This window comes from Juglans microcarpa x Juglans regia, chromosome 3S (assembly GCF_004785595.1).
Source record: "Juglans microcarpa x Juglans regia isolate MS1-56 chromosome 3S, Jm3101_v1.0, whole genome shotgun sequence".
NCBI classification, from domain to species: Eukaryota; Viridiplantae; Streptophyta; class Magnoliopsida; order Fagales; family Juglandaceae; genus Juglans; species Juglans microcarpa x Juglans regia.
In genome coordinates this window covers 7,339,871-7,411,959 of record NC_054599.1, presented here as the reverse complement: position 1 = coordinate 7,411,959, position 72,089 = coordinate 7,339,871, and the positions used below count along the sequence as shown (strand labels likewise).

Sequence of the window (72,089 nt, the reverse complement as noted above, 5' to 3'; positions counted from 1 at the left end):
TATTAATGCCATGTTTTCGAGGTTTTGGTGGGGTAGTGCAATGGGGGAGAAGAAAATTCAGTGGCAAAGTTGGGAAAGATTGGGGACTCAAAAGTTTAAAGGAGAGACGGGTTTTAGAGTTCTTGATAGTTTTAACTCAACCTTATTAGCCAAACAGGCTTGGAGGTTTTTACAGAAACCAAACTCTCTAGCTGCAATAATTTTTAGAGAGAAGTATTTTAAGTCTAAGCATTTGTTGGATGCAAACTTGGGCTCCAACCCTTCTTTAATCTGGAGGAATGTATGAGGGTCTTTGAAGTTATTAAAGGAAGGGTTGAGATGAAGAATAGGGAATGGCCAATGTGTTGGTGTTTGTGGTCACAAGTGGTTTAATACCTCTTCATCCTTTAAAGTCCAATCTCCTATCAAAATTTTGGACAAAAATTCAAGGGTATGTGCTCTGCTAGATCAGGGTGGAAAACGATGGAATGAGGACTCGGTGAGGGAGACATTTATGAAGGAAGAGGCTGAAAAAATTTGTAGCATTCCTCTGAGTAAACTGGGTTCAAAGGATAAGTTGATATGGGGGCCTTCTAATAAGGGTCAATTCACTGTAAGAACTGCCTATTCTGTGGATCAAGAGAGAAAAAGAGTTCAGAAGGGGGAAACTTCAAGGGAGCATAAAAAAGATTTGCTATGAAAGAACATTTGGGGCCTGAGGGTACAAGGAGTGGTCAAGTCTTTTCTATGGAAGTTGGAGAATGATATCTTAGCTACTCAGAAGAATCTATGGAGAAGGACAGTGGTGGAAAGTACATTATGTCCAATATGTGGTTGTGAAGAGGAAACTGCAATGCATGTTATGCACTGGAATTGCCCTGCAGCTAGGGATGTTTGGGCAGGTTCTGTTCGAGCTATTCAAAAATGGTCTTTTAATGAAGACATCTTTCTGGTTTTCTGGGAGAAGCTGATGGATAGATTGAAAATAGTGGAGCTAGAACTAGTGGTTGTTCTGATGAGTTCAATGTGGCTTAGAACGAATTCCTTTATTTTTAAAGACAAGTTCAAAGGACCTGACTCTTTGATCAAAGCAGCAAGAGCAGTAATTGAAGATTTTCAAGTGGCTCAACTGAAGGATAAAGTTAAGTTCCAGAGTGAAGGCAATTCGAGTAGCAGCTGTGGATAAAGCCTTTACAAGGATGGATTAAGGCAAATTGAGATGTTTCTCTCAATAAACAAAACATGGGGCTGGGAGTTATTTTAAGAAATGAAAATGGAGAAGTGTTGGCCTGTGCTTGCTACAAAAAACTTCCAGTTATTCATTCTATCATGTCAGAAACTGTAGCCTTGTGGTATGCTATAGATTTATGCAATGAGTTGGGTTTCAATAGAGTCATTTTTTAAGGGGTGCTCAAGTTGTAGTGGAAGCTATTAACAGTGAGGAAGAGGACTTGTCTGCTAGAGGCCACATGATTGAGGATATCAAAACAATTTTGAAAGAAAGCAGTGTTTGGAAGGTGCAGTATATAAGAAGAGAAGGAAATAGGGTAGCCCATTTGTTAGCCAAAAATGCTTTAGTTTTAGAACAAGAACAGATATGGATTTATGAATGTCCAGATTGTATTCTTTTACAAGTTTCAAAGGATTCAAATTGTACTAGTTTCACTATTGAGAAATGAAATATATGAGGTTCTTTTGTTTCGAAAAAAAATAAAAAAAGATGGGACTTGGTTTTTAAGGTTGTGGTCGTTCCGAGGTAAACTCAAGAGAGGAATTTTTGAGGCTGCACATGACCCATGGAAACCTTGAAGAGAGACTTGAGATGTGAGAGCCATATTGTCTTGGAGCAAAGTCGAGGGAGGATCATGAAAGGTTGCAAGTCGCCTAAGGTAAACTCAAGGGAAAACTTTGGCTATTAGATTCGAGGTTGTCTACAGGCAAATTCGAGAAAAAACTGTGTGAGAGACCACAAGTCCAAAGAAACCTTGAGGGTGGAGACTTGGGATGTGAAGGTAAGTCGACACGGGCAAACTCAAGAGGGGGGGTGGACTTGAGCTATGAGAGTTGCGATTGTCTTGAGATAAGCTCAAGTAAGGATTGTGCAAAGCTGCAAGTCACCTTGAGGCAAACTTGATAAGGGAATGGGTTGCAAGGGCCCTAGTCATCCGAAGAAATACTCGAGAGATGGTCGTCTAGGTCCGCAAGTTGCCCCATGGCAAACTCATGTGGGGACTTTGGCTATAGGGTCACAGTTGTCCTAAGGTAGACTAGTTGCCCTAAGGAAGAGTTGAGGGTGGACACAGGTTGTGAAAGACCGTGTGAGGCCACATGTCTGCCTAAGGCAAACTTGACGGGGGAGGGGACTTAGGCTATGAGGGCTTGTTGTCATCTCGAGGCAAACTCGAAAGAGGATCGTGAAAGGCCACAAATCTCCTGAGGGCAAGCACTTGGGTTGTAACTATTGCAATCATCCTAAGGGACACTCGAGGGAGGGCAAGGCAACGCCATTAGTCGTCATGAGACAAACTCAAGTCGAAGTTGGTCATGAGGAATACTAGAGCGAGCATTGTGCAAGGCTACAAGTTGCCCCAAGGCAAACTCAAAGGATCATTTGGGCTTTGAGGGTCTTGGTTGTCTCTGGAAAATAGTCGAGGGAGGCCCATGTGAAGTTGCAAGTTACCCCCATGGAAAACTCAAGCATAGAGTTGGGATGCTAGGATTGCAATTGCCTTATTGCAGACTCAAGGATTGGGCGAGCGGAACTTGGGGCACACTCAAGAAGGGGGACTTGCATTATGGGGACCTCCGGAGGCACACTCGATGACCGTAAGACCCCAAGTAGCCCCGAGGTAAACTAGAAAGGTGTTGTGAGGTTACGGTCTTCTTTAGGTAGACTCTAGCGAGCACTATGTGACGTGAAGGCAGACTCTAGGCAAGCTCAAGAGAGAACTTGGGATTGGGTTGTGAGAGCTGTTAGAATCTGTGAATTAAAATAAAATATTATTTTGCATATTTCAAGTAATTGTATCATATAATTAAATTCTTTATATTTAGTATATTGTGCATTGGAGTAATTATCTCATTGAGATAAAATGGAGATAGTGTAAATCCCACATTTTGGGGTAGAAATGTGGAACCACAAGGTGGGAGGAAGTCATACTCGCTATACTTGTCTCAAATGGATTTTGCTCACCCAAGCATCTTTGCTCACCTAGAGTGAAGATTGCTCGCTTGAGCATCTTTGCTTGCCTAGAGCGGTGATTACTTGCCCCGAGCAATAAATGAAGGAAATAAGAGCATTTTGAGCCTTTAGTGGTAGTCTACTAAAAGTTAGTTGTTTTTAAGTAGTACTGTTGTCAACAACATCGTGATTAATTATGAAATCTATGATTTAAGACTAACTTCATGATGCAAACTATGATCAACAATAAGTAGGCTCAAGTTTGAAAGTTATCAAGACTTTTTAGATCATTACATTATGATTGCAATAATTTAGAATACTTGACTGATCAACGTCTATAAGTCCTGCAATTCTCATAAAATGATTCCTTTGAGTTGTTCTAGTGGGTGTTAATCAATGAACAACAAAAGAAAAAAAAAGCTTCATTTTATCTTAGGAAATTTTTTGTCAAAATATATGGCACTGAAAGGGAAACAATATGCTCTAAGGAAATCGTTGTTACAATCAAGCATTGAGTCTTGCGTTGATAATTAAATTAATATTCGTGTTTTTCCAATTTTTTGGATCATATCTCTAACAATTTTTGGAATATATCTTGTTTATGGAGGGGATGAAGTCCATTCACACTACAACATATCAGGCCCTTTGCAGCCAAATCTTTTGCCGCCACATTGTTATTGGTCACTAAAGGAAACTTTTTTGCCTGTTGGTCCCAATATTTCCAGCGAATACATATTCATCACAAAATGTATTTTTGTAACTATATTTCATCACAAAAAAATTGACCAACTAAACTCTAACGCGGCATTTAGTAAGTTTTTTCCGGCAACTTTACGTTGCCGCAAAAACTACCCCAACACATTAGGTTTTAGCAGCCATATATTTTGCGACCATGTTGTTACTAGTCATAAAAGATAAATAACATCCCAACAACATGGTCACAAAAGTTAAATAGCATCCCATTATTTTTAGCGAAGACACATTTGTCACGAAAATGGTATTTTTTGCATTGACTGAGTTTTGCCGTAAAAACAAGTGAGCAATGTAAGTCAAAAGCGTCGCTTACTAAATTTTTTGCGTCGACTTTACGTTGCCGCTAAAGATCACCCAACACATCAAGTTTTAGCGGCCGTATATTTTGTGACCATGTTGTTATTGGTCACAAAAGATAAATAATGTCCCACTTTTCCAGCGAATATGGTTTCGTCACGTCAATAATATCTTTTGTGTTGACTAAATTTCGCCGTAAAAAACATAATGACCAACGTAACATGAAAGTGTCGCTTAGTGAGTGTTTTGCGTCGACTTTACGTTGCTACTAAAGATCACCAAACATGTATAGTTTTTGCAACAATTTCTTTTGTGGCAACATTGTTAGTGGTCGCAAAAACAAAATTGTTGCATTTTTGTTCAGCTATTTCCAGGAAATAGTCATTTGTGACAAAAAATATTATCTTTTTGCGTTGATTAAAGTTTGCCGCAAAAATAAGTTCATTGACTGAACTCTATAGTGTCGCATAGTGAGTTTTTAGCAGCGACTTTATAATACCGCTAAAGATCTCGGTTTATATATGATTGGACATAAGTGGCTGTAATTTTTTAACCGTGTAATTTAGTTTAAATAAATTACACGTGGTGGAGAAGGCCGGCAAATGTGGCGCAAGTTGTTCAAATTCACAGGGATGTTTATGTAATTTTTCCTTATGGCCTCTTTAGTCTTTATCTTATCTTCTTCTATTTTCTTACTTTGGGCAAATGGACATGCAGATAAACACGCAGTCTCACAAAAAGACCTCAAAGCTGAAAAATTGGATTTTGAAAGGTCGGTGACTGGCGTTGACAACGATTGTTGAAACATAGATTCTGGCAGACAACATTCTCAGTAAGTTGGAAAAAGAGTGGGAAACATCCATTCCTAGTTTCTTATTTTGTTATCTATGAACACAAAGTATGATTTTCTACAAAGCCCGAGTTGTGGTTTACAATTATAGGTTTGAGTAAATTATTTGCATTTCGTATATATGGTAGTTTCAAAACATGCAAGTTTCTAAATGGTTAGTGTATCAACAATAGTGATGGGGGTTTACTAGCTTTGTGCTGAGTTTTGTTCAGTAGCCAATAACTAAAATCTGGGTTTGTTTCCTTACTTAAAACATGTGTATTCTCTCTGTAATGCATGAATGATAAATGAGTACTTTTTCTTTTTATCCGTCCACAGTGATTCCTCATTTTCTAGCCCTGTTTCTTATTTTTGAAAGAGGTTTTTGTGCTTGGCTTCAAATAGAGCACAATTTTTATATGCCACAAATTTAGTCTTACAAGGCTAGGCATCATTGGAGCAGAAACATATAGTATAGAGGGTCCATGGCCCCCCATCTCCCAAAAAAGAATTAAAAATTCTTATTCAAATTCATTAGAAATTTGAATACAAATACTTATAAAAAAAAAATAAAAAATTTGGTAACAAATAACATTGGTTCCAAAAGATTCGAGAAATTCTTGAAATCTTTAAAATATATGAGAATTTTATTTTGTATATTTTCTTTCTAAGTCCATAAATTTTGCCTCCAAAATATAAAAATGCTTAAAGATACTAAAGAAATCCGAAAATATACCTCTAAAAATTTAAAAAGTTGAAGATATTAATTAAAAAAATCCAAAATTCATTTGGTTAGAAGCTGAATTTATAAATTTACATGCGTTCATGAATCATATCTTTTATAAAACCCAAAAGTCATTCTCGGTTTAAAAAAATTTAATGTCTCTTTTTTTAAACCTTTAATGCTAGATATTCATCAGCACTCTCCTTGGACTTTATGCAGTTTAGCCACTTGGTATACCCAATTGGATTGTCACAGAATGGTCATAACTTATAAAGGAAGAACACCTGGACGGGCTAGAAGTACATGGGTTGGTCTATCGTCAACCAGCCAATATTTGCAATCACCACCACCCAATGAACCGACACTCAGAGACGACACTACCACTCAGTCTAATAATTCAACTCAACCACCAGATGTGGTATTTGAAACGGAGTTCTCGGACCCGATAATCAACACAGGTAGAGTGTTAAGTGCTACACTCATGCACAATAGTATAGAGGTGCATTTAGTTATTCTTATTAAACTGAGAAATCTATGTTTATGCTCTTGTGTTGGTTGTGACATGGCACTTTTGGTGATTAGTGAGTAAGAAATATGGTCGTGGACCTGCAAAGTGCGCAATGTTTGACAAGCTTTGAAAGTTTGGACTAATACCTTTGACCATTAAGAATGGGGATACTAAGGTGTAGTGCGAAAATGCGAGCATTTTTACTGGAAGGGTTTCGTGGATCGTCAAACATCATGCTAACATGAGTTATCCTCGATGGAGTGATGTGCTGGCTGCCAAGAAATAGGAGCTATGTAATCGTGCCCGATTAAGCCTCACAAACACATTTTGGTAGTGATACATTTTGCTTCTGTAATTTAGTTTAAATAATATAATATGTCATGTTTATACTATGGTGTTTAGGCTGATTTTATCATAAAATGGGAGAGGAATAATCATCGGCGAGTAGTTACAAACTAGCTTAAAAGGAGATTCAACTCCTTTTACTACGAGCTACACAAAATCTACAATGGGTATGAAAGTCATAAAGCGGCATTGGTAGGAGGGACCTCCTAGGTGGATCAAGCGGTATGGCGGAAGTTATGTTTGCGGTGGGGGAGTGAGGGTTTCAAGGTAATGTTTTTGTATCATATTACCATTTCTTTATTATGCAATTGTAATATGATAGCTAGCCAACATTAATGTTTTAAGTTGGTGTTACCTAAATCTTCTTTCAAGCTTATCTTTTGGTGTTGAATGTTTATTATTCATAGTCATCATTACAAAACAAAGCAAATAGAAAACAACCAATAACAAATCACACCTCTGGTCGAAAGTCTTTTGTTCCGACTCTTGGAGGAAAAGGTAATGGGGCATAGTATAAGGACCACAATTCATATATGGCCCATATACAAATTCTACTCTTGAAAGTTTTCATTTCTATCATTATTATCTGGTTTTAATAATATTCGAGTTGAATGTAATTGCAGTGGAAGGATATAACAAACTTGGTCGAATTCTTCAAAGAGTCGAGATGGTCTAAGAAGAGGAACAAGTTTGTAACAGAGAAAGATGAAGAACTTTATGTGAGTAAAGTGCACATGATGTTGTTGTTGGTGTCCTTAGTCACATAGCTCAACAAATATTTGCCTGTAAACTATTTTCATTATGTAAATTGATGAATATAACTGGTGATTGTTATTGGTGAATAATCAAATGCTGCAAAAGCTAAATGAATTGGAACCTGAGAATCGAACCAAGGAGGTAGCAGACATGATCTTTAATGAGGTTATGGGATGTAGCTCAAGGTATGTTAGGGGAATGGGCCAAATTCAGATGCATGAGTCATCAGGAGCCCAGCAAATCATGAAACGGTTAGGGAATGATAACAAGATACACAATATTACAAGTCCGAACTTGAGGCATTAAAAGCAAATCTGAGGATAGTGTTAAAGAAGCAAGCAGAATTTGATAAGATGTTTATGAGGTATTCAATGTCACAGCAGAACTCTCAGGAAAAGTCTCCAACGGAGACTCAGGGAGCTGACCAATATTTGGGCAGCTTTTTGACTTTTTATTTTTTGAATGGCCCTGTTAGGAGGCTAATGTTGCTTAAGTGTAAGTCATTTTGCTTACCCTCTTTAGAGGGCAAAAAATATGGCTCCGACCTCCTCAATTGGTCCTAGCTTTTTTAGAGACTATTGTTGAAAATGTCCACTCTATGTCTAGACAAAAAGAGTATTTTAAGAGGAATGAATTAGTTTACTTGTAATTTCAACATGATCAGCTGCTTCAGCCATATGGTTCCATACAAGAGGGACAATAATCCAATTATAGTGTCACCAAATATTGAGAGGTACTATTCCTACGCAATTTTTTTTTTTTGTATATAGTTTAACATATATGATGGCCAAGTCATATCATATTTTTTGTGTGAATATTTCAATTTGGTAATGATTAGAACTTGTTTTGGTGGCTAGTAGAGGTGTAAATTCAAACCGGAAAACCGGTCCGAACCAAACCATACCGGACCGGTTTTACCGGTTTTGAACCGGTCCAGTCTAGGACCGGTTCTTAGAATGTGAAAATCGGCCGGTTCCGGTTTTAGGATTTTTCGGACCGGACCGGACCGGTTGATAAAAAAATATATAAAAAATAATATTTGTATTATTGTATATATAAGTTTTATACAAAATATTTTATATATATATATTAATATATATAAGTTTTATATATTATGTATAATTATAAATTTTTATGTGAAATTTTTATATATAATATATATAATTATATATATTCATATATGAAATAATTTCTTATTATAAATTATTACATAACATGTTAATACTAATATATAAGTTTATAACTAATACTAATATATAACTTATAACTATACCAATAGTCTAATATTAATACTATTATATAGTCCAATATATTATTTAGCTATACTAATATATAAGTCTATAACTATTTAACTAATACTAATAGTCTAATATAGACTATAGACTAAAGTTTTTACTCCATAGGCTCATAGGCTTGTTGATGTCCATTCTTGAACCATTAGTCATAAACTCATAGTAGATAAAGCAGTTTATTGCATTTTTTTTTTTCCAAATTTTATAGTAATTATATTTATAAGTTTGTAGCAGAATTCTTTTAGCAAAACAGTTTTTTGGAAATCAGTTTTTACTAGAACAGATTTTAGTTAATCAGATTTTTTGTAGTAAAGCAGATTTTTTATTAAAGTAGTTTTTAGTAAAGCAGATTCTTTTAGTAAAAGTTAAAATAGATTATTTTTAATAAAAGTAGAAAACAGATTTTTTTAAATCAGTTTTTTTTTTTTTTTTATAAACAAATTTTTAATGACAAACTGTGAAACTTACATTTTAAAAAAATCAGAAATCGATAAAACCGGAAGTACCGGTTTAGGAGGGTAACCGGTGCGTAATTGGTTTTGTAAAATATAAAACGGGCACATACCGGTTCGGTCCTAGATTTTGTCTAAAATCGGACCGGACTGGATCGGTTACACCCTAGTGGCTGGGTGTTAGCTCCAGGAGTTGAAATTGGTATGCATGATTGGGTAGCCTTATATATCTGAAACTACTTTTGCTGGTTGCAATTTGTCATTTTATTAATGTAGTACATGATTGATATAGTACTTTACATTCCAGGAGCAAACATTTTTGCTTACCCTTTTACTATATTCAAAAGCTATGTTTATAGGGAATTGTTAAGGAGGAGAAAGTAGGTATTTGGCCTAAATAGTTGTTAAAATTTAAGTTTAAATTTGCAAGAGATTTTAATTAGGTTTGATCTTAGATTGCAGTAGGATTTTTCCCTTCTGCTATAATCATGCATATTATATCATTTTGTGATATGATATCATATTCTAGTGTAATATCATATTGTGATATAATATCATATATATTCTAATGTACGAGGGTTGTTCTCTCTTGCTTGATACCTTTTACTTTATTTTGTCTAACCAAGGCTCCTAAGTACTGACCACATGCACTTAGTTAGAATTAAAAAGAAATGAGAGTAGAACTGGTAGTTAGGTGAATATATCCAGCTTGTCACCTTAATGTATATGGTAGGTCTTTAGTTGAACATCATATGGTAACCCTAATTGTGGCATTTGTGGTGATATGTTAATCCATTAATACTTATCTCACTATTCATCACATTGTTGGATGCAGCTAGGAAAGTGGAGTTTTAGAGCTGATTAATGAAGAGACACAAGGAATGTTAATAGCACCATGTAATTATTCTGCCAAGGCTCTAAATGTTGTGATAGGGTACTATTGAAATGTGATATGAGCTTTCTCTTTTGATATAGAAGTTGTGTGTATATGGATAGAATGTTTGGAATATAAAAGCTGTGTAAATGATAGCACCATTTACACATTGAAGAAACTCTAGTAACATAAACCGAAAAGATGATTCTTCTGAGATGAAAATAAAAGTTATTATCATTGATGTTAACAAAAAGCAAACTGCGAAGAATGAGCAGAAGTTCAAGAAAAATGGCTCAAACCCCAAGTATCAAAACAATAAAAGAAAGATAAATTTTTGTCTGTGGAAAGCGAGGACTTTGCTCTTATCAATGTTGACATAGAAAAGAAGAAGTGAATGTCGTGCTTGAAGATATCTTAGTAACGGTTTGTTAAGCCAACCATGTGAGATTCGAGAATAGATGGTGGCTTGATCGATATTGGACCCACTATTCATATCTTGAAGAAAATGAGTCTTTTTAAAACATATGAAATGGTTAATGATGGAACTGAGATGAAAATGGGTAACAACATTTGACCCAAGGTTGTTGGAAAGGGACCATAGTGCTAAAGTTCACCTTTCGGAAGGAGTTGACTCTTGTGCATCATGTTCCAGACATGGAGAAGAACCTTATCTCTAGTGGTCTTTTAAATAAGAGAGGTTTCAAGCTTGTATATGAATCGGAATCCAAAAATGGGGTTTTGTAAGAAAATATTGCTTTTGTAATGGAATGATCAAATTGAATATAGTAGAAAATCATTCAGTTTATATCATGTCTTCTTTTAATTTATGAAATTTTAGATTAGCACATGTAAATAATGGTTCCATAAAATACAAGTCCAATCTTGGACTGATCTCCAATCTTGATGAAGAAGTAAAAAAAATGTCAAATTTGTGCTCTATCTAAAATAACTAGAAAATCCTTTCAAAAAGTTGAGCGTAAATCTGAAATTCTTGAACTAATTCACAATGATGTTTGTCATCTTAAAAATCTTGAATCTCGTGGTGACAATAAATATCTTCTCACTTTCATTGATGATTGCATGAGATGCTCACATGTTTATTTGATCAAAGAGTAAAGATGAAGCTTTTTCTAAATTTCTGATTTAGAAAGCTGAAGAAGAGAATTAATTGGGTACAAAACTTAAGGCCTGTAATGACAATGAGGACTTCCAAGAAAATGGTAAACATGATGATGATATGCAAGAGGTGGAGATAATTGAAATACTGGGAGCTAGACATGAGGTGGAAGGAGAGGCAGAACTAGACGAAGGTTGGGTGCATGGCAAAATAATTGCGTTCTAAGAGGCCGGTAGTTCTCTATACTGGGAATTTGCGTATAAGCAGTATTAGTATTTGAATGTTTCTAGATTAGGACTCATGACTTGCAAATGGATTGAATGAAATTTGGCAACCATCGCCAGCCTCTACATCGTATCAGGAATTAGACTTATTATTTTTTCATCTTTTTGTTATTCTATTCTTTTATTCCCTTTATTCATTTTTGTATCACATGATAGTCACATGTCATTTTATTTCCTCATGTATTCCAATAAATAGTGCTACTGTACACGGATGTAATTAACACTTTACAAAATATTTTTTTCATTTCACTTCGAGAAGGTTCTTTCCTTTTTCTCTCGACCTTTGGTCTACTAGGTTTTTCACCCTTTTCCCGTGCTCTGCTAGGGTTCACTTTACATGGTATCAGTCGTCCTTTTTTCTTACTTCTATGGCGTCGTCTCACAAATCGGTCTCCAAGAATAATACTTCTCCTTATTTTCTTCAACCTAGTGATAATCCTAGTGTTCTCTTGGTTACACAACCTCTTCTCGATGAGAACTATTATGCCTAGTCTCGCTCAATGACTATGGCTCTCTCGGCGAAGAACAAGCTTGGATTTGTTGATGGATCTATTACTAAACCTTCGGATTCAACAGATTCTATTTTCTCTCCATGGCTCTGATGTGACAATATGGTGATATCTTAGATCTTAAACCTTGTTCTTCCTGAAACTTCTTCTAATATCTTGCATGTTACAACTACTTGTGAGATCTGGTCAAATCTTAAGGAATGATTTTCTCAGAAAAATGGACCTGACATTTTTCAGTTACAGAAATTTATTCCCTCCCTTTCTCAAGGTTCTCTTTCTGTGAGTAACTATTTTACTCGTCTTAAATGAATTTGAGATGAACTTACTAATTACAAGCCTTTTCCTGCTTGTTCTTGTGGAGCTGTACAAACGTTGAACCATTATGTTCAACAAGAACATGTTTTACAATTTTTGATGGGATTGAATGAATCTTTTGCATTTGCTCATGCACAGATTCTACTTATGGAGCCCTTGCATCCTCTTAATAAAGTTTTTTCTCTTGTTTTACAAGAGGAACAACAACGAGAAACATATTCTGTTTCTCTGCACCATGTTGACTCACATGTTTTTGTTTTCTTAAAATGATGCAACCAGATCTTTTAAATCATTTTCTAAAAAGGATAGACCAGTTTATAAGCATTATGGAATTACTGGTCATGTGGTTGAAAATTGTTACAAGTTGCATGGCTTTTCCCTAGGCTACAAACCGAAACAGAGGCAACAGTCTATGGCTAATAATGTTGTCCTCAATGATAGAAATTCCTCGGTTGTTTCGCCTTTTTCATTGACTGAGGATCAATATCAGCAGCTTCTAAATTTGCTCCATCCTTTTAAATCTGCTAATGAAGTTCCTTATGTTGTCAATGCAGTTGTGTCACATAATTTTTTTGGTATTATTTTTCCTCGAAATAAAACATGTTCTATTTTTATGTTGCTCATATGCTCATTTTAATTCCAATTCTTGGATTCTTGATACTGGAGCCACTAATCATATGGTTCCTTCTATTGATTGTTTTACTTCTATTATCAGTTCTACTAATGCCTTTGTGAAACTTCCTGATGGCCAATCTGTGTGTATTACACATTGATTATGTGTCTATTTTTGAACATTTTGTTTTACATGATGTTCTATGTGTTTCAACTTTTAAATTCAAATTAATATCCATTAGCAAGTTAACACAGTCACTAACTTGCTGCTTTTTGTTTTCCTCTGACACTTGTCTAATACAAGATCTGATTCGTTGGAGAATGATTGGAGTGGGTAGATTGCGAGGCCTCTATATACAGCAATAGTCAGGCCTTTCTATTCCTAAACCTAACTCTTTTTCTATTACATATGTTGTTTGCTTACCTGAAACAATATCTTCACATGTTTGCTCCATTTCTTCCAAATGCTCCAATTATGAGCTTTGACATAATAAACTTGGTCATCCTTCTAATTCTAAGATGCTGTTTGTGAATAGTTTTGCTCCTAAATTGACTGTCCCTTGCACTCCTTGCATAATTTGTCCTTTAGCTAAATAAAGTTACATTTCCCTAATAATGTTCATATTTTTACTACCCCATTTAAACTTGTTCATTGTGATGTTTGGGGACCATATGTTGTACCTACTATTGAAGGTACAAATATTTTCTAACTGTTGTTGATGACTGAACTCATGCTACATGGTTTTATCTTCTTAAACATAAATCTGAAGTTTCACATACTTTTAGAGTTTTTTATAAAATGGTTAAGACATAATTTCATTTAAAAATAAAGTCACTTTGCACTAATAATGTCATTGATTTTTTTTATTTTTATTTTTTTGGCTTCTCTTTAGCATTCTAAAGGCATCATACATCAGTATAGTTGTGTTGAGACTCCTCAAAAAAACTCTATTGTAGAGAGAAAACATCAACACATTCTTCATATAGCTAGAACAATGATGATTCAATCTCATCTGTGTATTAATTTTTGGTGATGTTGTTTTAATAGCAACTTACCTCATTAATAGGCTTCCTTCTCCTTTTTTAAATCATAAATCTACTTTCGAGCTTTTGTTCAAATCTTCTCATTCTTATACTCATTTAAGAACTTTTAGTTATCTTTGTTTCGTTTCAACTCTACAAAGATCTCGAACCAAATTTGATCCTAGAGCTCGAACTTGCTTTTTTCTTGGTTATCTTTTTGGCATAAAAGTTTACAAACTTCTTGATTTAAAACCCAATCAATCTTTTATTTCAAGGAATGTTGCTTTTCATGAATGTATTTTTTCTTTTACTTCTCAAAACAATACTGATTTTTCTTTTATTTTCATAAACCAGTTGAATGTTCAACTTTAGATTCTTTAACTGTGCCTTCAACAACATCCTCTGTTTATTCATCTCTTATTTTTTCTTCACCTTTTCACCCAAATGATTCTTCACCATCTGTTGGTTCTTCAACTTCTATTGATAATTCTTCTCCACTGCCTTCTGTCAATGTTCCATTACCTTCTGATCTTCCTAGAAGATTTTCTAGAATCAGAAAGGTACCTGTTACTTGCAAAATTTTCATTGCAATTCCTCTTTTACACACTCTACATCAAATTCTTCAACAATTTCTGATTCATCAAGTTCTTCATTTTTGTCTTCATCTCCCAAATATGATACTTTCAATTTTTTATCTTATGCTATCTTTCTCCTTCATACAAATTCTTTGTCATGTCCATTTCTGTCGATACTGAACCTAAGTTCTGTCATCAAAGTGTCAAGCACTCTTATTGGAGAGATGCCATGTTAACTAAGATTACAGTTTTGGAAATTAATAATACATGAACTATTACTTCTTTACTTCCTGGTAAGAAGCTTATTGGTTGCAAATGGGTGTATAAAATCAAGTATTGTGCTGATGATTCAATTGAAATATATAAGGCAAGGTTGGTTGCCAAGAGTTATACTCAAATTGAAGGGTTGGATTGTTCTGAAACTTTTTCACTTGTTGCTAAAATGGCTACTGTTAGAACTCTTTTGGCCATTGCTGCTGTGAAAGGTTGGTATCTTACACGGCTTGATGTGAATAATGCTTTTTTGCATGGGGATTTATCTGAAAAAATATACATGGTCTTACCTCCTAGTTTCCATAAAGTCTCAAGTTTGCAAATTTAATAAATCACTCTATGGCTTGAAACAAGTCTCACGATAGTGGTTCTCCAAGTTTTCAACTTCTATACAAAGTGTGGGTTTTCAGCTATCCAAATCTGATTATTCCCTTTTTACTAAGACTGAGGGTTCCTCTTTTATTACCTTTCTTGTCTATGTTAATGGTATTCTCATTACTAGTAATGATATGAAATCTGTTGAGCTTTTAAAGTCATTGCTTGATGAGAAGTTTAAGCTTAAGACCTGGGTAAGCTCAAATATTTCTTTAGTTTGGAAGTGGCTCGGTCTCCTACTAGTATATCTGTGTGTCAAAGAAAATATTCTTTAAAAATTCTTCAAGATGCTGGTTTACTTGCTTCTAAACTAGTTTTTTTTCTCATGGAACAAAACATTAAGTTGAGTAAAGATGTAGGAGACTTGCTACCTAACCCTACAATTTATAGAAGACTTATAGGTCGACTTCTTTATCTCACATTAACTCGGCCAGACTTATGTTATTCTGTCAATAGGCTTAGCCAATATATGGCTAAGCCTAAGCAGCCTCATTTACAAGCAGCCTACAGAATCTTACAATACATCAAAGGCACTCCTAGCCATGGCATTTTTTTTCCTGCTGCAAATACATTGTCCCTCAAAGCCTTTGTTGATTCTGATTGAGCTTCTTATCCTGATAGTAGAAGATCTACAAGTGGTTATTTTGTTTCCCTTGAGATTCTTTGGTTTCATGGAAGGCAAATGAATAGACCACGGTTTCTAGATCTTATGCAGAGGCTGAGTATAGATCCATGACTTCTACCACTTATGAAATCATTTGGTTTTTCACTCTCTTATCTGACTTTGGTATTTCCCATCCTCATAGTGCTCAACTTTTTTGTGATAGTCAGGCTACTTTACACATTGCTGCTAATCCAGTCTTCCATGAACGAACAAAGCACATTGAGTTGGATTGTCACTTCATTCGAGAGAAAATTCAAGCTGGCATTGTCAAGACTTTTCACCTAGCTTCCAGTCATCAACTTGCTGATGAGTTAACTTAACCTCTTGGTTTTCAACAATTTCATTATTTAGTTTCCAATATGGGAGTTTATTCTATATACACTCTATCTTGAATGGGGATATCAGGAATTAGACTTATTATTTTTTCATCTTTTTATTTTCTATTCTTTTATTCACTTTATTCATTTTTGTATCACATGATAGTCACATGTCATTTTATTTCCTCATGTATTCCTATAAATAGTGCTACTGTACACGGATGTAATTAACACTTTACAAAGTATTTTTTCATTTCACTTCTAGAAGGTTTTTTCCCTTTTCTCTCGACCTTTGGTCTGCTAGGATTTTCACCCTTTCCCGCGCTCTGCTAGAGTTCACTTTACACATGGGTTTGTAGAGTCCATTACTCAATCTTGGCCATACGTCATCATTGAACACCTTTGTGTTACAATTATAGATCATCATATGCTAAATCCTTTGGAAGTAGATTACATCTCATTTCATAATAGATTATATAGAATTGTAATGTGAGCTGGTTCTAATTTGATTTATGATTGTTTTCCTTGGGAATTGAATCTTTATTCCTTCCTTTTAATAAAATATTATTATCATTGATGTTTGATACCAGTATCGTAAAGTCTAAAATGTTGTAACATGGCCACGAGGGGGATTTGGGGGGGTAATTGAAACGATGGTGTTTTGGGAATATATAGGAGATATTGTAATACATTTTTTATACTTATTTTACTTGTTTGCATTCTATTAGTTTGTTATGTTGTATAAGAAGGAAAAAGGAGGAAGATAGCAGTAGTCTAGAATCTGGTATTGTATTTTTTATTTCACACTTTGGAGGTATGTTTTTTTTTTTTAAAGAAACGTCTTATTTTGTTTCAATCAATTTCATTGAGTGCAAATGGGGAAGCAATTGCACTCCAAGAAAATAGAAAAGCAAATGGACTCCAATATGGTAGGGAACATTAAGTGCAAGGGGTCATCATTTCATGGAGAGCATGGAGTGCAAGTCGTTGGAATTGAATTTCAAGAGAAGTTGAACCAAGAGAAATAGCAGGATGATGATGACAACATGCAAAGGGGTGGATATAATTGAAATACTGGAAGCTAGACCTAAGGTTAAAGGAGAGGAAGCATAAGGGGAAGAAAAGGTAGAACTAGATGAAGGTCAGGTGCATCTAGCAGAAATATTGGGTTCTAGGAGACTCATGGATCTCTATAAGATATTATTAGTTATTCTATTTATGGTGTAATATGAAACAATTTGTACACTTTTTAAATTTATGAAATTACTAGTTTTGATCAAAAAGTTCATTTGTAAAGAACAAACAGTATGCAGTGTTCAATTCGAGGTCTCGGTCGATGTCATCGCCGAGCTCCTAGGGATCCGTCGCGTAGCTGAGATATAAACTACAGGAGATTCTCAGCCTAGGGATAGATCTCAAGTAGATGCAGATGTAAGCACTTCTGCATCATCTACTGGCCCAGTTGATCGGTCAGAGTCTGAGGATACTGATGAGGAGGATGACGACTGACATGAGGATTTCTACATCCTCACTAGGAGAGACCAAAAGTAGCTCGATAGGAAGAACTCCTTCAGCCAGGTACAACTTCTCCATTTTTTCCGCATGTTGCATCTTATTATTGCAACAAATGTGGATCATGTGGCACATAAGGCCACATTTAGCCAAACTCGAGAATAGTTCCTTATACGAGTGGCACATGGAAAGCACATCGAATTGCCACTTCATATTTTTGAGACGATCTGTTACGAGGAGAGCATTGTCTCCATGGACAACCTCCCATATGGAGTCATCATTACCAAGATATTACTAGCTCAAAGAGTGCAACCCCAGGTGAAGGAGTGGATGACAGATCAGATGAACCCCATCGACATGACCACACACCGTCGGAAAGAAACTTGACTCAGTGATGATAATGAGAAACTTGACTTCGTTGTACCACTTAACTCAGTGATGATAATGACAAACTTGACTTCGTAGCCAAAACATCAAACATCAATAACCTTTTTTCTAACCTAATTAACACGGAAACTTGACCATTTCCCTTTCATTCAATTTCCAATTTCCGCTTATTCCTCTAGTAAAATTAGCCACTAGAAGTTATCAAAACTATTCTAATACTCATTAGACCCTAAGGCGATCACCATTCAACCTATTTACAAAGAAAATATTATAAATGATACAAATTTTTTTATCCAAGTACAAGAAAAACCTTTTAGTGCATCGATTTTCATCGATGCTGCAAAAACATTCGCCATAAATAGCATGCAATAGTGACGATTTTTATGTCGCTGATAAATACTACTATTTATTTCGGCGATTTTTTTATCTTTTTCCACGTAAATACTACTATTATGACGATAATAATCATCCGCCGCAATAACCTTTAGCTTATTCTTGTATTCTGCCAAGGACATTTTCTCTTTTAATCTCCAATATTCCCTTCTTGATCTAACCCTACGTCTGTTTCTTGATGTTACTATTTCCCCCACCAAAAGCCCTTACCGACTTGCTTCTCATCATAGCAAGATCTCCAATTCAACGATAAGTCTCTCTTGGAAAACTTTGTATGCGATTTATCTCAAACATCGACAGTCGTTTTGCTCTTTTCGATTAGAATTGGAATGAATTTTCCTTTTCAGTGACTTTGTATGATGGGGAAGGATCCAAAAGCTGGCAATGAGCATCGAAAGGTTGATTTGTAGTGTGCTCTAACAACGGGTTGGAAGATTTCACTTTTTATCAAGGTATTTTTTCTTTTTATAATCCTACCAACAAAATCTCAAGTTCAATTTATATCCTCAATTTCTTGATTTTTCTTAAGCTGATGATGTTGAGAGTTGGCTTGATTCCTGTTAAAAAAGTGCCTCTACAGATTGTTTGCTCGAACGATGGTTTTGCCACTCGAGTGAAGTTTTAGACAAATTGTAGGATTGACGGTTGCTCGACAGTCAACTCAAGCAGGACCTAGGCAGAGAATTTGCTCGACACTCGCTCGACACTCAGCTCGAGTAAGATTCAGATAGAGAGTTCACTCATCACTCGTTCAACACTCAACTTGAGCGAGTGCCAGCCCTAATGTTCACTCGAGCTGTGTCTGTAATTAGGGTTTCCCATGTTGTACAGTATAAATACATGCTATTCTTCATTGTATTTAAATTCTTTTAGCAGCCAAAATACATAGAGAAAAAAATATGGATCCTTTTGTGAGATTCCTGAGAGTTCAATGGATGTATTGGAGCTCTAGGATTGAGGATTTTGTGATTCATCTCTTGTACTCCACCTTTGTTGATAGTGAGTTCATTGTGACCGATCTCGCCAATGGACGTAGGCTGACACTGAGCCAAACCACTTAAATCTTGGTATTCTGTGTATGATTGTTGATTTGCTTCCGCTATTTCACTTAAACTTAGCCAATGATAACTAGTTAATCCCAACAAACTGGTATTAGAGCGCCAAACTCTATATGAGATCTTGAGGGATGGCTATGGTAAAATTTGAAGTGGAGAAGTTCAATAGTCAAAATAGTTACAGTTTATGAGACATCAACATAAAGGCTTTGTTGTGACAACACGGTTTATCGAAGGGATTGGATGGGAAGGTGTGTGATGATTCTCCTGTACTATCAAGAGAAGAAGAAGAGAAAGTACATAGCGCTATTCTGTTGTCATTATCTAATGGAGTTTTGAGAGCGGTTGCTGATGAGGAGGCTACTGGTGTTCTTTGAAATAAACTTGAGAGCCTATATATGAAGAAATCGCTTACAAACTATTTTTATCTAAAGCAACAGTTATATATGCTCAAAATGAAGGAATGTACCCCCTATATCTAAACATCTAGATGAATTTAATAAGATAATTATGGATCAGAGGAATATTGATATTAAGCTTAAAGAAGAGGATCAAGTTTGAATTGTTTTATATTCATTGCCTATGTCATTTGATAATTTTGTGAAGTCAATATTGTATAGTAGAGATACTATTTCCTTGATAGATGTGAAATCTACTTTTAATTCTAAAGAATTGAGAACTAAATTGAATTTGAAGGGCATAGATAATCAAGCCAGTAGCTTTTTTGTTAAGGGCGCCTCTAGCAGGGGTAGATATAGTGAGAGGGGTTTAGAGAATAATAAGGGTAAATCTAGGGGCAATTCACAGTCAAAGTTTAACAATAAAAATGTTAAATATCCTTACTGTCATAAGTTCGATCATTACAAAAATGAGTGTCTTAAATTGAAAAATAAGGAGGAAGGTATTAGGTCCTTTAATGTCATTAACATTGTTGATGATAAGTCTAATGGTTCAGATATTGTCTTAGCAATTAGAAGTTCGAATAGTCGCTTTGGTGACAAGTGGGTTATGAACTTAGCTTGTACTTTTCATATGTCCCAAGAGAGACTGGTTCACTTCCTATGAGCCAGTCAACGGTGGTTCCATTCTGATGGAGAATGATATGGCTTGTAAAATTGTTGGGATTGGTTCAGTTAGGATTAAGATGTTTGTTGGGATTTTCAGGACATTGTCTAACATCTGACATATCCCAGATTTGAAGAAAAATCTTATTTCATTGTGCACTCTTGATTCTCTAGATTTGTGGTACACTACTGAAAGTAGAGCTATTAGAGTCAATAAGGACTCCATGATTGTAATAAAGGAGATAAGATAGATTATTTTTATTTCCTTCAAGACAATACAATGACAGGTGCAGTTGTAGTGTCTATTTCAGATGATCTAGACTCAGACATTACCTATTTGTGGCTCATGCATTTGGGTCATATGAGTGAAAAGGGATGTCTATTATGAGTAAGCAGGGTCTGTTATGTGATCAGAAGATAGGGAAACATGAATTTTGTGAACATTATGTTTTTGGAAAATAGTGTAGGGTTCCATTTACAACAGAGGTTCACAAAACCAAAAATATTGTGGACTATATTCATTCTGATATTTGGAGTCCATCTTTGGTTCCATCAAAAGGTAATGCCCAGTATTTACTTACGTTTATTGATGATTACTTAAGAAATGTTTGGGTTCATTTTCTGATACAAAAAAGCGATCTATTTGCTAACTTTAAATAGTGGAAGGTTTTGATTGAAAATCAGACAGGCAAGAAGGTAAAGTGACTTCGAACTGACAATGATATGGAATTTTACAGAGGTGAGTTTGATGAATTCTACAAAGATGAAGGTATTGTTAGGCACTGCACAGTTAAACGCACTCCACAACAAAATGGAGTAGCTAAATGGATGAATACGACTCTCTTGGAGAGAGCCGCAATATGCTTTCGAATGACAGCTTGTCTAAAAATTTATGGGTTGATGCAATCAACACAGCTTGCTATTTGGTTAACCTCTCACCAGTTACAGCTATTGAATTGAAAACTCCAAATGAGGTATGGTTTGGAACTCCTGCTGATTATTCAAATTTGAAAATTTTTTGTTGTCCTGCATATTTTCATGTTAATGAAGGAAAACTTGAGTTAATGGCAAAGAAAGGCATATTTATTGGATATGCCAGTGAGGTGAAAGGATTCAAGTTGTGGTGTACTAATCCTAAATCATCTATGTTTGTAATTAGCAAGAATGTTGTATTTAATGAACAATCTATGCTTAATCCGAAAAAGGAGTTTACTATGTCTATAGGTGAAGAGTTGGCTAGAAGGTGGAGTTGCAGGTTGAAGCTTCCCAAGGGGTGCTAGGCAGCACCCAAGATCATGATATTGCTAATGAGCATGATCCTTATTCTGATAATGGCGCACAGGTTGAACAAGACTACAGTATAGCTACTGGTAGACAGAAGAGGAAGATCGGGGTACCTCAGAGATATGCTCATGCAGACATTATACACTTACTACGGTAGAGGACATTGATGGTCATGAGGCTTCCAGTTATTCAGAAACTATCAAGAGTAAGGAGTTTGCACAGTGGTGCGTAGCGATGACTGAAAAGATTGAGTCTCTTCATAAGAACCAAACCTGGGATTTGGTTTAAGTTGTCGAAGAAGATGAAAACTTTTGATTGCAAATGGGTCTTCAAGAGAAAAGAAGGAATCTATGGTGTTGTAGATGCAAGATACAAGGCAGACTTAGTTGCAAAGGGCTTTGGTCAGAGAGAAGGTGTGGACTTCAATGAAGTTTTCTCTCTAGTTTTGAAACACAACTCAATCCGAGTGTTGCTTGCCATGGGACATTGTATGATCTAGAGCTACAAGAACTTGATGTTAAAATAGCGTTCCTGCATGGTGAGCTTGAAGAGACCATTTATATGCATCAGCCAAAGGGGTTCATTGTTGAAGGTAAAGAAGATTATGTGTGTATATTGAGGAAATCATTGTATGGTTTGAAGCAGTCTCCGAGGGCATGGTATCAGCGTTTTGATTTTTTTATGATTGATCATGGTTATTTGAGAAGTAGCTATGATAGTTGTAGTTATCACAGGTAGTTGTCGAATGGGTCTTTCATTTATTTACTACTTTATGTTGATGAATGCTTATTGCTGCCACAGACATGTTTGATATTAACTTGCTAAAAACTTAACTCAATAATGAGTTTGAAATGAAAGACTTAGGTGCTGCAAAGAAGATTTTGGGGATAGAGATCCACAGAGATAGGAAAGCTGGAAAGTTGTACTTGTCCCAGGAAAAGTACATTGAGAAAGTTCTTGATAGATTTGGAATGTCTAATTCTAAACCAATTAGTACACCACTTGCTACACATTTTAAACTTTTAGTATCCCTATCTCGTTAGACAGACAATGAGGAATAGTTCGTGGCTAGTGTTCCTTATTCCAGTGCAGTGAGCAATATTACTTATGCAATAGTTTGTACTCGTCTAGACATTTCATAGGCAGTGAGCGTTGTTAGCAGGTATATGGCTAATCCGGGTAAGGTTCATTGGTAAGCTATGAATGGATACTCAGGTATTTGAAAGGAACTTCGAATTTTGGCTTAGTCTTTGATAGAGAAACATATTTCAGTTCCAGGGTTGTTGGTTATGTTGATTTTAATTATGCTGGGGACCTATAGAAAAGAAGATCATTGGCAAGGTATGTTTTCACTTTGTGTGGTTATGCTATTATTTGGAAAGCAACGCTACAATCTACGGTTGCTTTATCAACTACAAAAGCATAATACATGCAGTAGCAGAAGCTGTTAAAGAAACCATTTGGTTGAAAGGTCTAATCAGTGATTTGGGACTACAGTAAGATGGAATTTCAATGTTTTTTTACAACTAGAGTGCAATACATTTGACCAAAAATCAAATGTATCATGGAAGAACCAAGCACATTGATGCCAAGTATCATTTTTCTTCGGGAGGTTGTTATAGAGGGTGTGATAGAAATTCAGAAGATTGCTACCTATAAGAATCCAGCAGATATGATGACAAAGTCAGTTTCAGTATACATGTTCAAACTTTGTTTGGACTTGATTTGTGTCCGGGTTCTGTGATTCCCTTGGGAGATTTGGTGGAGAGGATTGGCTCTTGGTTTAATCAATTTTTTTTAGACTTGACAGAATTCAAGCCAATGTGGAGATTTGTTAAGAGGTGACTTAATTCCTGTTGAAAAATCACCTCTATAGATTGTTTGCTCAAGCAGTGATTTTGCCACTCGAGCGAAACTTTAGATAGATTGTTGGATCGACAATTGCCCGACAGTCAACTCGAGTAGGACCTAGACTAAGAGTTCGCTCAACACTCAACTTGAGCGAGATCCAAGTAGAGAGTTCGTTTGTCACTCACTCGACACTCAGGTCGAGCAAGGGCGAGCTCTAATGTTCGCTTGAGCAAATGTCCATAATTAGGGCTTCCACACTGTACAGTATAAACACATACTATACATCATTGTATTTAACTTCTTTTTTTTTTTTTTTTTTTTTTTTGCAGCCAGAATACAGAGAGACAAAAAAAAATGGATCCTTTTGTGACATTCTTGACAGTTCATTGGGTATATTGGGGCTCGATTTTGTAATTGATCTCTTGTACTCCACCTTTGTCGATAGTGAATTTATTGAGACCGACTCCGCCAATGGACATAGGCTCACACTAAGCCGAATCACTTAAATCTTAGTGTAGAGTGTTTGATTGTTCATTTTCTTTTGATTTGCTTCCTCTATTTCACTTTAACTTAGTCGCTGATAACCAATTAATCCCAACAAATGATACCCATAAAAATTGGTAGGATAAACTTCTTGTCTTTTGTCTTGTAGTCTTTAAGTTTTTATAAGAAGAAGAAACAGGATATGGTTCCTGTAGGTTATAGACATGAATTAAGTTTTGACCAAGGAAGGACTTCTAAAACAACATCTTGACTAGGGAACATGCTTGACAGGTGCATATGGTTCATACTCCCCATAGTTTGTAACACTGATTTCTAATTGATGCTTTCCAGCCTCGGAATGAATTTGATGTGTTACATCATGACATAGTTTGATACTCCTATATGTTGCCACATCTAACCAACATTGTAGAGTTTGAGACATGAAGAAATGTTGGCACATAATTAAGGTCTGCATCGATCAAAACCATAATAGAGTTTGAGTCTAGTTATTAAACTTGTTGGAAGAAGGAACATAGAACATAACTACTTTGAGCTAATTTTCCATATATTTCCCAAAATAGTTTTTCCTAATATATGCAAATACAAGTCCGGTCAGGGGCGGAACTAAGATTTGGTGCGTGGGGGGCGATTAGTAAAGTGTGTCGTATGTAAGGGTAAACAGTAACCGATATTTAAGGTAGTAAAGTGTATCATCGACATTTAACATTAACCATATAAGGTTGTTATCTAAGGACAAACTAAATTATTAAAGCCTCCCTCTCACTTGAGTTCCATCAGACTCAAGTGAAAATAAAAATTAAGATAGAAATAACTATGTAAGATTTTTTGAAGCAAATGATAAAAATTAAGTAAACAAAGATAAATTTTTTTGTTGAATCTAAGATTTAATATTGTAAAGTCTCTATAATATAGATAGAAATAGCTATGCAAGATTTGTTGCATTCACTCCTAATTGTTAACATGATGGTATTATATATGTACTTACAACAAAACTAATCCAAATAAGCTAGCTAGTGGAATACTTAAAAGGAAAAGTGTAAATAAATAAGAAAAATGATGTTGTAAATTTACCAAATAGTTTAAAAAAAAAGACCAAGATATTTTATTGCCTCTTATGAGATGTAAAAAAAAAAAAAAAGAGAGAGAGAGAATGTGAGATTTTATTAATGACAAAAAGTAGGTATAATTATGAAAAAATTAAAAGAAACCTAGACAATTAAGTACTGAATGAGATTTTTGAAAATAGTTTTTTTGTTTGGGGGGGGGGGGGGGGGGGGGGCGGGGGGGAATTATCTTTATATTAGGATATATTTGAATCATATACTAAAGCATATTTTTGAAAAATTTTTATATTAGGATATTTTTGAAAAAATCATATACTAAAGCATATGAATTATCTTTATATTAGGATATCTTTGAAAAAATCATATACTAAAGAATTATCTTTATATTAGGATATATTTGAATCATATACTAAAGCATATTTTTGAAAAATTTTTATATTAGGATATTTTTGAAAAAATCATATACTAAAGCATATGAATTATCTTTATATTAGGATATCTTTGAAAAAATCATATACTAAAGAATTATCTTTATATTAGGATATCTTTGAAAAAATCATATACTAAAGCATATGAAAAATTTAATTTAACACAATCCCCCCCCCCCCCCCCCCCCCCCCCCCCCCAAAACAAAAAAAAAAAATCATAGTAGACCACATTGGAGTGCCACGGTATGACATCGTTATATTCCCACCCTCAACTTACCTTACTAACTTTGACATATATAAGATCTTGTCCATGAATAAACGCCTTTAAAATCTCGTGTTCTTTTATATTTAGATCTTTTAATTTTTTGTCTCTAGTAGACTTCTATATATACTTCGTTTTCACTAGCTAGACTTCTCCCTATTTTTGTGCTTTTTAATTAATTTTTTGTTTTGCGTACAGAAAAAATGAAAACCCCTAGACCACATATTTCTATGGATCGGAGGTCTGTACGTATCGCCCAAAAAGACCATTATGAAACACTATGACCTGATTGTCTGTTCCATATTTTTTCACTTAATAGTTATGCATTTCATAAATTTTACATAGGGAAGGAGTGCATAATTTTTCTTCATACTCAATTTTAGAAGTACAAAAGTCACTTTAGACTTATACCCTGGTACTATTGCTTTGAAAGTATTAGAGTAGATATTTTGGACTAGATATAAGTTGTTTGTCAAGGCTTATAACTTTGTTGATCACCAAAATTCATAATTGAAATACCATCTCTAGCTGTATAGCCATATATGTAGAGAAGCACTTAATTTAGACAGATTTGATTTATTTATGCCACAATAAAACATATTTTTGGGGTCAAAATATGATGGAAAAAATAGAACCTGGTTTTGTTTCTGGCACAAAATAAAATGGGTGAGATGCTGGCAGAAGCTGTTGTTGTTGATGCTAGTACTGCAGCTTGCTTACAATTATGATTACTTTGGAATTCAGTTTTTGACTAGGCAGATATACAGGTCATATTGGCCTTAATGTTCGAGGATGCTCACTTTAAAGAGCATCGAAAGCCACCAGAAGAGGTGATAGACATTTAACAGCGGTTGATATGAACGATATAAATAAATATCATTGAAAATGACCAAATAGTCACATAACACTCCACGCCATGTCTCTCTCTATTTAGATTTGGGAATTGTAGGCAAACTTAGGGAAACATATTTAAAAGTTTTATAAGACCGGTCTAACTCATGAGATCAATATATAGACCTAACACTAACAGGGCTGGTGAAAAGAAAATGGGACTATTAGGCTTGAAGAAGTTACGCCAAGCATGCCCTTGACAACTTAGCCCATGAGCTGGATAACGAGTGTTCTGAACTGTATTTGGAGGCAAAATACCATTGGTTTACTTACCCTTGAATACAATAATTTAGCATCCACTGTATGTATATTTCCACCGTTCTTCCTTCCAACAGCAATGCTACTACGATTTTGCAGTGCCTCTTTAAGTACTACTTTGAACAATTATAATAGTGCTGTGTAACTTAGCTTCCTACACTACAAGAGATTGTGTTTTTTGAGACAAAAAAATTGTCTCAAAAAACACAATTTTCGTCCCAAATTATATTTAGAGACAAAAAAATTTCATCTCAAATTTGTCTCAGAAAGACCGTCTCAAAAAGTTTTTGGAGACAAAAATCAAAATTCGTCTCAAAAAATCATTTTTAGAGACGAAATTGGACACATCCAGTTGAAACCGTTGACGAACCAATTTCGTCTCAATATAATGTTCGAATGGAATATTTCTCCGTCCAAACCGAGATGTCTATTCGAACAATATGAAATATTCATTCGAACTAATGTCTATATTTAATCATGTTCAAACAAACGAAGTGTTCAAACAGATTTTATGCATTCGAACTAATAAATTTTTCAAACGATTTGTGTTCGAACAAAAATTATGTCTGTTTGAAAAGAAATTTTATTTTCAGAAATTATATCCATTTGAACGGGGTTTTGCACATAACTGTTGTTTAAACAAATAATTTATTCTTCGAACGTCCGTATTTCTCTTTTGTCGTTCGAATGGGTCTGTTTTAGTTCGAATGAAATTACAAATGATAATTTACTATTTGAACTGGTTATTTACCGTTCGAACTGTATTAATCATACATATTAGAATTTAATTAAAAATATCATATTAATATTACACAATTTGTAATTCAGACATCAATTGTTCAAATGTTTTGGAACATCATAATAACAATTAAAGAAAAGATAAATTTGAAGACTATGGTGGTGGCATAGAGTTTTGGGACATCATTAACTGGAATTGTTCAAACATTTTTTGGTTATTCAAATGCATTCTCTCTTCTAATCTCGCCTCCAAATTCACTGCTTGATCTAATCGGGCTAGCAGCTCTTTTTCCTTGAACCTCAATCGTTCTATCTCAAGTACTGCTTCCTCCAATTCCTTAGCCTTGTCGTCATTCGATTTGGCTCGAGAATAGGATGATGATGATGATGAGGATGGTTTTACACAACGTCCTAAACCCCTCAAATATCCAGAACGTGATCCAAGAACTTGAGAAAGGATCTGAGCATCGTTGACAGATGATGCATCAAATGGATCCGCAGCAGTTTCCTTAAGAGATATCATCTTGTCCTAACAAAACAAAAACATTAAAGTTAGTATAAGTTACAAAAATATTATGTGACAATAAAATTAAAAAAACTTAAACTTACATAATTTGCCTCTGCTTCGGACTGGTCCAAATACCATCACGATTTTTATGTGTTTTAGCATACAATTGGGTCAAATCATAGTCAACGGGACTTTCTTCTTTCTGTAAAAGGAAAATCCATATTAGAACTTAAATCAAAAAATGTGTATTATATGTTAATATTTAACGGGCACTAAAATAACTTACTATTTTGTTTGACAAACGATGAAAAGATCGAAAACCTGCATGATGGTTTATCTTTAAATTTGATCTATTTGCTTTGTTCACAGTACTCCGTTGCTAAAAGAAAAAAATATTAGTCTATATGTTTAATACATCTGTAATATATTATTAAAAAAAGACAGCAGCAATATTACCTGATAAGCAGGGTCTTCAAACATATTACAAACTTTCTCTTATTCGTTTGGTGGAATATTTTGGAATGGATTTTAGCACGCATCTATTGTAGGAACTTCTTATAATGTGAATGGCATCAACCTTAGTACCTCTGAAATGCATTCGACATCAGTTCCTCAACAGTTAATCGATCCTCTCTTTGGCCAAAATTAAGCTCAAACTCATCCTTTCGAAAATTATAAACAATTATTATAAATACAAAATAACTTGAAAGTAACATGTTATATATTTAGTTGCTTGAGATGTAAGTTATTACCAAACAACGGTTTTTTATGTGGTCTTTCACATCTTGAGGAACTTTTGACCAAGAAGATGTAGCAATCGGTACATACGTGCAAGTAAGTGTACCAACATAAGAAGCAAGCCATGCTGCCGAATCTCCGGAGCCACCGGTATGATCATCAGGAATGTCAACTTTAATTTTACCAACTTTCCTTACTTTCTCTATGCAGACACCCCTCGTAGTGTCTCTACCTCGACGCTTGTTTACAACAGCTATATATACAGCAATTAAAGCATAACTTTTAAATTAAATTAATTTATTTTATAGATATATTACTTAAATTGAACATAAAATATGATATCTAATTTGATATTACTTAATCAACGGAAAATGTATTAACACTTTATAGGGTACATTACGTTTATCGCATGTCCATCTTGACTCATGACACACTAGGCATGAGTCTAATTCTGGATATTATTGCCAATAAAGAATACAATCATTTTTACAAGCGTGGATGATATTATAATCAAATTTTAGCCCTTGCTTCAATTGCTTCGCTTCATAAAAATTACGGGATACTATGTTATCTGAGGAAGAGTCTCTTTAAATAATTATAGCAACATGTCGATGGCATTGGCAGAGATACAACAAATAGATTTAATATGAAGCTACCTCACCCTAAAAGACAACTTGTTATGACGAGTGCACCCCTCGTACAACTCTCTTTGTGCATCCTCCCACAGTCTTGCAAAATTATCATTATTCTCAAATGATTATGCATATGTTCCTTCTCAATCTCTCATCCTAAGTATTCATGCCCCCAGATTGCTTAACATCTCAGTCATATCCTCTCCATTATCATCACTGTCATCACAATTATTCACATTAATGTCTTCTATGTCGATATTGTTACCCTCCTCCATTTGATTGGTCTGACTATTAAATCTAACTCTTTTGAGAAATAGTTCGCCATGTAAGACCCAATGTGAGTATTTAGGATCAATTCCATTTACAAATAAACGATTCTCCACTACCACCAAGTTATAAGAACTAAAATTTTTGCACTTCTTGCACGGACATCTTATAAATCCTCGACTGTCAATACTTATGCGAGCAAACTCTATAAAAAACTTCACCCCTTGTGCATACTCCTTATAGTCTCGCCCAAGTCTATCTCCCAATAACATCTAACTTTTATCCATTGTATTTCTGTTACTTGTCGGATGTCTATCAAAAAACACAAAATTTATAGGATAAACACTATAAAAAAAATCCAAGTTTTACAAGGTGGTTGATCATATCTCATTCGAGAGACTATTATCTATATCGCATATATACTCAGTCCTAAACTCTAATGTTAGTACAAATTTCGGCAACATTTTCTTACTATTCTCCAAGTGTGCTAGTCATGATAAGTCATCAACCCTATTAATGGGTCGAGAAACTTACAGACCACATACCCAAAGAATGTAAGTAATCACTGAACCAAAATTTTAATTGACTGACACAAGATTTTAAACTAAATATATCTACCGTATAGATAATAAAATCTCAAACTGTCCACTTTGGATAGTTCAAGAGTTGTACCCAAACATTCTTTAAGAGAAAATTTGGCCACAACTCTCAAACGGGTCTAAGGTTTAAGTACATATAAAAATAACTCTAAAATTCAAAGCTATTTAACTCATAATACAATTATACAATGAAATCACATTCCAAATCACAAATACATTGCAACATTACATTCCTAATTAATCACCAATTGCTACATTCTAATTTAATTTTAGTGCATAATATGTTGTAATTAAACTATATTATTTTTTAATTAAATTTTTTATAAGTTTTATACATTAATTTAACTATTAACAATTGCTATGTTATATCTATATTTTAAATTTCAATTTTAATTTTAGTGCATAATATTTTTTAATTATACTATATTATTTTTTAATTACATTTTTTATAAGCTTTATATATTAATTTAACTATTAACAGTTGCTATGTTATATCTATATTTTAAGTTTCTAATTTAATTTTAGTGCATAATACGTTGTAATTATACTATATTATTTTTTAATTAAATTTGTTATAAGTTTTATACATTAATTTAACTATTAACAATTGCTATGTTATATCTATATTTTAAATTTCTATTTTAAGTTTAGTGCATAATATTTTTTAATTATACTATATTATTTTTTAATTACATTTTTATAAGCTTTATATATTAATTTAACTATTAACAGTTGCTATGTTATATCTATATTTTAAGTTTCTAATTTAATTTTATATAAACTATGTTGTAATTATATTATATTAATCTATATTTTTATATTTTATTCATTTATAATTTTTGTTATATTTGGATTCTGTTCGAACAATATTCTACTTCTATAGGATCTTGTTCGAACTAACGTTATAGCGTCCGAACGTGACAAACCCAGATTCAAGACACGAAATAGAGAAAACATTTGCTACAAAATACAATTTTCACAATCACAATCTCATAAGATGTATATTGTCAGAATGCTCATTTTAAATGGGATTGCACAAACATAAATATACAGCATGCATCTTAACATAATTAATTATAAATTATTAATTATCAAAAATCTAAAAATTATAAATATTACCTTAAATTTAAGCAATCCAAACAAAAGTATCAATCCACAATACCTACATAAGCAGAAAACAGATTATGAGAAAACCTAAATAATGTGCAATAAACTAACATTAATGAAATTCGAAATACAAAAAAACATAGAAAAAAAACATACATTTTGTTCGAACCTCTCCTTTCTCTCTCTCAAGAATCCCTTCTCTCACTAAGTCTGTGAGTATCTTTCTCTCCACAACACTCTCACACACAAAATCACAAAGCCATGCTCTGCCTCCTATTAAACATTCATCAACTGTGAAAATGAAATGGAGGTTCAGGTATATGAATCTATGAAGTCTCGTTTGAACTGGAAATTTACCCATTCGAACACGAAAATTTCGAGTAGACATCAATTCTGCTGCTAGTTATTTCACGTTCGAACGTGTTATTTTGTTGTTTGAACTAACAAATCAGAATATTCCTTGGCATATTCTTCAAATGTAGACCACCTTAAAGGGTATTTTCGTAATACTGTTTCTTGTAGAGTATTCGAATAATGAATTTTGACATTCGAATAAACTAACATTCAGAGTATTTGGTGCGAAGTTTCCCTCACAACACATTCTACGAGATAACACCGTTCGAACGGGACGTTTTTGGGTTCAAACCAATCACAAAATATTTTAATATTATATACTATATAATAAATATATATTTTACCAACTATTTTATATTATAATTGATAATATATAATGTACTACAAGTCTAATAGTTAATATAATACTTATACTATATACTAACTATTAATATATAGTACTTATTAATATATATATACTTTTGATCTTCTGATTTTGCACTATATATTATGTAACTTACTATCTTATGATATAATCTATAATAACTATAGTTATAGTAACTAGATACTATAGTTATGATAACTTGTATAGTTATCATAACTTATAATACTTGCACTGAAGTAGCTATAGTAACTATTTTAACTATAGTACTTATGATAACTTATATAATTACCAAAACTTATAATACTTATACTGTAGTAGCTATATAACTAATAACTACTATATATATTAATTATTTTAAGTTGTATAGTTATTATAACTTATAATACTTATACTGTAGTAGCTATATAACTAATAGCTACTATATATATATAGTAACTATATAATACTTATATTGTAGTAGCTATATAGCTAATATCTAGTATATCTATATTTATATTAATTATTTTAACTTGTATAGCTATCATAACTTATAATAGCTATAGCTATATAGTAACTACATATAATACTTACACTGTAGTAACTATATAATGTATAACTACTATAGTTAATAACTACTATAGCCGTATAGTAACTATATATAATACTTACATTGCAGTTATATAACTAGTAACTATAGTTAATGTTATAATATTATATAAACTATAGGAGTATAGTTATCATAACTTATATATAGTACCTATATAATTCAGCTATTGTAATTATACTAAGTACTTAGAGCATTGGCATTAGACTCATCAAATGAGTTCAATCTTCAAAATTTGATGAATTCATGTTTAAAATCACTGCATTGGATTTACCAAACATTAAAATCTGAAACTTTGACTAATTGTGCATTCCAATTCATCTTCAAATTTGAAGAGTCACTATTCACACTCTATAATTATTATTTAATTTACTTAAATTATTGTTTTCTAATTTTGAGCCACAAATATATTTAAGTTAGGAAACAATAATTTAAGTATCAAATTAAATTATTAATTAACATATAGTTAGTATAATTGTAAAATATGAAAAAAATAAATTAAAAATATTATTATTAAAAAAACCATATTATATTATTAATTTGATGAATCCAATGGCTAATTCAATGTGAGGTTATGGATAGTGAGGTTTTGAGTTTATGAAAAATATGTACAATGTTAATGCTCTTAGTATGTACTTAGTATAATAGAAACAATATATTTAAAAATAATACACTAAATATATTAATTAAAAGTATTATAATACTATTATTAGTTTCATTTTTATACTTTTATCCTTTGTAATATTATTATTATTATTATATATTATTATTAGTAATATAATTATAAATATATTAATATAATAACCATTCGAACGGATATTTATCCAGTTCGAACGAGACGTCATGGTCATTATAGACCCAGTTCGAATACAATAAAACAAAACTCTCTCATTCGAACCAGCAACCACCGAGAGCCTCCAAGTTTGCCCCTTAATTCCACCGCGAAAACCGCCACTCAACCGCCGTAGGAACCTCACATTTGAACTTCTAAGAGGTATGGGTCAACTCTCCACCTCTATTATTTGGTTTTTTGCACGAATGAGATGTGTTTGGGGGGTATGGATTTTGAATCCGAAATCCACCCATTTTGGTGTATTCCGTGGAAATAATATCAAAATAATCGGTAGAAATAATTGGGCTTCACTCCTTAATCATTTCTATTGATTAAAACAAAGGATAACATCTAGCTAGAAAGTTTTTCAGTTCGGGGCTGAGTTGACTCAGCCATGGCTGTTTGGCTTCTTCCGTTCGAACAAACTCTAGTCCGTTCGAACTCTTAGTTGCCAAACAGCATTATTTCTTTTCGAACAAAATAAGTTCATTCGAATGAACAGAACAGTCCATTCGAATAGAGTTTTCTAGTTCGAACAGACTATATTCTCTTCGAATGAATTATTTCAATTTAGTTCAATATACTATAATTCTTCAATAATATAATTTAAATATTATGGTTAATTATATTCTTACTTTCATTATGGTTAAACAGTATATCAATGGCATCTAGTGGAAGAAAACGTGCGAGAGATCAGCCCAGCCAAAGTAGTGGATCAGCAGCTCATGCTCCGAAGATGAGGTCTACACTTGTCGAGCATCCAGTCATTTTGTCTGACTTCTCCGATCTTTCATGGGGGGGCGAAGCATATAGTCCATCTTCACCGAGCGGGGATGGATACCGATCTGTGAGCAGCGGGGGACTGCATATCCAGAGATGGTCGGTGAGTTCTATCGTGCCATGGGAGAACTTAGCGCTGATGCTCTATTCTACACCATATCAGTCTGGGGAGTAAGTATTAATTTCTCTCCCCGCATTATTGCTGAGTTCCTTGACATTTTCCGCATAGCCGACGCATATCCTGCAGCGGCTAACACGGGAACCAGCGGCTGCACCATCTGATTCTGACACACCAGCCGCATCCTCCACGCTAGCCCCTAATATAGATTCGGATGCTATTTCGGATGGTAGTGAGGATGAAGATCTACCTGATGATGGTCTCATAGACGATCAGGTGCGTCAACTAGTGCAAGACCCATTAGCTCCTCCATATGATGGGAGCAAGGTGATCCGACAGGCCGATTGTATAGGATTTTTTAGAATGCTTAATTTGATTGTTGGCTATAACATCGATCCGCAAAAACACAAGATTGATTTCGGGATCGATCGAGCTAGATTTTTGTTGCGGATAGCACGGGGGGATCCCATTGATCTGGCATTGTATTTATTCTTCCGCATTCGATTGAAGTCACGCTTTTCCAGTGAAGGTAGTCTACCATTTGCACTACTGATATCTAACCTCCTACTCCGATCGGAGGTTACAATGTCAGTCACTGAGCGGATGTCGCCACAGATGGGGCCCCTTAACAAGATCACATTCAGCAAAAGCTATGGGCACTTGAAAAAGACTGCACCAGAGCAGTCTAGTGATCCTCTCACAGATCCAGCTTCTAGTAGTGCTGCCACTGTTGAGAGACAGCCTTCTAGGGCTACTTTGGATCAGGTACGAGCTCTGTTTGTGGGGTTCGTTGAGTCCATCATAGAGAAGTTTAGGGATATGGAAGGATCTATTAAAATATTGCAAGAGGATGTTGATATACTAAGGAATCAGTAATTATGATCGTTTTAGTTATTATTTTACTTTTTTATGTTGTATTGAACATTATATATTTGAGATGTAATTAATGTATGGTTTTTATTTCTCGTGTTTACTACTTTGTTATTTTTTTAATTTTACTTGCCGTTCATGATAATATAAAAAATGATAATATCTTTAAAGTTATATTTATATAAATTTAATATAAAATAAATCATTATAAAGTTTTGAAGTTAATTACATAAAAGTAATTTATGAATTTATAAATATTTTAACTCACCGCAAATCATAATATATAATATATACATATTTTTATATTTTAAAAATGATAACAAATTAATGGAAAATTCTTTTATTACTTTAATAGAAAAATATATGCACAAATCCATACTAATAAAAAAAATTAATTGAATCTCTATCCGTTCGAACAAAGAAATTTAAGTTCAAACAGTTATTAGCTTACCCCGAAAAAAATAAATTAATTTCTTGCCAATATTATTATTTGAACAGATTATATACCGTTCAAACGGACATTAATTTCATGTTCGAATGTATTTTCTTCCGTTCGAACGGTTTTCTTTTTTTGAGACGATTTTGTTCGTCATAAAATATCTTGTTCGAATAGATATTTTTCCGTTCGAATGAATTTAGTATCTCAGGTATTTTTGGAGACGAGTAAATTTTGTCTACAAAAATGTCTTTTAGAGACGAAATTTATTTTATCCCTAACAAATTTCGTCTCTAAAAGTCAAATTTCTTGCGGTACTATTGACTTTATTGCTCATTTTTCCAATATCTAACTTGCTTGTTATTCTGAGCAGCAACGTTCGCCCTCTATATTGCTGTTTTTGAACTTCATCGTGTAAGACTGTACTCATCAACAATCTGCCCAGGCACTGTATAAACTGTGCACGGTAGGAACTTTTATCTTTTCGTGAAAAATATAGGTCTTGCTTGATGGATGGACCTAGCGACCTGATGTAATTATTTTTTCAAGACGTACTCACCCACACTTTCTTGGTAGGGTTTGATTTATAGATCCCATTATTACATTATAACGATTATATGGTGAAAAACTGCATGATACATTCAAGTTCAAGTTTTGCATTTATATTTTTCTGACATCAATTCATTTTGCTTGATGCCCCACTCTTTTGCACATATATGAGTATCATTGTTTTTTATAAGTATATATGATTATCATTAAAGTCGATGTTATCTCCAATAGATCTGCTTATACAAGAAAAATACAGTGTCTGCCCTAGGATTCTAGTGAGAAATTTACAGGGGCTTTGGTAGTATGCCCAAAAATATTTACTCACCCACAGTTACCCTAATGATTTCTTCTGTAGAAAGATAATGAAACTTTCTTAGTGTGGCCTGTAATGTTTTGGCATGTATATTTTGTATTTTATTCAGTTCATGCCAAGTAATAATTGTTGTTCATTCCTTTTCTGAAGATGGACAGAAGTTTGATGAATTCTAATGATAGACTTAGATCAACTAAATATGCTAAAGGGGTTAAGGAGTTCTTCATACTAGCATGAAACCACGCAGTTGGAAGTGACCGCATTCGGTATCCATGCCGGATATGTTTTAATAATATTCTCCTACCTATAAGTGAGGTAGAAACTCACTTGTTCTTTACAGGAATTAATCATAACTACATTGAGTGGATATTTCACAGGAAGGAGGAAGCATGGAATGTCAATGATGTTGAGGACGATATCCATGTTAGTAACGAAGAAGAATACATTGATGACATGGACGAGATGTTACTTTGGCATCCAATGTGCAGCAAACCAAATGCCAACGAGAAAATCATTTTGCGTCAAAATATGCCACTTTTGTGGCGATTTTGTAAGGCACTGGAAACAGACATGTTTCTTGTAGTGGATCACAAATTAAAATATGTTTACAAATATAAATAAATTTAATATAAAATAAAGTTTTGGCAGGACTTTTAAAATAGAAGATATTACATATCCAATATAATATTCTTGTTGATCTCCCAATTAATGTACTTCGTCAATGCGATAACAAAACCACGAGACGGGGCCATTGTTCATGGACAGTGCGAATGAATGAGACTCGGCTCTCCCATTTTTTGTATTTTTCTTTTATGGCCTCTTTAAGCCTTAGGCATTCTCCTCAGCATCACATAATAATAATAATAATAATAATAAAAAAATCTTAAACCCATATATAATCGAAGAAAAATCATTTGAGTATTCAAACAGAGTGAATTTAAATGATGAGAAATGATCCAGATGGGAAGAAATGATTTGATAAGTAATTTTATATGTAACCGTAAATTACGTAAATATTACATAATCATTTTAAAAAAGAGTAAGATCTATTATTAAAAAGTTAATTTTTTTTTTTATGTGAATATTATATTTTATTTATTTTTTTCAAAACGATTAAACGACAGTTACATAATCCATAATCATAAGTATATTTTCTCTTTGTAGAGGCTCGTTTCGGCCGAACCTTAAAAAACCACTTAAGTAGAAGCAAGGTATCAGAGAGAAACAAGCTGGGAAGATGCAAGGTTGAAGAAGTGAAATAGAACAAGGGGGTTGCGACGTGGAGAGTACTAGAGATCAAGGATCGGATGCTTTTAAGAGTTTTGAGAGATTTAGGTCCGTTTGCACAGTGACAGGAGATGGTTTTGAATAAAGTATTTAAAAGTTAAATAAAATATGGTTAAAATATTATTTTTTAATATTATTATTATTATTTAAAAATTTAAATAAATTAAATTATTTATTATATTCTGTAAATTTAAAAAATTATAATAATAAAATTAGATAAAATAAGATGAAATTATTTATATATCTAAACGGTTCTTATATGGACAATAACAAAATATGAGAGTCTATTTTATCTTTTTAACTTGACATCTCTATTTGACCGCTGGTCAAAATTTTTTTTTTTTTTTTTTTATTTAGTGATTAAAAAAGTGATTTTAAATATATTGATGTATTTTTTTTATTTTTTAAATATATTTAAATATGTTAAAAAATGTAAAAAAAAAAAAAATTACCGTCTAACGGTCAAAATGGAACGGCATTGTAGCCGCCCCCACATGCATGCAGCTCGTCACCATGCTCGTCATGCCTTCTTCGAACTTTGCGAGGAAAACAATGTTGAATGTGCTTGTGATCATCTTCAACATGATAATGCAATGTTATCGTGCCTTGATCTTCGGGCGTAGACCATCCCCATCCAAGTGGCGAAGGCCAAAGGAGGGCCCCAATGGGAAAGAAAGAAATATTCAGTGGCACATGGCCGGGTTCATGCATCCAGCAAGCTAGCTAGAAAAGACGTAGAAAAAGGTTGTATAGTGCTGTCAATTCCACAGCAATGATATGATGAGATCGATGTTGATGGCGGTGGCTAGATAAGAAACCCTCCATGTAAATCCCACAATTAGCCAAAATGTCAAACATCAAGGCAGCTTTACTTAGCCAACCATTTGGTTCCTCCCTCTTTTCTTTCCTCACTCTTGACTTGAATATCTCCCTTTCATTGAATTAACACGAATGCCCACTTCTTTCCCATTCAATGCGCATATGGCCCCATTGATCATTCTCTCTATCTTTTTTAATAATCGGAGTTTAAAATAATAATAATAATAATAATAAAAGATACTAGAAAAATGTAAATATATATATAGAGAAATATTGTGATCATGTTAGCAATAATTAATTAAAACAAAAAAAAATTAGTTAATTTATTTACATTGGTGGTATACTTCAAGTAATATTCCACGAGTTGAAATTATTGCCGTTGATCATATCTAGGTCCAGATCTTGATTTAAACGGAATCTTGAAATTATTTCAATTTAGCCATAATATTTCATTAGAATTATAGTTGACCAAGTCAGCAAGAAAATCTGAATGGTTGAGAAATGAAAAAGAAAAAATTACGATATTTGAGTTTTAAAAATTGATAAAGAAAAATTGAATAAAAATATTATAAAATTAAAATATTTTTTGAATATAATTTTTGAATATTATATTTTTTTTGAAATTTAAAAATATTGAATTATTTTTTATATTTTGTTTGAAAATTTGAAAAAATTGTAATGATTAATTTGAAAAAATATAATAATTAATTTGAAAGTATTTATGTTTAAGTGATGTTTAAAATAGGTCAGAATAAGATGAGATGAAATAAAAAATATTAACAAACATCTCCTAGTCTAATCAGATTTTTGCATGTCCAACATAATGACCAAATTATATTACGTATTATTAGATTTAGCCCTAATTTATTTTTACCGACGAGCATATTTCATCTCATCTAATTTAATTATTATAAATTTTTTAAACTCTCATATAAAATACATTGATGGTCATGTTAACAATAATTAATTAAAAGAAAAAAAATTAGTTAATTTATTTATATTGGTGGTCTTCAAGTAATATTCCACGAGTTGAAATTATTGTGCAGTGGATCAAATCTTAAACGGAATCTTGAAATTAATTATTGCGCATTTATTGGATAATACTAAATGCTACAGTATAAATATATTTCACTAGAAATTTAATTGGCCGTCAGCAAGAAAATCGGAGATTCTCGTGAATGAAATGATGCGAGAAATTTATTAATAATAGTGAAATAGATTTTTAATATTAGTAAAATATCCTGAGTTATGATATTTTATAAGATTTTAAAAAAATAGAGATAAAAAGTTAAATAAAGATATTAATATTGTTATAATATAATTTTTTAATATAATATAATTTTTTTTAGATTTAAAAATATTAAATTATTTTTTATATTTTATTTGAAAGTTTATGAAAGTTATAATGATTAGTTTAAATATTAATATTTAAATCATATTTAGAAATGAAATAAGATGAGATGATCACATAAAAAATAAGAAAAAGATAGCCTACCGCCCCATTTGAACTGTTCCATTTGACTGCTTGCATAATTTTTTTTATTTAATAATTAAAAAAATAATTTTAAATATATTGATATATTTTTTTATTTTTTAAAATTATTTAAATGTATTAAAAAAATATAAAAAAATACGCTAAACAATACACCCGATAAAAATAGGACAGCATAATAGCGGCACTCTAAAATATATTACCAAACATTACGTACTCTAATCAGCTTTTTGCTTGTCCAATATAAAGATCAAATCTGCATATTAATGAGCTAATTATGACAATATCACAGTCATAATTAATAACCTAACTATGACAATATCAGACTACGTATTATTAAGATTTAGCCTTTTTGTTTTCACTTATCATCTCATCTTATTTAATTTAATTTAATTATTATAATATTTTTAAATTTCTATATAAAATATAATAAATAATTTTTTTTTTTAAATTTTAAAATAAAAATTATATTAAAAAATTATATTCTAATAATATGTTATTTAATTTTAACTTTCACCAAGACAAGCTCGAAATCAACCAGCAGTACAAAAATATCATCATCCAACAAGCTTTTTCTTAATCATATGAAGCTGTGCTACAACTTCTTTAACGTTCATCCTTTCTCCAGGTTGATTTGTAGAACAAGCAACTCCAATCCCTAATATCGAAATCAAGCACTCCTGGATTATGTTTCTTCCGAAGTTTCTCTCTCCTTCTCTTTCCTGGAAAAGAATTGGATCTGTAATCTCCATCACTCGATGAGGCAAAGCTACCTTGACAAATGAATGTAGGTCCAAAGCACCTCGAAACATGCCGTCTGTGGGTCCTTTCTTGGTAAACATTTCCAATAGGAGGATCCCATAACTGTACACATCTCCATAGACAGACACCTCATTTCCCATACCATACTCTGCATTTCATATACAATAACTTTTCATGTGTTATAATTTTGAAGAAAATAAAAGCATATGCTAAGAGAGTAACATGATGTGCTATGATATTGCAAATTTGCTTAGAAATGTTAGAAAAAAGATGTATTCTTACCAGGAGCAGTGTAGCCAATTGTTCCTCTTATGCCAATAGAGCTTGATTGTTCATTAGAAGAGTTTATAATATGGTTCACTTTAGGAGAGAATTTTGCCAATCCAAAGTCACCAACATGTCCAACCATTTCATCGTCGAGAAGAACATTACTAGGCTTCAAATCACAGTGAACAATAGGTATTTGGCAATGATAATGGAGATATTCCAATGCGCTCGCAACATCAATGGCGATATTCAACCTCATATAAAGATTAAGATTTCTTGGTTTGTGTTCATGTTCTTCATCTTGATCTTGTGCAACTGGATGCAACCAATCCTCAAGGCTGCCATTGATCATGAACTCATAAACTAGTGCCTTGAAATCATTGCCATGAAAATCAACACTTGAACAAACAGTTAGTACCTTCAAAAGGTTTCGATGCCTGATGTTTCTCAGGGCCTCACATTCAGCAAGAAAGCTTTTGGCAGCTCCACGCTGCAAAAGGTTTAGAACCTTTACAGCAATTGTTTTTCTACCCTCATCAAGGATTCCTTTATACACGGATCCAAAACTGCCAACACCAATCAAATTATTGGGGGAGAACCCTCCAGTGGCTTTCGAGAGACTTTGATAAGACATATTTTCTGAAGAGTTTGAAGCTGATTCTGTTCTTTTCTTTCTTAACCAGCAGATAAATAAGAAAGAGATCACAGACATTGTCCCTAAAATCCCGAAAACTATCAATATTATTGTCAATTTCTTCTTCTTCTTCTTCGGCTCCCCAAAGTTGCATTTAGGCAACTCCATCTCAGGTATTCCCCCACATAGGAGATTGTTTCCTACAACTGAAGTTGCTGTGGAGTTCTTGAAAACCCCCTCAATAGGCACCAGACCCTCCAGATTATTATAAGATAGATTCAAAAGCTCCAAAACTTTCAAATCCACAAAAAAATCTGGAATTTTTCCTGATAGATTATTTCGAGAAAGATCTAATTGTTGAAGTCCTCTCAGAGAACCTAAACTTGATGGAATGGAGCCTAGGAAGAAGTTTTCTTCCATGGCTAGATACTCCAGCTTAATACAACTGCCAAGACTGCTAGGAATTTCACCGGATAGCATGTTTTCTGAAAGATACAATGCACCCAGGTTTTTAAGATTCCCAACTTCAATGGGAAGGGAACCTGTGAAATGATTTTGGGACAAATCAAGATAGACTGATAAGGAAGAGAGGCCAATGACTTGTGGAGGTATGGCGCCACTTAGAATGTTATTGTAAAGATCTAATGAAAGCAAAGATTGGCAGTTGCCTAGACTTGAAGGGATGCTTCCCTGAAGGTTGTTGCTCTTTAAATCTAATCTGATTAACCGAGATAGATTTCCAAGAGAATCCGGAATGTTGCCTGAGATTTTGTTGTCACTTAGAACCATTTCCTGCAAATTCTGAAGCTTTCCAAGATCATGGGGAATGGTACCTGACAATTGGTTATTCCGCAAATAGAGTCTCTCTAAGTTGAAGAGATTTGAGATCCCACTTGGTATAATTCCTGCTATATTATTGTATTCTATTAAAAATACTTTCAGAGTAGATGAAAAGTTACTGATGTATTTAGGTAAAACACCACCAAGATTGTTGCTGTCTATAGCCAACAACTCTAAGATTGTAGCATTGGTCAAAGAAAAGAGAAAGCTCAAGTCATCAGCTTCCCCCCTTCCGAGGAGATTGTCGCTGGTGCTCAACCATTGAAGCTTCTGCAGCTTTTCCAAAGAAGGAATATTTCCAGTAAAATAATTCCCTGCAATTGTAAGAAAACCCAGATTTGAGGCATTGGAAATTGAAGGAGGAATGGAACCAGTAAATTGGTTCGAGGAAAGGGCAAGGTTTAGGAGATTAGGAAAGGTTATGCCCAAGTCCAACGGAAGACTTCCATGGATTTGATTAACTCCAACGTCAAAATTAGTAATAGAAGAGATATTGAAGATTTGTGAAGGGATGGTCCCAGAAAGCAAATTAGCACCAAGTGCTATATATTCAAGATTCATAAGGTTGCCTAGTGAATGAGGAATACTCCCACTAAGATTATTAAAGGGTGCTGAAAGTACCTCAAGTGAAGATAGGTTCCCAAAAAATGGAGGGATAATTCCTTTTATTCTGTTGTTCCCTACAGAAAATATTTTCAGCTTTGACAGGGAGGAAAGGTCTACAGGAATTTCCCCAACCAGGTGGTTATTAGCAAGACTGAGAACTTCGATATGCATGCAACCAGATACATTCGTAGGAATTCTTCCACTGATTGTATTATTATGCAGCCTTAACTCCCTTAATCTGCGCAAACGACCTATTTCTGGAGGGATTTCATGAATCAAGCTATTGTTTTGAAGGTGCAGAAACCTTAAAAAACTCAAGTTTCCAATGAAAGGCGATATAGATCCGACAAGGTTTTGAGCTGCCAGGCGCAACTTCGTGACCCTTCTGTGCCGGTGACCGCATGTGACACCCTGCCATTGACAAAAACCAGTGCTGTTATTCCAGGAACTGAAAACCATGAAAGGGTCATGGGTTATTCCCTTCTTGAATTCTAGCAAGGCTAGCCTGTCTGCCTCCTTCCCGCCAATGGCATAGGTGGAAGAACCAATGCCCAGGACAGAAACAACAACAAGGGCACTGCAAATAGTACTACACAAAGAGACTAGGGAGCTCAAGCTGTTGGAATGCCCCATAGAGTTGGGACAATCTTGAAGGAGAGTCTTGATCGATGTTTGTCTGTCACGACAAAGAAAAAGATGATGATAGGAGAAATTCCTGGGGGGCTAATTTCGTTTTTCCTCAACTCCAATGGGAACTGTCACTGGCATTTAAGATCGATTAGCAAAATGCATGGAAAATGTATGTTTGACAATGACCAAGAAGTTATTGATCTTTTATAAGGTTTTGAGTAGAAAAAATGAATCACGGGACTATTTTTCAGTGGACTCGGAAGAAGACTCTTCTTATTAGAAAAAGTAGGGAGTCTCAAGTCAAATGATAATGCTGGAAGTTGATCAGGTTGGCCCTCTCCACTTGAGGTTGGAAGAATGTTGCAGCTTGTTTGGCAAATGAAGGCAAAATTGACCTCAATTGCTAGGAGTCAACAAAGCCATCATTTTGAGCAGTGATAGCTTTATCAATGGACTACTGTAACTGTTTGGCAATTAGACTCGTTTGTTTTTATATCTTCTCTCAATTCAATTCATCTTAACTTATCTCATCTCGTTTTATTTTTACGAAAAGGAAAAGAAACGAGACATAAGTTTCAACCTATTGTTTGTCAATGTTAATGTTGTTTTTTTCTTAAATATTATTATTATGAATCTCAGAACTTGACTCGGTCATGATAATGAGAAACTTGACTTCGTGGCACCACAAATTATATGCCAGAACATCAAACATCAGTGCCCTTTTTTCTAGCCCAATTAACACGGAAACTCCACCATTTCCCTTTCATTCAATTTCCAATTTCCACTTATTCCTCTAGTAAAATTAGCCACAAGAAGTTATCAAAGAGTTCTTCTAGGAGCAACCATTGTAGCAGTACACATATTGCATTACACACTTTACGTGGTTGCTATTTTTTTTTTTCCTCAAAATCGGTCCTCGCAGCCCCTCCCCCTCCTCTCATTCTCGTTTCTCTCTTCTCACATGTGTCCCTGTCGCAACCCAAATCCATCGCCACTGCCGTCGATTGGGCCTCCCACCGTAGCCAACGACCACCACCACTGAGCCCTTCCTCCTCCCCCAGCCCGAGGCTCGAAGCTCCTCCCTCTTCCCTCGCAAGCACGCCCTCTCTCTCTACACAGTTTCCCCACGTCACGGCTCACATTCTACCACCTATAGCCGCGCGTCGCCAACCACGAGCATGCTGGACCTCCACCCCTCAGCCATACCTTCCTTCCCCAGCCCACACCGACCTTCCTCCCTCCCTCCCTCACTTGCCCTCTCCTTCACGGGTCCTCTCTCCCTCACGCCAAAAGCTACACCACTGAACCACCATGCCGCTACCTCGACAGTCGACAGCACCACCAGCTCCACCGTCCCATGACCACCCCTTTCAGATCCCACAAAGGATGGGCAACGCGGGGTTTGGGGTGGGGGAGAGGATGGGCAATGCGGGTGGTGGAGGTGGGGGGAGAGGATGGGCGAAGGGGGGTGGAGGAGGGGCTTGGGCAATGGGGGGGAGAGAGGAAGTGAAAAGAATTTGAAATGGGTGAAATGAGAGGGAACGTGCGGAACGTGAATTTGTTTTAGGGAGTTTTTTGTCATTTCACTTAAAGCCACGTAAGGTGGGATCTGGCTGCTCCTAAACAGTAGCTGCTCTCCAGATTTTTTCGTTATCAAAACTATTCTAATATCGTTTACTCATTAATCCCTAAGGTGATCACCATTCAACCTATTTACAAAGAAAATATTATAAATGATACAAAATTGTTTTATCCCACTACAAGAAAAACCCCTTATTACATCAATATCATCCATGCTGCAAAAACATTCGCCGCAAATAACATGCAATAGTGACAATTTTTAGGTCGATGATAAATTCCATCACTAATTACACTGATTTTATATAATGAAAAGTGTCGTTAGTTATTATGGCGATTTTTTTTATTTTTTGTGACGATTTTATCATCACAGTGCACTACCTTTAGTGCGTCGACTAATTTCCCACAAAAATACTACTACTACGATGATAATAATCATCCACCGCAATAACCTTCAGCCCATTCCTATATTCTACCAGGGATATTTTGGACGTTTTCTCTTCTAATCTCCAACATTCCCTTCTCGATCTAACTCCACGTCTGTTTCTTGATGTTTCTATTTACCCCAACAAAAGCCCTTACCGAACTTGCTTCTCGTCGCGACAAGATCTTCATTTCAACGGTAAGTCTCTCTCTCGCCTTTTCAATGGCATTGGACAACTTTGGATGCGGTTTATCTCAGACATCAACGATGTTTTAATTTTTATTTTTTATTTTTTGCAAAAGTCTTTTCGATTAGAATCGGAATTAATTTCCCTTTTCAGTGACTTTGTATGATGGAGAAGGATCCAAAAGCAGGCAACAAACATCCAAATACCCATTTGTAGTGTGCTTGGACGACAGGTTGGAAGATTTCGCTTTTTATCAAGGTATTTTTTTTCCCTTCATAATCCTACCAGCAAAGTCTCAGGTTCGATTTATATCATCCAATTCTCGATTTTTCTTAAGCTGATGATGTTGAGAGGTGGCTTGATTCCTGTTGAAAAAATGTCTCTACAGATTGTTCGTTCGAGCGATGGTTTTGCTGCTCAAGTAAAGTTTCATACAGATTGTTGGATCGACAGTTAATCAACATTCAGCTCGAGTGGGACCCAAATAGAGAGTTCACTCGACACTCAGATCAAGTGAGATCCAGGTAGAGAATTCGTTCGTTACTCGCTCGACACTCAACTTGAGAATTGTACGGGACTATGTATAACATTTTGTATATTATAGATATAATTGTATGGAACTATGTATAAATATGTGCATATATATATATTTGTGTGTGTGTATGTATATATATATGTATCACGTATGTATATATGTATATGTATGTATTACGTGCATTTTTATAATGATAATTCAAATGGAATATGATTTCTTCTTGTATGTAGAAAGATGTCATTAATAAATGTCATAACAAAGAAAAAAATTGATCAATGAAGATAAAATTGCCACAGAATCCAATTATATTCTATTAGAAACTATAATCCTAGAACACAAAGAGACAGAAGTAATAGCCTCACCTTTCAAGATCAGAAGATAAAATCAAGAAAGTAGTTTAACAAAATAAATATACAAATCAATTCTTAAAACCATTGGGAATCAGCTCAACAAGATGGAAAATAAACTTAAAAATAGTAGTGAAACCAAAATTCAAAAGTATAAACAACCCTTAATCTAATTACTTGGAAAAGTAATAGTTATAAAATAAAAAGAAACAACCCAATTGATAAAGTAAATCAAATTCTAAAATAATTAACAAAAATAAACAAGAGAATGCATCTACCTCAAAGAATATAAAGGTTACAACAAAGAAAGAGAACGATGATAATTCAAAAACATAAGAGTTTTTTGAAACCATTTCTACCATAAGTAGGATAGAAAAACAATTCAAAGATCCTGAACTAAACAGAATAAAAAATACAAGATTCAACCAACAAGCCTAACAAAGAATTGGTATACTAGACCAACACCTTCGGATATCCAATTTGAAGAAAGAAGTTTTCAAAGTCAATTTTTAATATCTATAGATAAATTATATGAATGAAACATAGATGGTTTTTCCGAACAAAAAATTCTAAATAAACTTCAACACATGACAATGGTAGCTAATAACTATTTAGTCAGCTAAGAAATAAGACAACCAGATGTACTATGATATACATATATACATGATATCATCGAACAATAATTTCACAGTTAAACATTAGAGGAGATTTTGAGGAGTCTAGGTAATTAGTGTCTTTTGAGTTATGTTGATCAAATGCCACTTTTGTATATTTTGTTGTTGTTAAGTCTAGTTCATGGTATTAAACAATGGGCAGCATGTAAAATTTTTTATATATGTAGTTTTTAAAATAAAAAATTATTAAGTTCTCTCTGTTATTGCCCTTAGTGCTAGTTTGGATTCAGAGATTAGATTAGATAATTTTAGATTAAAGATGAAAGTTAAAAAAAAATATTATTAGAACATTATTTTTTAACACTATTATTGTTTTGAGATTTGAAAAAGTTGAATTGAGATTTGAAAAAATTGAATTATTTATTATATTTTGTATGAAAATTTAAAAAAAGTTGTAATGATGAAATAAGATGAAATTAAATACTTTCCAAATCCAAATGGGGCCTTAGTCATTTTATTCACAATTTTTCAAAATTACTTATTATTCATCGTTTCAAACCTATTAATACTAATTTTAATAAATTATAATTCATTATATATGTACTTTAAGATATATATAGCGCTAGCGTAAAATCTTTTACGTTTTGTTCAATTGTCCTTATCATTTCAATGGTTTAGGGGCAAAGTTTTCATAATTTCTAATTTTTTTTCCATTGATATTTTATCAAATTAGTCAATTTTTAAATAATAAAATACACGCTTTTCCAAAAACTGGATCAAGTATTCTCTTTAATAATTATCTCATACAAGTGAGATTTTCATCTTTTTGAGAATTATAAATTACTAACTTGCATAATAGTTATAATCTAGTTTTTACTAGCAAATAGTATCATATGGTCAAGGAATTTAAACATAAAAAGGTATTGAAAACCATTACTTCAAGCATTTGCTTGAACGGTATTGGTGCTATTCAAGTACTTCTCATATTTTTCAATTCGAATTACATATTTCAATTTGAATGACACGCCCAAAGATTATTTAATTCTCCGGCCAATATGTCCATTCAGATTATTATTAACCATTTGAATGGAAAAAATTAAAATTGTTCAAACAGATCACTAAGACTTCGTTCGAAACTTAAGTTCAGTCTAATTTTAAGCTAAATCTAACATTCAAACATCTACTTCTTAAATCACTAAACTTATCTCAACTCAAAATCTTTTTACATATCAGACTCACAACATTTTTTAATTCAATACATCTTTATATCCAAGATTCACAATATTTTTTAACTTTTCATAAATACATCTAAACTCATGTTAACATCTAAACACATATAAAACCATTTTAGATAGGCCCCACAAAACTCACTCAACCATCTCAACTCACTACTATTCATAAAGAATTTAACTCATCCCAACTCAACTCAACATCTAAATAGGACTTTATTATTTGAGCAAATGACCTATTTAGGGATGACATATATATTTTTGTCCTAGATAAAACCGTTCAAACAAATAAATGCTTGTTCGAACATTAAATGCTTGTTCGAACATATCACGAACTGCTATGACTTTATGTAATGAGTACTGCCAGCAGCTCTAGCATGTGTTTTTTGTGTTTTTTTTTCAATTATTTTTTACAGAGATTTTGTTAATACTTTTAAATATTTGAAAAAAAATAAAATAAATTTAGAAAATTATTACAAAACACTTTCTTAATTATAAAGTAAAAAAATATCATTAAAAAATACTTCCTTAATCACGAAGTAAAATAAAAAAAGGAAGTATTTTTTAATGATATTATGAATTTTTTTTTATTTTTTTAAAATATTTAAAATTGTTAAAAAAATTTATATAAAAAAAGAATTAAAAAACACATATAAAAAAACACATATTAGAGCCAACGGTAGCTTCCAGCAACGGTTGCTCTAGCATTATTCTTACGGAATAAAACATTAACTTTGTTCCTAAAATTGAGTTTTGGGACAAACTTCGAATTCGTTCTAAAATAATTTCTATATTTTTTTAACCTTGTAGTGAATGCATCTTTCTATTTATATCAATTTTATCTATTTAATATTTTTGATTACTTTTAATTGAAAAATAACATTCGAATCATTCAATGCATGTTTGGGCCGACTTAGAACAACAATTTATTTGAACGCCGAAAGTACTATGTGTTCAAATGGTTGTTATTGTTCTGAAATACGAACCTAGGTGACAACGACAAGTCGTTGTCACCTTCTTAAAATTGATTACTACAACACGTTCTCACAATGCTCATATCATTGATGATTTATCCTTATATCTAAAAGATAATATATTTTATAGAATAGTCCTTCTACTTGCAAACTGGCATGAGAACATATTTAATGGGTGATTTAGATTTAGAGATGAGTTAAAATAGATTGAGATAGTTTTTGAATAGTCAAATAAAAATTGAATTATTTATAATACTTTGTGTGGAAATTTGGAAAAGCTGTTTTGGAATTTGAAAAAATTAAATTGTTTATTATATTTTGTGTGGAAATTTGAAAAAATTGTAATGATAAAATGAGATGAATTAAAAAAATCTATTTATCATCCATTTTCTTATCATCCTCTCATCATCTCATGATGTGGTATTAGATGATAGATTCATAAGTGAAATGTAATAAATAATTTCAAATCATCTAATGCCACATCATGAGATGATGAGAAGATGATGAAAAAATGGATGATGAGTAGTATTACTCTTTACGACAAATGTATTTTCATCCCCAACACAAATCTACAAGGAAACTCATCTTTTGCGGCAATGCTCAGCCCAACTTTCCATCGCAAATGGTGTTATTCGATAGGGCTGTAAAAATAAATCAGAGAATTGCCCTAGACCGGTTGGTTCAGTCCGATTCCAGACCAGTTCCTCCATTTTAAAAACTAGTCAAAATCGATCCAGTTCCAATTTTAGGTTTTTCGACATCAGACTGAATCAGTTTATATATATATATTAATTAATTTTTAATAATATATATTTTGATTAATTTTTAATATTATATATAATATTTTTAGTATTATATATAATTTATATATATATATGAAATAATGTTATATTATAATTTATAACATAAAATTTAAATGTTAAACATGAACCTTTGTTTGATCATATGTTTTAATATAAGTATATATATGAATTACATTTTATGGTCTAATAAATTCTCAATATATTCCTTTGATAAAAAAAAATTAGTAATACTAATACTAAAATCGAAAAATCGGACCAAACTAGACCGAAACCGGTTAAAACCAGAAGTACCAGTTTAGGAGTGTAACCGGTGCAGTATCGATTCTTAAAAATATAAAACTGGTGTATACCAATTCGGTCCCAAAATTTGTCTAAAACTGAACCAAATCAGACCGATTACACCTCTATTATTCGGTGATGTGAACATTATTGCGGCAACTTTTAATACTTTTGCAGCGTTTTATGATTGTTGCAAAAATGTTATCTCATTTCCTTATGTTAAATGGATAATAATTGGCTTACCACCCTTTTACAACTCTATAGTGTATTTGAAATTTTTATTTTTTTATTATTTTTTAAGTATTTTTTTAAAATCCTTAATCGTTAAGAAAAAAAAAATAATTTCACTAATAGTCACTTTCTTAACCATTAAGTAAAAAAATAAAAAAAATAAAAGTAGTAAAAGGATTTTAGAAGAGTTGTAAGCCTATCATTATCCAAACGATTCCAAAACATCACAAATAATTTCCACCCAATTAGATAATTCTTTTTTTTTTTTACATGTGGTGTCGCCGCAATAGGGAGTCTTATTTAGGGATTGTTTGGATTGAGAGAGCCTCTCAATTCATTTCATATCATTTAATTATTATAATTTTTTCAAACCCCTACACAAAATACAATAAATAATTTAACTTTTTTAAATCGCAAAATAAAAATAATATCCTAATAATATTTTATTCAACTCTCATCTCATCTCAACTCAACTCACTATCTAAACCTCCCTCACACAGCAAGGGCTGTAATCGGGCCGAGTCGAGCCAGTCTTTGGTTTGCCGAGCTCGACTCGACTCAAAATACTCGAGTTCGAGATTTTTTCTTATTCTTTGTTCGAACTCAACTCAATAAGCTAAACTCTCAACTCGAGCTCCTCCCACACATGAGTTGGTGTTGATCCGAGCTCGAGCTTGAATTTGAATTGTTTATTTTTTTATTTTTTGAATAAGATTTAATAATTAATAAATTAAATAAAAAAATAAAAAATCTAATATTAAATTTATACAACTAATAAGTAGAACCTCTATTGAATTATAAAAAATTTATAAATAGTTAATATCTAAACTAGTTGATATTTATCCAAAATAATAATATATCACATGTCTACATATATTATTAATACATACACGTAATATGATAGCGTATATCTATTTCATATATAGTTCCTTCATACTAGTATATGAAATTATTAAATTTTATCGATTAATTATTATACAAATTAAAAAATATAACTATGAAGTATTCACTATATAGACATAAGTAATTAGATTACATATTATATATTTAATTATAAAAGTGGTATGCTTATATTATTAACTAATACATATATAAATATATATATATATAGGGGTATGTATATATTTATCAATATATGAATGAGTTTTAATCGAGTAAAGCTAACTAGTCGACTCGAGTATAAACGAACAGGCCTTAACGAATCTTAGCCGAGTCGAGTCGAGTTTTGTCAGGTATGTGCCATTTACAAATCGAGCGGATATCTGCTTTCACGAACGAGCTTTTTTTTTCATGAGTCGAGTTTGATTTGAAATTAACCGAGCGAGTATCGAGCAGGCTATCGAACAAATTGGTTCATTTACAGCCCTATACGGCCCACTGGCAGCGAGTTCCCCAAAAAATTTCCCCCAAAGTGATAGTTAGACCTAATCTTGCTTAGGGAGTTCGAGTGGGTTCAAAGCTCCTTCCTTCTTTGACCCAATTTGTTCACATGGTTTCAATTATTTCATTCACTCCTTCCATGATTTTTCCCGTGTAAAGATTGCGATTAAATCCATTAAAACTTGCTATATTCTCCATTAAACCCCTGTTTTGTTCACAAGTGGTAGGAACTTGGTAAGATCTACACATCAAGCTCCTTTTGTACAACTTGGGTTTTTGGTGCACAAGCATGCTCTGCTACTCCAGTGAAGGTATAGTCCACAAGAAACTAACATCCAAGTTTAATTTCGTGTCAAATAATCTGCCCTATTTCTCACGAAGTAAAACATAAAGAGAAAGATAAATGCAAGCAAGGAAGACATGAGGACACTGAGCAACAAAGCTGCAACACACGAGGAAATATATATAGCAGCAAAAGCAAACATGTAGTACTCTGCAATGACCAAGAAATGCATGCAGCAACAAAAGTTGAGGTAAAGCACACTGCAAAAAAAAAAAAAAAGAGAAGTGAAAAGCAATAGCAAAAGGAAGAAGAAAAGCAACAAAAAAAGGAGGAAAGTATTGTCACAGAAAAGCAAGGGATCATCTGTGAAATACATGGCTGCACACACAAAGCAATGTCAGGAAACCAACATGTATAGCACTGCCTAAACCATGTTGTCCATAAAGCTGCAGTAGATTACTTGTAACTAAGTAGAAAGTTTAAAATTAGTTTTTAGAACTTTTTATTTCTGCCTTTATAATATATAAATAACAGTAGGTGTTGTATCATTTTTTTCATATCAATGAGAATGAGATTTTTCTCCATGCTTATGCATTTCAAATTTCTATTCATGTTTTAACATGGTATCAGAGCAGGACTTTTTTTTCTGCTGTGTTTCATTAATTTTCAAACAAACCTCATCTCATAAATCATGACAACCTCCTCTTCTTCTTCATCTCCTTCTTCCCTTGAGGATCTGAATAGTCCCTTCTTCCTACATCACAGTGACAATGCTAACACTGTCATTGTCTCACCCCCATTAACTGGTTCAAACTATATGCTATCAAAAACAAATCAGGCTTCCTGGATGGCACAATCACCACCCCTGACTTATCAGATTCTTCCTATCTTTCATGGCTAAGATGTAACAACATCCTCCTTACATGGATTCTAAATTCTGTCTCAAAAGACATTGCATCCAAGGTCTTCTTCATGACATCAGCCAAGCAGGTATGGGACAAGCTCAAGGAACGTTTTGCACAACCTGATGAGGCTCGAATCTATCACCTCCAACATAAGCTAAGTGGCATTGTACAAGGACACCTCTCTCTAAGTGATTACTTCACACAACTTAATGCTATTTGGAAAGAATTGCATAGCTATAGACCTCTTTCATGCTGTTCATGTGGAAAGTGTACCTGTGATGCCTTGAAAAATGTTGATGCAGTCCAACAAGGAGATTACATGTTTAAATTTTTAATGGGCTTAAATGATAGTTATGATGCTGTGAGGGGGCAAATCATTTTGTTAAGCCCTTTGCCTTCAATGGATAAAACCTTTTCACTAATTTTGCAAGAGGAAAGACAAAGGCAGGCAAGGAACACTGCTCTGCCTACCTCAGAACCTTCTGCCTTACTTGCCTACCAAAATTTTCCAAAGAAAAAGGACAGGTCAGACTTGGTTTGTCACCATTGTGGTAAGGTTGGACATACAAAGAAAAAATGCTACAAGTTAGTGGGATTCCCACCAAACTTCAAATTTACCAAACCAAGAACTGGGAATACTTCTACTGCACCTTATTCTGCAAATCATGTTGCTGCTCAGATTACTGCCTCAAGCCATGAAGCACCTGCTCCAAGTGCCTCTCAATTGAACCTTTCTCAAGCACAAACACGGCACCTCATGGATCTTGTTAATGCTCAATTTCCTCAGCTAAACTTGGGACAAAAACCAATTCTGCCCACACTTGCTCCTGCCAAACCAGACACTACTGAGACTAGCTCCTCGACCACACCATATTCAAACTTAGCAGGTAATCATCACTACCTCTCCACTCTTTCCATACATACTGATCACTCTCATTCCAGTACTGTGAATCAATGCAAGCACAGTTCATCTTCCCTACATGAGCACTCTAATACACCATGGATCATGGACACAGGAGCCACTGATCGCATGGTGTGCTCCACCTCCTTCTTTGACAGTCCCTCATCATGCATACAAGCCTTTGTGCAACTCCCAAATGGTACAAGGGCTCAAGTCACACACATTGGCACTGTTAAGTTAACAGATTCTCTATCACTAACTGATGTCTTATGTGTGCTCTCATTCACTTTCAACCTCATCTCAGTTAGCAAACTCACTCAAAAACCAAACACATGTCTATTTTTCTTAAAAGATCTTTGCTTCATTCAGGTCCTCTCTTCATGGATGACGATTGGACTTGCTAGGTTCATGTTGGACTCTATTATCTGCTGCCTCCTTCTCATGACAGCAACATCAACCCCTCTTTAACTTTTCCCAATCAAGCTCGAGTCAACCAAGCAGCTATACAAAAAGATTTTGATTTATGGCACTTTAGATTAGGACATTTATCTTTACAAAGAATGAATTTAATTCATTACCTTGTTCCTAATGTAAAGACCAAGGATCTATCTCATTGTAAAATCTGTCCTTTGGCCAAGCAGAAACATGTTTCCTTTCTTCCAAGTGTATCCACTAGTTCATTTCCTTTTGACTTAATTCATTGTGATATATGGGGCCCATATTCTCAAGCATCAATTCAAGGCTTTCATTACTTCTTAACCATTGTAAATGATTATTCAAGAATCACATGGGTGTTTTTAATGAAACTAAAGTCAGACACAAGACCTATCCTACAGTCTTTCTTTCAGCTCATAAACACTCAATTCAATAGCAAAGTTAAGAAAATCAGAACTGATAATGGCCTTGAATTCGAGATGACTGATTTCTATAAAGATCATGGCATCATTCACCAAAAAACATGTGTGTATACCCCTCAACAGAATGGTGTTGTTTAGAGGAAACATCAACACCTATTGAATGTTGCCAGAGCACTTCTCTTTCAAGCTGGTTTACCTATTTCTTTTTGGGGGGATGCCATCTTAACTGCAGCATACATCATCAATCGGATTCCTACACCCCTCCTTTCCAAACAATCTCCCTATGAAAGGCTCTTTTCCTCACCACCCTCATATGATCATCTTCGAGTCTTTGGCTGCCTAAGTTATGCTAGCACTCCTAAGCACCATAGAACCAAGTTTGAACCTCGAGCCAAACCTTGCATTTTCCTAGGATATCCTGCAAACATCAAAGGTTACAAGCTCTATGATATAGAGACTCATTCCACCTTTATTTCTAGGAATGTAATCTTCCATGAATCTGTTTTCCCATTCCACTCCTCAACCTCCTCTCATTCCTCTTCAGACATTCACTCCTCCTTCCCTCATAATTTAGTTTTACCTCCACCACCACCAGATGGCTACTTTCCACCTCCTCTTAATCAACTGCAATCTACCACATCCAATTCTACTCTCTAATCTCAAACTCCTCTTGAAACAGCTCCTCTTGAAACACCTCTGCCCACTACCTCTTTTGACCCACCTCTTCCTTCACCTCATCTTGATGAGCTCCATGCCACCTCAACTCCTGACCCACCTCCTCGAAGGTCTACCAGAGATAGACATCAACCTGCCTATCTACAACAATACCATTGTCGGATAGCAGAATCCCTGCCTCTCACTGAATCCTCTTCATCCTCCACCTTTCAGCCACTTAATCATCACCTCACCTATAAACAACTCTCCCCATCTCACCAATCCTTCTTTGTTTCCCTCTCCTTATTTTCTGAACCTCAATCCTATAGTGAAGCTATGAAATTTAAACATTGGCAAGATGCAATGCAAGCTGAACTCAATGCCTTATAGGAGAATAATACTTGGACTATTACCCCCCTCCCCCCAACAAAACTGCCATTGGTTGTAAATATGTCTACAAACTAAAACTTAAATCTGATGCTTCTTTTGAAAGACACAAAGCTAGACTTGTGGCCAAGGGGTATACTCAAAGAGACGGCTTTGATTTCCAAGCAACATTCAGTCCAGTAGCCAAACTCACCACAGTTCGTGTCTTCCTTGCCTTAGCATCTATTCAAAACTAGTTTTTATCTCAAATGGATGTTCATAATGCCTTCTTACATGGGGATCTCAATGAGGAAATTTATATGGACATCCCACCAGGTTATAACATTCACAAAGAGCAGATTGAAGGGGAGAAATTAGTATGCAAACTAAATAAGTCCCTCTATGGACTCAAACAAACATCAAGGCAATGGTTCTCAAAGTTTTCCAACTCACTTACTTCTATTGGATTTCAACAATCTAAGTCTGACTATTCTTTATTCACTAAAGTTAGTCAAAAAGGGTTCACAACACTCCTAGTGTATGTGGATGATATCATAGTGGGAGGTGATTCTCAAGATGAAATTGATTCACTCCAAACTTACCTTCACAGCAAGTTCAAACTCAAAGACCTTGGACCCCTCAAATATTTCCTAGGCCTAGAGGTTGCAAAGTCATCTTCTGGAATCAATTTCTGTCAAAGGAAGTACACTCTCGAAACATTGGAAGATGCAGGTTTACTTGGCACTAAAACTGTCTCTACACCTATTGAATTGAACCATAGGTTGAGCCACACCACAAATGAGATTCTGCAAGACCCCACAGCCTACAGAAGGCTCATTGGAAGGCTCATTTATTTAACAATTACCAGGCCAGACATTACTTATGTTGTGAATGTTCTAAGCCAATTTATGGACAAGCCTTCACAAACTCATATGCACTCAGCCTATAGAGTTCTAAGATATCTCAAAGGGTCCATAGGTCAGGGCATCTTCTTGTTATCAAGATCACCTCTACACTTGAAAGCATATAGTGACTCTGATTGGGCTGCTTGCCCCGAAATTAGGAGATCTGTCACAAGCTTCTGTGTGTTCATTGAAGACTCATTGGTAAGTTGGAAATCAAAGAAACAAGTGACTGTCTCCAGGTCTTCAGCTGAGGCAGAATATAGGGCATTGGCTACAACAAGTTGTGAAATCGTATGGCTTCCTAGTCTCTTAAAAGAATTTAACATCAATCATGAACAATCTGCTCTCTTGTTCTGTGATAACCAAGCAGCCATTCACATCACAAGGAATCCTATATTCCATAGAAGGACTAAACACATAGAGCTGGACTGCCATTTTGTTCGAGAAAAAGTCCTAGCTGGAGTAATCACTCCTGTCCATATTGCCTCAAAGTTCCAATTGGCAGACATTTTCACTAAGGCTTTATCATCTTCTGTTTTTCAATTTTTATTGTCCAAGATGGGAATCCTAAACATCTATGTCCATCTTGAGGGGAGTCTCACGAAGTAAAACATAAAGAGAATGATGAATGTAAGCAAGGAAGACATGAGGACACTGAACAACAAAGCTGCAACACACGAGGAAATATATGTAGCAGAAAAAGCAAACATGTAGTACTCTACAATAACCAAGAAATGCATGCAGCAACAAAAGTTGAGGTAAAACACACTGCAGAAAAAGAGAAGTGAAAAGTAACAGCAAAAGGAAGAAAAAAAGCAACAGAAAAAGGAGGAAAGTGTTGTCACAGAAGAGTAAGGGATTATCTGTGAAATACATGGCTGCACACACAAAGCAATGTCAGGAAATCAACAAGTATAGCACTGCCTAAACCATGGTGTCCATAAAGCTGCAGTAGATTACTTGTAACTAAGTAGAAAGTTTAAAATTAGTTTTTAAAACTTTTTCTTTCTGCCTTTGTAATGTATAAATAACAGTAGGTGTTGTATCATTTTTTTCATATCAATGAGAATGAGATTTTTCTCCATGCTTATGCATTTCGAATTTCTATTCATGTTTTAACACTATTGAATACCATATGAGTAAAAGATTCAAAGCAGTCATATACGAAAGTAATACCAGAATTCAAGTGACCCAATATACAAGATGAGACCATGGAAATACGAAAATTTACATAAAAGATCAGAGCATGGCTGATTGAAAATTCAAAATGTGGTGGAATCACTGGAATGTAGCATGCTCCATACGACGCGAATGATTTCTCGTGGATTAATTTCACACATAGTGACAACGAGACCATCATTGATACCCACATTTTCGCTACAATTTCTTTATGGTTACTGTGTTGACCAATGTCTTTTGCTAGATAACCCTATGGTTATAATAAAGTTATCTTTTATGGTGGTGTTTAAAGACTATTTGTTTGCATTTCGGTTGTGGTTTTATATACTCCTCATTTTTGTGCAGTTTGGAAATTCAAGTAAAGGCATCTATCTGCAGGTTGCTTTAATACAAGAAAACAATTATAAACTTAGAGGATTGTTTGTTCCCAAAACTTTCTTGATGGGGTTTGGGTAGGACTGTTCATCCGAGTTCCGGCTCGGGACCTGAGTAATGCCCCATTTTCACTGGTTGGAGTTTTGGTTTTTACACACTTCTAACATTATACATTATAGGTTTTTTTTTTCCTCTGTTAATTTGAGTCGTAGGTTTCTGCAAACTAGTTTTTGAGGTGTTTAAAAGTAAGAAGTCTATTTTCTAAACCCGCCAAAGGGGAATATATCTCAATTGTTCAACACTGCTTCGAGAGGGTACACAAACAGAACTGATAAGGTTTGTGAGGTTTACATTGGGTATGTTTGGCGTTACCATCCTCAAGCACCTCAAAGTTTAATATTTGTTGTATGTATTTTTTTTTTTAAAAAAAAAAACCAACCAGGTATTAGTCTTCTCTAAAGCCCTTTGCATTGCATTTCATTCAAATCCATGGCAATGTTCCTTAACTAGACAAATCAAAAGGTATAGTAACTTTCTCCTGGCACAGTCGATCAGAATGTGGAATTCAGTGAAGATTAACCAACTGGAATGTGGTTATTTGTGGTTGTTGAATCGGCTTACCCTCATGCTATATGGATATGAACTAAAGTCTTAATTTTACAAATGTAGAATGCTTGACTTTCGCTAAAAACAACTACTTACTATGGTAAAATGGTAATATATTTCTTCATAACGTGTAGTTCAAGTAGCATGCTATTCCCGACATATGTTCACTGCTGTAAAAGCATGTAAAAATGCCAATTTAGATTGCCTTCCATAGAATGTTAGTCTCTACAATACTATGATTTTCAGAGAGCACTAATGAATTTATGAATATAGCTCACCCACTCATAAGAAAATTGGTTTGTCAGACAATGGTTCGAACTATAAGAGGAGTAAATGGCAAGGTGGAGGCTTCAGGAGGTTTGGACCTTTGACAGATAGACAAGACTCGCAATCACCACCACCACCAAATGGACAGAGACTAAAGCCTCGCGACCATTTGAGGCGAGGAATAGCATTTGATACAGAGTTGGTGATCGCTGGAAAAGCGTAACAATTATTAGCCACACATATTCGATGCAAATACAAGTTTCTTTTGCTGTTATTCCACTAGCATTTGCGACAACCAAAAACATTAACTATTTGCGACAACAAGCACTTTTGCGACGACATAAATGGCGCCAGAAATAAGAACTCATTTGCGTTGAAATTTTAGTATTCACAATACCACTACCGAGATGGATGTAACGCACCGAAAGAAGTTTTTTTATTTAGATGTTGGATATACATGAAAACTTAGCAGAAATTCATAAATTAAAAACTAATTAGGATCTTGGTTTGAAAGCTTAGTCGAATTATGATCTGCAAAGGGAATGTAATGCTATTTGAATTTTTTTGAGATACTTGGGATCATAATTAGAAAACATGCATTACATCATTGGATTCCTTAGAATTTTTAAGATTTTATAGTCCAATAAAAGTTTTTTGGATTTTCAGGTGCCGATGGACCAATCGGAGAGTGTCACATGACGTCTAGGGTGCCATATCATCAACCAGCTATCACCATGCCATGTAGGATGCCCATGTCAACCAAGAATCACTAGGAAACCTCACTTGACACATGGCACCATCACAAGCCTCCATTTAGACCTCATTTACACATATGGAAGAAGGATGAATGTGAAACAAGGCAAGGTCATGTCTTTCTTACAAAAGTCTTACACCTTTTTGAAGCACCATACCCTACCCTCTCCAGCCATGTACCCCCTTCCCAGCCCCTCACTTTTGGTTTGAATTTCAGACCCCAAAATCGAGGAACATGGCCATTGGATATATGCTTCCCTTCACACATAAGTTTGAGCTCATTTGCAAGTAACCGAGACACCCTTCTTGTACCACCTACATAGTCCCCTGCCTTGCCATGCACCAGCTTTTTCAGCCACCAAAACCACCTCCTCACTCAAGCCAACCGCTCCCCTTCCCTCATGCCATTCAGTCACCTCATTTCTTTTAAACCAAGTCACTCATCCAACTCCACAAGCAAGAACATTCAGCCCATGCCTTGTCCTACCAAAAACAAGCAGCCCTCAATTGTTTTTCCTTTTGTTTCACATGTCCACCATCACTCCCTCTCGCTTGTACACAAAATTGCACACTCAACTTTGCGCAAAGAGAGAAGCTGAGTAGGAAAAAGAGTGAGTAGAAGAGAGCCAATCTTCACCAAGTGCTAGACTTAGTAAGTTTTCTATCTCCATCTTTTCCTCTTCTAATTTTGACACTGATCAAAGTTAGGAGCATGATAGCTTGTGTGTTAGAATGCTTTCTTTAAGTGAAAGGGGTTGATCTTTGGTAATATTGGGATATACTCATTTCGGCTAGCATGTTTGTATGTTGTTCTAGAGTTGTGATTTGGAGTGCCATATAGTCTTAGGCTTTACTTGATGATTTTGGTTTTAATTAAGTTTGTGACTTGTATTGTGTATCAAACCTTGGTTTGAGCTTGTAAAATAAGTGCTCTCACTCAAAAGTTTACATGAATCATTTAGGGTTAATGGAACTGAATGTTAGTGTGAGCAGTCTTTGTGAGTTGATTCTTTTGAACTCTAAAATTTTGTTTTGGTTAGTAGATCCTAAATCCTTTTCAATAGAAGTTAGATCTATGTGTTAGGCTTTGTTTTGATTTATGAAACTTGAGATTTAATTTCAGTTAGTGATGTATGTTCATGGATGCATGATTACGGTGCAAGCTTAGAAGTTCTTACCTATTTGCTTGAGTTGATCTTGAAACTTGGTTATAACATAATTAATACGATGCTAAAACCTAGCTAAGACTTGAATATGATGATTATGGGTGAGTTATTTCAAGAAAATTAGCATGCTATATAAGGATTTTTGTCTAAGACTCAAGAGTGAAGGACTAGCATGTTTCGGTTCTTAAGTTATGCTATGATTTGAGCTTTTATCTCTTTGATATCATGAATTAGTTTCTTATTGTTGTGTAATACCATCTAGAAATGAGTACATACTTAGCATGTTAATAGTTAGATTTGTGATCTATTAAGTTCTTTGTGTTCATTTGTAAAAGAAAGGAAGGGCATATCATGCTAGGACTCAATTGTGATGTTTTGTATTGTGTTTATTAGTCCAATTATGATCTGCAAAGGGAATGTAATGCTATTTGAATTTTTTTGAGATACTTGGGATCGTAATTAGAAAAAATGCATTACATCATTGGATTCCTTAGAATTTTTAAGATTTTATAGTCTAATAAAGTTTTTTGGATTTTCAGGTGCCAAATGGACCAATCAGAGAGTACCACATGACGTCTAGGGTGCCACATCATCAACCAACTATCACCATGCCACGTAGGATACCCATGTCAACCAAGAATCACTAGGAAACCTCACTTGACACATGGCACCATCACAATCCTCCATTTAGACCTCATTTACACATACGGAAGAAGGATGAATGTGAAACACGGCAAGATCATGTCATAGGATTTTTGAAAGGGCAGGGCAGGGCGATTTGTTTCTCTGCTAGGGTTCCTCTGAGTTTTCGTTCGCGTGCGTTAGGGGTCGATCTCTGTTTCACTCTCCGGTGGCCCTTGCTACCAATGGGTAGGGATGGTTTATTCTGTGGGTGTCGAGGGAAAACAAGGGGAAGGAAAAGGAAAAGGGGAAGGGGAGTCTTCATTGGGCGTTGGGGGGGAGAGGTCTTTTCTCCAGGCGCTGCAACGGCTGTTACCGGTGGCCAAGTTTCGACAGCCAATGAGGAAGCCTGAGATGATTGATGGAGATTTGGGGTTCGTATTCACAGATGCAGAGATGGACAAAGTTGCTGATGATTTGAAGTTTGTGTTGGTCCTCAAATTCCTCTCGACGAGACCATCGATTGATGTGTTGAGAAAGCACATTATTAAATCTTGGGGATTTGTTGAAGTGCCAATGATCAGCTTCATGGATGATTTCCATGTGCTGTTACACTTAGCAACCGAGAAGGATTACCTCCATGCTTGGGCAAGAGAGGGGAGAATTGTGGCAGGCTGCCAGTTTCACTTGTTTAACTGGTCGGTGGATTTCAACCTCAAAAAGGAGTCGTCCATTGCTCTGCAATGGATCTATCTTCCTGGATTGCCACTCTATTTGTACAAGTTAGACTATTTACAAATTATTGCATCTCGGTTTGGGAGGTTTTTGGGTTTTGATAATGCGACGATATATCGAACGCGTGCTACGGGGGCCAGACTGTATATGGAGGTGGATCTCCTAGAGGATCCTATAAAAGGTTTTCCTCTAGTGATTGGGCAGAGTAACCAACTGTGGCAAGATGTGGCTTATGAAAAAAGGGGATTCTATTGTATAAAATGTTTTAGGCAGGGGCACATGGATGTGGTTTGCAGGAATAGGGAGAAGAGTAAGAAGGCAGGTGTGAGGAAAGAGGGGACGAGTCCTTCTCGTAAAGCGGGTGAGGCTAAGAAGTGGAAAGAGGTGGGTAAAAAAGATGGGTTGGCTAAAAAAGGGGTAGAAAAGGAACAGTTGATGTTAACGGAATGGGAAATTGGTGTGCCTTTTGGGGAAGGAACTAGTGGTCATGCAGGGGAGGTTAGTGTTGAGATTGAGCTTGATAAGGGAGGGGCTGAGTTGGAGGAGGGGGAGATTAAGGAGGGTCTTGGTACGGAATAAATTCTGTGGTAGAAGAACTTGATACGGTTGTAGAAGAAGAGTCGGCCTCTGAGAGGGAGTTAGAGAAGGGTGTTAATCCTGTGTGTTTAAAGAGAGGTGTATAGATAGTTAGTGATATTGGTGTGACTGAGTTGGTGGTGCCAGAGGTTAGTTATTTAGATCGGGGTCCGAGTGTCATGTTGAGTGGGGATGGGAGGGGTGAGAAAGAGGGTTCTGATTTAATAGGGGTGAGTGCAGATCAGTTTGAGGCTAGTGAAGGGGAGCATGGGGAAATTTTGAGATTGGATGATGGTTGTGTCCTTCAGGGCGCAAGGATATCCGGATTGAATGCTAATAGGTTTGAAGTATTGTCGGATGGTGAGGGTGTTAATGAAGCAAATCTACAGAAGGATTATTGTTCTGATCCGGGATCATTGCCGAGTGAGGCTAGAACAGATTATGCTAAAGGTTCAGTGTTAAGAAAATCTCGTAGGGCAAATGCCCTTCCCCAAAAATTAAATTTATGATTGATAATATTCTAGTGTGGAATATTAGAGGGCTAGGCACGTCGAAGAGAAGGGTGAGAAATCTGATTCGCAAGTATAATATTTCTGTTTTGGTTATCTCTGAACCGTTTCAAAGCATGGAGAAGTTGCAAAGATTGTCTCAAGCTATCGGATTCAATAGTTGTGATTCTAATATGGGTATAGGTGGTAAAATTTGGGTACGCTAGAAAGAAGATGTGGTGATGGATCTGGTTGGTTTATCAAATCAGTCCATTACTGGGTTGTTTTCGGCTAATGGTGTTGTTTTATTAGCGACTTTTGTTTATGCGAAATGTTCCCAGATAGAGCGACAAGAGTTATGGAACTATTTGAGTAGTATCTCGAGTGTGGGAGTGCCATGGGTGGTTATGGGTGATTTTAATATTATTAGGACTAATGAGGAGCGCATTGGTGGGAGGCCAAGACTTGTTAGTGCAATGGAGGATTTTAATGGGTGTATTAACAGTTGTGGGTTGATTGATTTCCGGATGCATGGAACTCAAATGTCATGGTGCAATGGCCAATCAGGATTGGCGCGAAGTTGGGCAAAACTTGATCGTGTTTTGGTAAATAGTTGTTTTATGTCTAAGTTTGGGGATGCCTTAGTAGAACTATTAAGTCGGAAAACTTATCATTATTCGCCTATTGCATTAAGGCTTGTTTCTAAATTTTTGAGGTATGGTCCATCTCCTTTCAAATTTCAGAATATGTGGACGACGCACGCTGATTTTTTAAATATTGTTGAAGATTCTTGGAAGGAACCGACACTGTGTTGTGGTGGTTTTCTTATTTTAGCTCAAAATTTGAAGAGGCTGAAAAATAAATTGCGGGACTGGAATAAAAGGGTTTTTAAAAGCGTTGATGGGATTATTAGGGAGTTGGAGGAAAGGATGGAGATGCTAGAGGGAGTGTTACACTCAAATTTCTCTGAAGAGGTGGAAGAGGAATTTTTAGTCACTAAGGCGGAGTTGGAGAGTTGGGTTAAAAGGGAAGATATTCGGTTGATGTAACAGGCAAAAGTCAAGTGGGGTCTAGAAGGAGACCAAAATTCTAAGTTATTTCATGCGGTAATTGCTCAAAGAAGGAGTAATAACTGTGTGAAGGAAATGAGACTTTCAGATGGTTTAGTTTTGGATTCTGCTGAAAGTGTTCATGAGGCAGCAGTGAATTATTTTCAGAATTTCCTCACTTAGGAGGAAGTGGGAGAATTGCCTAATCTAGCTCACCTGTTCCCTCATCCTTTTGAAGCTAATGATTTAAGAGAGTTGATGACGGAACCATTGGAAGAAGAGATAAAAATGGGATTCTCATCCATTGGTGTAGAAAGCAACCTAGGGCCTAATGGTTTTGGGTCCTCTTTTTATCTTACTTGTTGGAATTGTGTGAAGGATGACATTATGGCTACAGTGAAGGATTTTCCAAGGCATAGAGTTTTCGAGATATTACACAGCTTCGTACCTTATGCTCATTCCTAAGGTAAAAAATCCTCAAAGCTTTGATAAATTCAGACTCATAAGTCTCTGTAACGTTATCTATAAGGTGTTTTCTAAGCTTCTGGTGAATCATATGGCTGGGCTGCTTGGAAATATTATTTCACCTGAGCAAGGGGCATTTGTGAAGGGTAGGAGTATTTTTGACAATATTCCTTGCCCAAGAGATGACGGTTTATTACACAGGAAGGTTAGGGGGATAACATTATGTTAAAAATTGACATGAGTAAGGCGTTTGATAGAGTAAATTGGAAATTTCTTGATCATGTTTTGCTAGTGATTGGTGTCCCAGTTTCTTTTCATAAGTTGACTAATAATTGTGTAACAAAGGTGTGGTTCTCCATCATGATGAATGGCACTTACAGGAGTTTTTTTCAGTCAAAACGTGGACTCCGACAGGGAGATCCTTTGTCGCCTTACCTTTTTATTCTTATGGAAGAGGTTTTCTCTAGATTGCTTAATTTAAGGATGTTGGAGAGGGGTATTCAGCCTTATTCTCATCCCATGAATGCCCCACGTATAAATCATCTATTGTATGCAAATGATATGGTGGTCTTCGCTAATGGTAGCAGAAGGTCGATTAGGTGTGTGATGGGTGTTTTGAGGGATTATGAATGCTGGTCAGGGCAGAGGGTGAATTATGAAAAGTCAAAAATATTTTTCTCTAAGCATTTGTCAAGTGTTAGAGCTCGGGAAATACGGGAGGAAACTGGTTTTTCTGAGGGGGTGTTTCCTTTTATGTATTTGGAGGTGCCAATAGTGGATGGTAGATTAAAAATTAGATATTTTTTGCCTTTGCTGGAGAGAGTGGAAAATAAATTATCTGGGTGGAAGAGTAGACTTTTGTCTCAGGGGGGAAGGCTGATTTTGCTAAGGCATGTTCTTACGACTTTACCGCTTCATTTTCTTTCCGTTTTGCAGGTACCTAAAATTGTTCTCAAGAAGCTTAATGGCCTTTTTGCAAAATTTTTCTGAGGGGGAGTATGATGATAGAAGTAAGAGGCATTGGAGAGCTTGGAATAAGCTGTGTTTTCTCCTAGAGGAAGGGGGTCTTGGGGTCAGGAATCTTGAAGAGGTACAAAAATCCTTATTTCTGAAATTTGGATGGAACCTATTGACCAGAGATAATCTTTGGACCAGATTTTTTAAAACTAAGTATGTTAAACATGGGCAAATTGATTTATCCATTGACGATATTAAGGGCTCTAGATTTTGGAGAAGGGTAGTAGAGGGATTTCCATTGCTGCTGAAAAATACTAAATGGAAGGTTCGTGAAGGGAACATTTCATTGTGGTTTGTTAAATTTCTGGAACAAGGGCCGCTGTGTGCAGGTGCTACTTTGATAGAAAATCCGAGGCTTAAAATTAGAGATATGGTAGTAAAAGATAGATGGGACGTTGAGAGGCTGGAGGCGCTGGTGGGTTCGAATCGAGTTAGTGAGATTATGGAGCATGTGAGAAGTTTAAGGAATGAGAAGAATATCTTGCTTTGGCTTCCAGAAAAACAGGGTACGTTCTTAGTAAAATTAGTTTGGGAGGTTCTAAGGCTCAAGATGCCCAGATTTGATTGGGCAAAGTGGATTTAGCATAGTGATATTCCGAAAAAAATGTCAATAGTTATGTGGAAAACTTATTTTGAATGTCTAAGTGTGGATGAGAGAATTCGTCGACTTGGAATTCCTATTGTGTCTTGGTGCAACTGCTGTGAGGAGGGGCATGAGGAAGACTTGGAACATGTTCTTGGAAGTGGTGAGTTTGTAAGGGAGCTCTGGAAAAAAGTATCTATTGAAGTGGGGGTTCCTTTCTTGGCACATCAACCTTAGAAGGATAGGATTCAACTTTGGTTTTCTAGAGCACCTAGGAATTCCCAAGTTGGTAGTATGTTGGGTTTAATTCCTATTATTGTTATATGGAGGGTGTGGAAAAGGTGTTGTCTTGCGCGCATAGAGGGCATATGTGAATCTGTACATCAAGCTTGGAATGCTATTAAATATTGGGTGCAGTCTATTGTAGCCAAGATTTCTAAGGTGAAGAGACTTCCGGATGTTGATGTGCAGGTTCTGAAAAGGGTGGGGATTACACATGTGGAGCCGAGGCCTAATAAAGCTTTATGCGTAAGATGGTTGAAGCCTACTACTGGTAGGTGGAAATTAAACTTAGATGACAGCTCTCTTGGCAATCTAGGACCTGGTGGGGGACGTGGCGCTCTTCGGGATCATGAAGGGAGGTTAGTTTTTGCTTTCTCATCATTTTTTGGTTCTTGTACTAATAATGAAGTTGAGGTTCGAGCAGTTGTAGAGGGATTAAAAAACTGCCAGCAGTGGGGTTATTCTTTCATTGATATTGAGTTTCTTTGATTGTGGTTTCTTGGTTGATTACTAAAGTTTGTACAGTGTGGTATTTGTGGGATTTCTGGGATAAGGTGTTGACATTGTTGGATGAACTCGATGTCTCTATTAAACATATATTTAGGGAAGGGAATAAAGTGGCTGATGAGTTGGCAAAGCTGGGTGCGTTGGGGGAGAAGTGGCTTATTTTTGAGTCCGCTGATTTACCTTGTGTGGTGAGAGGGCTATATAGGTTGGATTTAATGGGTACGGCATATGTAAGACACAGGATATAAGTTGATATGCTGGGTATTGCTGGGTAATTATTTGTGGGGGATCCTAGTTTGTTTGGGTTTTAAACATTGTTTTGGGTGTATTGGTTCATTTGTTATGGTATTTATCCGCTATAAGTGAGGGTTTTATGAATAAAAAGGGGAATGGGTCACTTGTGGACATGTGACGTAAACTCTTAAAAAAAAAAAAAAAAAAGAAGGCAAGATCATGTCTTTCTTACAAAAGTCTTACACATTTCTGAAGCACCATACCCTACCCTCTCTAACCATGTACCCCCTTCCCAGCCCCTCACTTTTGGTTTGAATTTCAGACCCCAAAACCGAGCAACATGGCCATTGGATATATGCTTCCCTTCACACATAAGTTTGAGCTCATTTGCAAGTACCCGTACACCCTTCTTGTACCACCTACATAGTCCCCTGCCTTGCCATGCACCAGCTTTTTCAGCCACCAAAACCACCTCCTCACTCAAGCCAACCGCCCTCTTCCCTCATGCCATTCAGTCACCTCATTTCTTTTACGCCAAGTCTCTCATCCAACTTCACAAGCAAGAACAAGCAGCCCATGCCCTGTCGTACAGAAAACAAGCAGCCCTCAATTGTGTATCAAACCTTGGTTTGAGCTTGTAAAATAAGTGCTCTCACTCAAAAGTTTGCATGAATCATTTAGGGTTAATGGAACTGAATGTTAGTGTGAGCACTCTTTGTGAGTTGATTCTTTTGAACTCTAAAGTTTTGTTTTGTTTAGTAGATCCTAAATCCTTTTCAATAGAAATTAGATCTATGTGTTAGGCTTTGTTTTGATTTATGAAACTTGAGATTTAATTTGAGTTAGTGATGTATGTTCATGGATGCATGATTTCAGTGCAAGCTTTGAAGTTCTTACCTATTTGCTTGAGTTGATCTTGAAACTTGGTTATAACATAATTAATACGATGCTAAAACCTAGCTAAGACTTGAATATGATGATTATGGGTGTGTTATTTCAAGAAAATTAGCATGCTATATAAGGATTTTTGTCAAAGACTCAAGAGTGAAGGACTAGCATGTTTCGGTTCTTAAGTTATGCTATGATTTGAGCTTTTATCTCTTTGATATCATGAATTAGTTTCTTATTGTTGTGTAATAACATCTAGAAATGAGTACATACTTAGCATGTTAATAGTTAGATTTGTGATCTATTAAGGTCTTTGTGTTCATTTGTAAAAGAAAGGAAGGGGATATCATGCTAGGACTCAGTTGTGATGTTTAGTATTGTGTTTATTAATTCATATGATGAAAATCCAGTCATGAAGGATATGATCTTTGTGAATTGACATGTTACTAAGTTTGGATTTAGAATTTGATGAAGTCCTAAAATTTGGTTAGGGCACAATTAGTATGCAATTGTGCTTAAATCACACTTAGTGAAATGTAGTGTATCATGTGATTCGTCCTTGGTGGATTTCTTGTAGTACTTGCATGATTCATTAAATTCTAAGTTTAAAAATGAATTTAGAATAGAAAATACATGAGGTTTGTGACGTTTGGTGAAATTTGGGACCAAATTGCAATTAGTAAAAGTTTAGGAGCTTGTTTACAAATCTTGAAGAGTTAAGGGGAAAATTTGCAATTAGTGCTCTAAGTGTGTTAAATTCTGAAATTTTATTTGATATAGAGATTCCTAACCTTAGTATATCTCTCATTTCTGCCCACTTTGATTTATTAAACTCAAGAACGTTGTAAGTTAGCTTCTAACTTACTCTCGATATATGCTGGTATACTATAAATAATATATACCATGTCAATGATTCATGTGTTATTTAAATTCTCATCAATATTCGAAACATTTATGTTATACCATGCTGCCATCTATCCTGAAACATGAATATCTGTCATAAATAATAAATATATGTCATGAAATATGAGTGTTTGTCATCAATTTTGAGTTAAGCATGAAATTTAATTTTGTTATGAACCCAATACTAGGATGATGGATTATCCTATAAAAACTCCATTGTCTACTCTGGAGTGTATAAAGTGGAACGGAATCTCTGGACTGAAAAAGAATCATCAACGAGATTCAAATGGGGTTAAAAGATTCTCGGAGTGAAGTCAAAGGCACCTAACACTGATGGGTGCTGCTATCATGGTACTGGTTAATTCAAGCTACCATGAGGAAAGACTTTGATGACATATTCACAGTTGGTCTAAGGACCTGTTATTTGGTGAGGTAACTAGTAGGAGCACACGATCTATGAGGAACCGTGAGGCGTCCACCCTCTATAAGAATAAGAATAAGAATGAACGAAATCTTTTTATTATAGCAAGCATGTTATGAAGTATGAAACTCTAATGTCAATGATGTTATTTTTCTTGTAAAAGCAATCTTATGTTAATCATGCATATATGCCATGTTTATTATCATGCATGCTTTGTAAATTGATGGTAGGTTAGTTGTAGTTGCTGAGATTTGTAAAAAAATCTCACCATGGTAGTTCCAACCACCATTCTCATCCGAAATGGTAGAAGTTGTAACAACTAAATATGATGACAAACGAACCAGCCTCAACGAGATTGATTAGTGAGAGGCTAAGGTACATTTAGATTATCAACTCCTCTCAACTCATCATTACAATTTTTTCAAATTTCAACACAAAATATAATAAATAATTCAACTTTTCAAATCTCAAAATAATAATAATATTAAAAAATAATATTCTAATAATATTTTATCATCTCAACTCAACTCAGTTCTACATCTAAACACACCCTAAGTCTTGAGGTAAATATGTTATCCTACTATTGTTAGATGAGCTGCGTGAATTTGGTCATGTGGAATGTATGTACCTCACATTGGTTTGTAAAATGAAAATCTATAACAAATTGTAATAATCAGCGACAAATTCATTTATTTGTAATGATAACTTGAACTAATCATTTGTTAAAGACTATGTTGTTGACGCTTGCAACCCGAGTTGAAAATACCGGTCGTGTCCGACCCGACCCAAATATTACTATGTAAGGTTCCGACCCGACCCGATCCGAGCCGACCCATCAAAACAAACTCGAGTTGAACCCATATGACCCGACTTCGACTTTAAAAAAATTACTGCTCATTCTTCTTCATTGGCAGAGCACCTTGTTTGTACCCATTTTCTATGGATGAAAATTCCCAAACACGAGATCTATAGACAAGAAAAAATGTATCGAAGACAACAAATACCCCAACAAATGAAAACCCAGAAAGCCCCAAACAAATCCTCCAACAACGAGATCTATAACAAATGAAAACCCAGTAAACAAGGAAAATCAATGAGCTGGTTTTTCCATGTGATTTTTTTACCTAGTTTTATTTTTTCTCTGCCGAAGAAGAACAGATTATGTGCCAACGTCCCTTTCGGTGATTCTTTGTATCCCTCTACATCCATCAAGCTGAATTTGGTACGAGCTTCAATTGTTGGATTTTCTTCTTTGGGAAAACTAGCTGTCAATAACTGCAACTTGTCTAAAGCAGAGAATGCCATTAATCTCGGTGGTTTATCTTCACTCCTAGAATTGGATTTATCAAATCAGGTGCAACAATCTTCCATCCAATTTTAGGACTAATCT

General features: G+C 34.8%; 3 protein-coding genes and 2 long non-coding RNA genes across 5 annotated transcripts in view; 4 read left to right on the top strand and 1 right to left on the bottom strand.

Annotated features, from left to right (window-relative positions):
* Nucleotides 1-15,086, top strand: part of LOC121257044 — an 18,135-nt gene extending 3,049 nt beyond the window's left edge. The window contains exons 2-4 of the long non-coding RNA XR_005939145.1: nt 10,166-10,173; nt 13,745-13,753; nt 15,076-15,086. This is a non-coding gene — a long non-coding RNA (uncharacterized LOC121257044). The remainder of the gene's footprint in view (nt 1-10,165; nt 10,174-13,744; nt 13,754-15,075) is intronic.
* A 25,863-nt stretch (nt 15,087-40,949) lies between these two features.
* LOC121258172 (probable LRR receptor-like serine/threonine-protein kinase At3g47570) lies at nt 40,950-44,355 on the bottom strand. Its single transcript, XM_041159559.1, has 2 exons — nt 41,438-44,355; nt 40,950-41,303 (listed from the first exon to the last, which is right to left on the bottom strand). The coding sequence occupies exons 1-2, from the start codon at nt 44,133-44,135 to the stop codon at nt 40,951-40,953; spliced, it is 3,051 nt and encodes a 1,016-aa protein (XP_041015493.1). The 5' UTR covers nt 44,136-44,355; the 3' UTR covers nt 40,950.
* A 1,780-nt stretch (nt 44,356-46,135) lies between these two features.
* LOC121258023 lies at nt 46,136-46,760 on the top strand. The gene is made up of 3 exons (XR_005939313.1): nt 46,136-46,332; nt 46,475-46,579; nt 46,710-46,760. It is a non-coding gene; the product is annotated as an uncharacterized LOC121258023 (long non-coding RNA).
* Nucleotides 46,761-53,968: 7,208 nt separating this feature from the next.
* Nucleotides 53,969-55,270, top strand: LOC121258655. The gene has a single exon (XM_041160201.1). It carries the CDS (start codon nt 53,969-53,971, stop codon nt 55,268-55,270), a length of 1,302 nt encoding a protein of 433 aa, XP_041016135.1.
* A 1,678-nt stretch (nt 55,271-56,948) lies between these two features.
* On the top strand, nt 56,949-58,193 carry LOC121258654 (uncharacterized mitochondrial protein AtMg00810-like). The gene has a single exon (XM_041160200.1). It carries the CDS (start codon nt 56,949-56,951, stop codon nt 58,191-58,193), a length of 1,245 nt encoding a protein of 414 aa, XP_041016134.1.
* Nucleotides 58,194-72,089: the final 13,896 nt, after the last annotated feature.

What these genes read in the sequence shown, in the direction of transcription:
- LOC121258172 (XM_041159559.1), bottom strand. Translation starts at nt 44,135, where the DNA reads ATGGGGCATTCCAACAGCTTGAGCTCCCTAGTCTCTTTGTGTAGTACT. An exon ending in AATTGGCTACACTGCTCCTG is followed by an intron (nt 41,304 to 41,437) that starts GTAAGAATACAT and finishes TATGAAATGCAG; the next exon opens with AGTATGGTATGGGAAATGAG.
- LOC121258655 (XM_041160201.1), top strand. Translation starts at nt 53,969, where the DNA reads ATGACATCAGCCAAGCAGGTATGGGACAAGCTCAAGGAACGTTTTGCA.
- LOC121258654 (XM_041160200.1), top strand. Translation starts at nt 56,949, where the DNA reads ATGGATGTTCATAATGCCTTCTTACATGGGGATCTCAATGAGGAAATT.